Source organism: Canis lupus, chromosome 9 (genome assembly GCF_003254725.2).
Source record: "Canis lupus dingo isolate Sandy chromosome 9, ASM325472v2, whole genome shotgun sequence".
NCBI lineage: Eukaryota > Metazoa > Chordata > Mammalia > Carnivora > Canidae > Canis > Canis lupus.
This window is the reverse complement of record NC_064251.1, coordinates 40647148-40719236: the sequence shown is the minus strand read 5'-3', so window position 1 is coordinate 40719236 and position 72089 is coordinate 40647148. Positions and strand designations below refer to the sequence as shown.

Genomic DNA, 72089 nt, shown 5'->3' with positions numbered 1-72089 from the left:
GGAAAGTCACCATGACATTTCATGCGGCCTGGCCTGGCATTCATCTAAAATATTTTTTCAAAAACATCCTGCTCTAGAGAAATGTCAACGTTTATGGTGCATCCACGGGGATGTATCAGCAGAGGAAAAGATCCACTTAAGAAAGTCCCAGCTTGAAAAGGAGTGGGTTTGGAGGCAGATTTACCCAGAGGTAGCAAAGCACACGGGGGCATGCTGGGAAGGAGTGATGGTGAACACCAATGTCTGTGATGAGGTCACCTGGTGAGTTTGGAGTCTGGAGAGAGGATGGACACACCGATTGACCCCAAGTAGGTGGGTGTACAGGATAAAGCAGAGAGGGTGTCTGGGTCAGTGAAGTCCAGCTGATCTTGGATTTGAACAAGTCATGGTTTCTCCCTATCTCCATCTGAGGCCTCCTCATAGATCTGGCATGTGTCGGAATTCGGGGGCAAGTAGACACAGTCCCTTTAATGTTGGTGATGGAGAGGAAGCATGGGAAGAGGAGACTTAGGTTCTAATCCTGGCTTTACTACTAAATTATTGTTGATCTTTAGCAACTCCCACTGTCTCTCTTAGCCTCTGATTTTGCATCTGTAGAGTGAAGTGAGGCCCTAGATGATCCTTTTTAGACCTTACATTCTTTGAGTCAAAGACCAAACCATGAAGATGGTTGCTTATCACAGTGCCAAACAATTGGGATTTAAGTTGTCAAGGGTCGTCATTTTCATCAATCAATTAATTCATCCATCTACTCATTTATCCACCCATTTATCCTTGCTAAGAACTTTCTGTATGCTTCATACTTGTCCACCCTCATAAGCTAGGCACTATGAAATCAACTCAAACCAAGGCCTATCATCAAAGTACAGATTGTGAGGAGTTATGGTAAGCAGCCTCCAACACGACTTCCAATAAAGTCTGCATTCTGGTATTTACACCCTTGTGTAGATTCATCCCACATTGTCACAATCAGTCTGTGCAACCAGTGGAATATCACAGAAGTTAGGTATGTCGCTCCTGAGTTTATATTATAAAAGACACTGTCTTCTCTCCCCTCTTGCTCTGGGGGAAGCTAGCTCCATATTGCAGAGAAACTCACTCAGCCTATGGATGAGCCCACCTGGTGAGGAACTGAGCTCTCTGTGTAACACCCAGTGAAGAACTAAGGCTTTCCAGGAGCTGCATGATTGAGCTTAGACATATTTCTCCCATTTGAGCCTTCAATAACTGCAGCCCCAGCTACAGTTTGTCTATAACTCCATGAGAGACCCCTAAATTGTTCCTTGATTCCTGACCCACGGATACCATGGCTAATAAATGCTTGTTGTTTTAATATTGAAATTGAGAGTAATTTGTAAAACAGCAAAAGATAACTAATACAGAAAGAAAATGAAAACAGGGACCTATAGAACTATTACTAACATTTTGAACATTCCTAAACATCAAAGATATAAATAAGGACTAGTGCCCACTTTTGAAGAATACACAATTGAAGTAAAAAGTGCTATGAAGAGATCAAATTGACAAATCTGCCATGGGAGTTTTAAGGAGGACAAGCTCACAACCCATTGGAGAGGGGTGGGGTATGGGAGGGGGGTCTATGTTTCTTAGCTTGGGAGTGTTTTATGCATAAATGCCTTTAAACTGGATTCTGAAAGACTGGTGAGATTATGGAGCATAAATGAAAAGGTATACCAATTGCTAAGGTCATTATAAGCAAAGCCAACCAATGGGTAAATTTGGATACATTAGGAATGACTTGTAGTTAATGTGGTTGGTAAGTCTGGGAAGAAAAGGTCTTGGGTGCCATGCATAGACATATGCCCCTTCTCCTTTGAGCCACATTACTCAAGATTTTGTTATACTATTACCACCTTTATTGCATTTTATCTAAGTATCATGTTTGTTTCTAATTTAACCTAACTTTGTAAAATTAAAACTTTTTAGTTAAAATTAAAAATTTTTTCCCAAGCAATAATGTTCACGAAGCCACGGATTTGATAGGTCATTTATATTTATAATAAACATTAATGTGAATAATCAGTGTTTAAAACATGTGTTTTTCTGTGTACCCCCTAAAATCCTCTGGTAGGCCAGCAGTGGTACATCACACTTAGGGAAATGACTCAGAAAATGGTGTTGGGGGAGGGGATGCCCTGATTGGAGGTGTGCTTAGAGGGAGTCAGCAAGTCTCGCAATATCACTGTTTCTGGTGCCCACACCCTTGAGCTTCCCTCTCCCTTAGCACTCCTGACATCCAATCAATTATCAAGTCCATTGATCTTGTCTCCCCAACAACTCTTTATTCCACCTGACCCCATTCCCTCCACAACCTCCCTGGCTTGGTTCTCATCACTTGTCACATGCACCATTACAGTAGGTTCCTGATTTCCAGGACTCAAGCCTTCATCATCTTCTACCTTATGAATACAATGCTAAACACATGACTCCCTTGCTCAAATTCTTCTCCACCATCTTCAGAATAAAAACCAAAACACCTTAGCCTTTATACTGGGTACTTCATGCTTAAGACCCTTTACACCTGTCCAGCCTCATTTCTGGCTCTTGCTCACCCCAAAACAACATATACACAGACATACTTTGGGCTCTAGCAATAAAGAAGGATTTGTGCTTCCCTGAACAAAACTGTTATCACATTGCACATTTTTGTGTCTTTGAACAGGCTATGATCTCTCCCTAGAACGTCCTCCCTTGCCAGTCTACTGGAACAAGACTGCTCAACCTCTGGGATTCAGCTGAGGCTTTCCTGATTTTCCCATCGATACACAGGTATCCTTCCCCAGAGCTACAGTTTCATGGGGTAAAAATCTCTGTCATATCACACTGTTTATAAATGCCCCTGGATTCCCCACTTCCAATGTTAGACTGTGAAGACAGAGTTGAGGGGCTTTTTTTTTTTTTTTTTTATCTATTCTTCAATCTCCAGTACACAGCACACAGAAGACACTAAATAATGCTTCTCAAATGAATGCATGGTTAATAGGGGGCACAGGGGCAGGTCTGTGGTTTGGCTAGAAAAGGAACTTCATTCCAGCTCCCCGCTGCTGCTGCTTAGCACTGGTGAAATGTTTCTTCCCAACAGGAAGGATGAATGGGCCTGGGGCGGTGGCGTGGGCGGCAGGTGGGAGCGGCAGGTGTGAAGAACCATGGGTAGATCTCCCCCAGTGCTGGAAGGTGAAGCTCTGGTCAATGCATCCTGATTCCTGTCAAGTTCAATGTTTTTGGACAGACACAAGCCAATTAGCTGTCTGCTGCCAGAGGCTGGTTTGCTCAACATGGTTTGCCTTTTTTATTTGAAAACCTAATATTTTTCATGGATTTGATTTGGTTCCACTGGGAAGCTAAGATAAGCCATTCAGTCTCAGCCATTGAGCTGCTCTAATGGCCCTCATCTGCTTCACACCCAGCATTAAGCCAGTTCTCAGGCTCCATCTCCAGCTTGGATGTAGGCAGAGGCCTGGGCTGTGGCCACACCCACACAGGCGGCTGGGACAACCTTGCTAGGGCCCATCAGAAGGCAAAGGACGTCTGTCTCCAACCAATTGACATAGGTGGTCCTGGATGCCTGGGACTTATTGGTGGGAGTCCTGGATGCCTGGGGAGTTGGGGGAAGACCCTCCTTTTATAAGAATCTAGCCTAATTCAACCTCTGTTTCTCTTCAATGTCCTCCGATTTGCTGTTAGAGTGAAATCCCAATCCATCTGGCTTTTCAAGGACAGAGTATTCTCTTCCATTTGTGCATCCCTGGTGCAAGCTTATAATAATAACCCTTTTAACAATGTTTAAGCCTGTGTCCAGGCCTGGTACAGTGTTAAGCACTGTCAACATCCCTTATTACACTTAATCCCCCTAACAGCCTTCTGAGGTTGGTACAGTTATTACCTCCCTTTAATAGAAACAGAAACTTAAGTCAAAAGAGATTAAGGAATTTATCATTGCCAACCTTCACATTCTAGCAAGAGACCAGGCTGGGTCTGAACTTGAGTTGGCCTGACACCACATCCCAGGCCTTGCCTGGCACAGCAGTCTGCTGCAGTGGGGAGTGTTCCACGAAGCGTGGGTGAAGAAGGCGTAGATGCAGGTATTCTCTGCCCCTCAAGGCTCTCTTGGCTGCTGAGTGGGGGCTACTGTGGGCCTGCTGACTTCCCAGAAGTCACAGCTGCCTACACCCTCACCCTCCTAAGGGATCCTGCCCCCTGCAATGGGTGCTGTGTTGCCAGCATCTCTCTGAGCCTCACTTGTGTCTGCTGTTCTGGTTAGACTCAGCACATTGACCCTCCTGGCCCACCTGGCTCCCATCCCAGAAACGAGCTCCTGCAGGTGGAAAAGGATCCCCAGCCCTCATTCTGCCTTCCTTCCTGCACTCTGCCAGCTTTTCTTCCACTTTTTAGTTTGGCTAAGATCTGAAGTCACTTTGGATTCACTATTAGGGAGGAATGATTTGGCTTAAAATTAGGAGACACCTAGGAATCTCTGAAGGGGAGACATTTTACTCTAAGAGGGAGTTTCTAACCAATTACCAGAGCAATATGCAGCTCTATTAATTGGAAAAATCTGATGGAAATTAGAGGACTACTCTGTTTTTATAAATTATCTTTAAAAATCAGTAGGTTAGGCAGCTAATGCTGACCAAGTGGTCACTTTCAAGCTGCGTTAATGAGACATTGTCTATAGAATGAGGCAGATGACTGGCCCTTGACTTACAGACTCCCAGGTGGTTACATAAGGAAAATAAGCAATATTTCCCTACAAGAAGGAGGAGAATTAAAGCATGCCAGACAGAGGGTACCATAACCAGGACCCTCTTGTTCTACCTTCTTGAATTTGACAAGCTAGCATTAGTCGGACCTTAAAAGAAGTGGGGGTGCCACTCAGTACCACCTGGCAAACTGTCGGGTTAGCAGAGCTACCCCACCAGCAAGCCTTGGCCCTTGGTAATCCCCCAGTGAAAGGAGTCATGACCTCACAACAGGGGTTGAGAGCTCACAGAGATCCCGCTCCTACTAACCCCTGAACATATTTTGTGTGTCTCAACTGCAGTAACAAGGGGCCCAGCAAAATGAGGAAGCAGCTTGTTCAAGATTTGGGAACCACTCCTACTATTTATTCACTGAAGCTCAGACTCAGGTTAGATATGATTAGGGTATAGCTGCCCCATTGAGCCTTTTATGGGACCAAGTCTCCCGAAGCCCACCAGTCCCAACCCTCCACCATTCACACAGGTGCCTAAGGGATCTCCTATAGTTTGTGACTGATTGTTGTTCTCCCCTGCCCTCCATCCCTCAGAGACTACCCATTTATCTGTGGGGCTTTGAGATCTCGCTCCTGATACTATCTCTAGTCTCTTCATTCATTAGTTTCTTGCTAGCCCACTTCACTGAAGTCAGCCACATGCTGACAGTTCCCAAAAAAGCCATATTGTGCCAAATATCCAGGTCTTTACTCACAATGCTCCCTCTGCCTGGAGTGCCCCTCTGCTCCTGTCTATGCAATGACCCTCCTGTGCAGCTCTCAGTGGTCACCTGCATGTACCTGACTCCATCAAGCCTTTCCTAATTCTTTCTCTGGGCCCCCCTGCTTGTATACACTCTGAGATGGTGGACCTGCACCTGTTAGTGCACTGTTGTCCCCTTTGGGACTGTGCTGTTCAGCTTTCTGTGAAGCAGCCAAGGGCTTGGGCTCTGGGCTCTGAGTTGTAGCTCTGATCCTCCCTGCCGTGTGATTTTAGCAATCTACTTATCTTCCTATTTCCCCATCTGTCCAATGGGGATGATGACAGTACCCTCCTCATTGGATTATTGAAAGAATCAAATACGAAAATTCAAGCAAAGTGTTTTGCTGCACTATTTGGCCTGTGGTGGACACTCAGCTATAGCCATTTTTTGTTATCACTATTATCACAATTGGCATCCCCCAACTGGTATGGCACTCAGCAGGAACTACAGAAAGTATATATAAAATCAAGGAGTGATGTAGAAAGTCCAATCTCACTAGGAGAGTGAGACCATTCATTAAATTCTTACCTCCTGGGCACCTGGGTGGCTCAGTGGTTGAGCGTCTGCCTTTGGCTTGGGTCATGGTCCTGGGATCCCAGGATCGAGTGTGGCATTGGGCTCCCCATGGGGAGCCTGTTTCCTCATCTGTCTGCATCTTTGCCTCTCTCTCTGTGTCTCTCATGAATGAATAAATAAAATATCAAAGTAATAATAATAAATTATCTGCTAATAAGTAGTTGTTGAAGGAATGAGTGAGCAAGAGTGGATGAAGTATGACTTCAGACTGGAATGAAGTTGCAGAGTGAGCCCAGGGTGGGCAGAGGGCAGATGAGAGGTTGCCCAGTTTCTGTAGATAAGACCCAAGATGGCATTGCCACATGATGGCAGAAATGAGGGAGCCAGAGGGCCACAAAGCTGGACAGCACACAAGTGAGGTGGTGCCACTCCCCAGGGTCCAGAAAGTGATTACTGGAAGATCAGAAATCTGTCCTTTGAGAACATTTATGCAGCTCATGTTTTCTGTAATTATTACCTTTGTGCCATCTTTCAATCTTCAGCACAATAATCTGTTTTTAGCATTTTCTTTGGGGGGGGGAGTTGTTTTTGATGTCAGCCTGTCTCAGCTCTTCTAAGGAGAAACTAGGAAAATGACTGAGCTGGAATGTAAATAAGAGAATGCAGTCAAGTGATGACAACAGTGTTTTGGAGTGAGACCTGCCCGAGTATGATGCCAGCTGATCCTGGGACTGTTTTGTGTCTCGGTTTCCTGATCAGGAAAATAGGGATAAAAATAGTGTTCACTGCAGAGGGCTGCTGGGAAGCTGGAATAAGATCATGTCAGTAGAGTGCCACATGTGGACAGACAGGAAAAGCAGAAGTTAAAGGCATCAAGGAGGTGCAGCATGCAGAGGGGAGATGGGCACAGAGTCTAAGAGCCCTTAAGAGGCAAGTGAACTCTGGAGCTTTGAGCATCTGGAGCAACCAAGACTCCCTTCCACAGTGTAGTCTATTCACCTAGAGTGTTCTTTGTTCTATTCAAATAAGGAAGATTGTTATGTTATGGGGACTGGATAACCATTTTCAAATATCTGATGAGCAAGATGAGGGGGAATGGTACAAGGCCCAGTGACCTTGTCCTTTCCAAGCCTCAGTGCCTCTGATCTAAGAATGGGGAAGAGCCTGGGAGGGTTCAAAGCAAGGCTGATCTTACAGGTCTTGGGGAAGAGGAGGAAGCAAGACAGAGGTTATGAGTGTGGGCTTGGGAGACAGACTGGCTTTGATTTCTGGCTCTGCCACTTGTTAGCTGTGCAGCTTTGGGAAAACTATTTAACCTCTCTGAGTCTCAATTTTATCATTTTAAAAGATGATAATAATTCCACAGTGGGGTTTTGTGAGGATAAAGTGATAGAACGCACAGAGAGCATTTATCCTTACCTGGTGTGTAGAACATGGTTAAGTGATTGATTAATCACATTTAAGCATAGTAATACTTATAACAATAAGATAAATAATTATAAAAAGATAACTTATAAGAATAACAAAATAATCAAATGACATAATAATAATGTTTATGATTGTCGTTGTTGGTGAGGTACTGCACAGTTCTCTGTCATGGTTCAAATTACACTTGGAATTCGGGGATAGGGACACCGCCTCTCTAGCACTCAGGGCTGCATGGTTTTGGAACAGCATTCTGAGCCTCATATCTGGAAAGACCAATTAGAAGGATATCTCGTCCATACCCTGTCCAAAACCTTGACCATGAGCCCTACGAATCTGGAAGCTTCTTTCCCCGGTGATTAGTGGAGAGTATTAGTAAACACTTTGGAGCACCCTTTGTTGACTCTCTTCGTTGACCAGCCTTGTCTCTGACCTCACAGCAACAACAACACAGATGATAATAGTAACAGCTGATATTTATCTTTGTGTTTGATTTTCTCCACATATCACCTAATTTAGTCTTCAAGCTAAGTCTTCCTTGAAAAGTGTCTCCACTTTGCAGATGGGGCTCTGGAAGTTCCAATAGCTCACCCAAGGCCATGGGGAATGAGCTGAAGGGCTCATTCATTAAGGGAATATCAGAGGCCATTTCTCTTATAATAAGGATGAGAGTAACAGGGGTGACCAGCCTCGACTTCTCCCTGTTGTTTCTCCCAGAGGCATCAGCACCAGGGCCTTAGAAACACCAGGCCTCAACCATGCTGCTCTTCTCCAAGGACTGGCCAGGGTGAAGTCTGTGGGATTATCCTTTTTGTCAATGAAATGCATCCAGACAATAGCCTATGACGCTCAGGGGCTTGCTGTGGCTCTCCTCGCCACTGTGAAGGTGTTTCCCCAGGAAAGAGAAGGCTCTTGTGTAAGCAGTTCCCCACCTGGGAGGGGTCACCTGCTTCTATAGGCAGCTCTGACATCTGGACATGACATGGAAGTAGCCCTGGATGGACACCAGGCCATAGAATGGTCAAGGACAGCACAGAAGGACAGGTTAGGAAATAAACAGCGCATAATCTTCCCACTCCTTATCCCTGCTGAAGACTTGGACATCTCGAGCTGTGGGTCACAGAGAGCCCCTTTCTGTTGGGTAGAAGGACTTCTGGAGTTGGCTTCTCCAATGCCTCATGCGTTCAGACCGTGTGTTTATTCATTTTTTTAAGATTGTATTCATTTACTCATGACAGAGAGAGAGAGAGAGAGAGAGAGAGAGGCAGAGACACAGGCAGAGGGAGAAGCAGGCTCCGTGCAGGGAGCACGATGCAGGACTCGATCCCGGGACTCCAGGATCAAGCCCTGGGCTGAAGGCAATGTTAAACCACTGAGCCACCTGGGCTGCCCCAGACCCTGCATTTATGATGGACTTGCCATGCCTGCCAATTGATAAGGTCATCAAAGCCATAAAAAAGTAGAGCATGCATTCCTTCCCATCTGGGACTGCACCCAGATGTCACTATCTATAGCAGCCCCTCTCACCACCATTTATTTGCTTCTCAGCCAATCCTTGTCTAAGGTAGGAAGGCGCTAGGGGCAATTATACCCTATCTCCAGGGTCTGACTTCTTCCCTTGGTCACTAATCTAGTGTCCCTGAGATCCCATCTTGATGGCCCAAGCCTACCTTCTATGTGAGGTCCCAAGAGCTCCAGGCTTGCAGAGATACTTCCTGCCTTATTCCTTGTTCCTTAATCTGTCTCAGGATCCAGCCCTTGGCCTGGGTGCTCTGAGCTCCTTATTTCCCAACGACTTGGTCGTTGCTGTTGTTCTGCAACTTGTATACCTGAACCCCTGAAACAAGCCCAAAAGAGTCTGACATCCAGTCCCCTTGGGTCTCCGAACAAAGCCTGCCCCTGGATTACCCCTTGCTGGGCCCCACATGTCCGCCTCAGTCTCTAGTTACCTGAATGGGCTGCCCACATACCAATAGTGCCATGGGACTGTCTGCTATTGTCTATCCTCCAAATTTCAGGGTAATTGTTTCTCTCTGCTAGATCATCCCCTTTCCTTTGGGGCTCACTAGTTACCTATCCCCTCCCCTTCTGGCCTCCCTTGTCTGGCTACAATGAACATGGCTAAATCGGTCCTATCCCAAGGCTTAACACAACCTTCACCTAAGGTAATAAGAACATGACACTCTTAATAATCAACATTTTCTAAAAGCTTTTACAACATTCCTGCAACATGCCAATTTATGATGCACGATGCTGAAAATTCAGAGAGAGGATCCTTGTGATATTGGAGTTTTGGTTTAGTGGAGGAGAGAGTCAGTCAATAAACTGGCAGGCAAGGAAGTAGAGTAATATACTTTGGCAAACAGTGATTATCTTGGACAGAGAATTATGTGAAATTTCACACATTCCAAGTCACACATTTCTATAATATTAAAAATTTTACAAGCATGCACTAAGCAGCGAAGGAAGTAAATATAAACAAACAAAAGAATATTTGTCATTCAACTCTAAGACGATCCCCAAATCACTGTTTTAATCAAACAACTGAGTATATGGTGATGCCTTTAGGAAGAAAAGGAAGACCACAGTGGAGTTGGTTGGATTACATACAACTGCTGTATTTATAGGGCAGTAATGATAATAATAATGTAGCTAAGATTTAGTGAGCACTTGCTACATCTCTGACACCGTGCTAATTGCTTTAAATACATTGTTTCAATGAACACTCCAGGCATTATTATCCTCATTTCCAGGAACTGTAGGTTAGGTTAGAACAAGTCACTTGGCCACTATCTCCTAGCTGGAAGGCTGAGGGTCTGGGACTCTAACCAGGTCATTCTTCTCTCAGGCTGGCAGGTCCATTTCCTTTAGAAATACTGTCTGCATTAGGGGGTGTTAGCATATCACAGCAGCACTGTTGAAAGCCTAAAGTGGGAGGCAGCATTTAATCTTCTCTGCAAGTGAATTGTTGAAGTATGTATTTTTAAACCTCCAAGGATATGCTGAGAATCTCTAAGGAAGGCAGTTTAATAAACAGAGTGACGAAGAGGCAGGTGTATTTATTTTTAGCATCTGTCTGTACAGAGGAGGCATCAGAGGCAGAGAACGAGAAATTGTCCTGCACATTAAGGGAGGAAGCTAAGAACTGGAAATAGGAGAACTAGAAGCTCCCAATTCTCCAACTTCACTTCCCAGTAGGTCCCCCTTAGAACAGAGCCTCATCTCCATGATCTCACTGAGAGTCCCACACAAAAGCACCCATAAGGATGCTCACTGCAACCATAAAACTTAGGAAACCACAGAAATGTCCATTGTTGGAGACACCGGCTAAACAGATTGGAGCCCCCACACACAAAGGAATAGTATAGAGCCATTTCAACAATTGATATAATTTCACTTGAACTGACATGGACCAATGTCCACGAGGCGTTACTTAGAGAAGCAAGCAAAGTGCACAATATTGTGTTATTTTGTATGGGAAGGTATGCAAATATATTGTGTGCATATATGCATATTAGTATATATCCAAAATGCTAGTATATGCATAGAAACATGTGAAGAGAAAGACATCGAAATGCTAACAGGAGCATCGGAGAATTTCCTGGTTTAAGTTGTGTGTTTCTGAAATGCAATAATGTTTCTATGGAGACCCTTGATTTGAAAAAGAAATGACCATTAAACAGAAACAGAATAATCTTAGACTTATTCTTGCTCCTACCCACCTCCCCCTCCCCCTCTCCCCCCCTGGCCAACAAGAGGAACCTTGCAGGGAAGAGGGCTGCCTCCACCCCTCTCATTACCATGCGCCAGGCCATCTGGCCCCAGACCTCAGTAACAGGCCACCTCCTTGTCCTAGAAAGCTAACAGGACCCACCCTGGCTAGTGATAAGCTTAGGAAAACAAACTTCAAAGATGCCTGCCCCTCCTTTTTCCATCTCCATAAGGGTGCCCTGATTTCCTTCTCAGAGCCCAGATTTTCAGGGAACATCTCTGCAGCCGAGAAGATGTCAAATGAAGATTCTCACTTATCCATTCTTCTCCTTTGAGGGAGCAAATAGGTCTCAGGGTTTATGCCGAGCTATACATATACACACACAACATACAGACACATACCCACACGAATGCACACATGCACGCACCAACACACTAAATGACTGAGACAAACGAGTTACAACTTCTCAAGCCCCACGCTCACAAAGCTACAGACACATGGCAATAACATACAGGCACACGCATGCACCTTCCCTCACCGCCCGCCCCAACACACAACACAATTGTCTAATTATCTCCAGCTTTGAAAGAGAGAAAAAAGACAGGTGTAGCTCCAGTCCCTCCAGCAGGTTGACCACAGGCCCTTCAGCGCTTGCAAACCTGTTTTCTCTTCCCTCGCCACCTCTTCCTCTCTACCTCCTCCTTCTTGCCCTCCCCCTCCTCCTCCCTTTCCTCTCTCTCCAGTTCTGCTGCTGTCCCTACTCAAGCTTTTTTTTTTTTTTTTTTTTTTCGCTTTTCTTCTTAGTGTTAGAGGTTAAATGATGTACAAATAGAAGCAGGAGCTGGACCACCAATTAAAAGCTGCCTGGGGCAGCAAGGAACAGATTTTCCCTTGATTGTTTGTTTCTACCCTGGGTCTGTCTGTTCTCCACTGCCTCTCCCAAAGAAACAAGCTGGCACCTGGCGTGCCCTTTCTTTTTTTTTTTTTTTTTTTTTTTAATTTTTTTTTATTTATTTATGATAGCCACAGAGAGAGAGAGAGAGAGAGAGAGGCGCAGAGACACAGGCAGAGGGAGAAGCAGGCTCCATGCACCGGGAGCCCGACGTGGGATTCAATCCCGGGTCTCCAGGATCGCGCCCTGGGCCAAAGGCAGGCGCCAAACCGCTGCACCACCCAGGGATCCCCTGGCGTGCCCTTTCTTAGCAAGCACCTCAGACCTGAGTTTCTATCTCCTGGCTCTGCTACATTCCTTTTTCTTCCCCACAGCTGGTCCCCTCCAGCCTCTGTGGCCATCCATAGCTCACCCCACCTTACTTCCACATACGGGGACTGCGTTTGGAGAGAGGAAGAAGAAGGGCTGGGAAGGAGCTCCTTGGGGTCAGGGAGGACTAAGAATATTTTTTCTGGGATGGGTGGGAACATATTTTTTCGCATCTTTGTTCACAAGTTCCAGTGAAAGGGGTTGGGGCTGATGAGGGATATGTCCACTTCCCACCTTGTGGCTATGAAGACCCATGCCTTTGCCAGTGTCACTAAGAAGCTTTGATTGATTGATGAGCACCGTCTGCCACAGAGCCCAGAATGTTAGCTGGAGGAGTAGAACTACATACATGTACTATTTGCATGCATGCACACCTAGTTTGCATGCATACATCCACATTTATTTGTCCTTTGCTGAAACTACCACATTCTGGACACAGTGTTGGGACCTAGGCACCATAGTGAATAGGGAGACGGGTGTAGCCAATCCTGCCAGTGTCCCCCCGCTCATGAGGCTGCTCACAGAGAACCACTGTAACTGCCTGGGGGCCTCTCCTGCTCTCCACTGGCTGTGCAAGCACATTTCATCCCTTCATAGGATGAGCTAAAAGTACCAAAAGATTAGTAGCACTGGAAATGCCATCAGCCAAGGATGGATGGGAAGATAGTGGGCATATCTCAGCTTCCTCGTCCCTCAGCTACTGAAAGTCTGAGGCATGTTTCCCAGCATGGCAGGACTGGGCTAGAGATGTCCCAGTGGCAATAGGGTTAATAACACAGCCTTTATGGCTTCCTCTCCTTCTCTGCTTCCTTTTCCCAAGCCAAGAGAGTGGAAAGAGGCCATAATTAGACTCTAATGAGTGACAGCAAGGTGAGAATGTGTTCTAGGTCTAGGAGACCTAGACCAAGGGGTGTTGAGGAAGAGCATCTGGAGGAAGGGATGTAGAGCTGAGCCAGGGACAGGTAGGGGCGAGGACGAAAGACTTGCAGTTTGACTCACTCCTCCCTCGGGTACCGTCAGCAGGGTCAGCCTGCTTCAGACTCACGAAATCAGGCAGAGGAAGTGGCGTGGAAGCACTTGGTAAACTGGCAAGCATTCTGTCATGCGAAGAATCATTCAAATGTGACCAGGCAAAGCTCTAATACATCCCCTCGCCAGGGTCTACACGCAGTAAAATTGTGAAGTCGGGCAGTTTATCTTCAAAGCCACAGCTCTTTCTGGGCCCTTTTCCAGAACTTCGAGGTCACATCACCCTGTGAACCTTTTGCTCTCTTACCTCTTTTAAAATCTGCACTAAGAAAAGTCTCTGATGTTCGTCCTATACCCATCGGGGTGATTTTAAGTCAAAAGGTTCCCTCTGGTATCCCTGAGCAACCTACTCATTACTCCCAGAGAGGAAGTGCCCTGTGCAGCCACCTCCGGGAGGGCACTGGAGCTGCCTACCTGAGCCACCCAGCAAGTGCCAGGGCCTCCATGTTTCTTCCCAATGGGAGACCCATCTCAGTTCAAATCCCAGTCTGCAAATAACTCTTCTCACCAAAAGTGGTGGCAGAAAATCTCTCCTCTGCCCCATGCTGAGGATGGATAGAAAATGCAGGTTAAGAGAAAAGCCAAACGGAACAAAGCTCACCCTTGTTTAACAAATAGAACCAGCAGCCAGCATTTGGCAGAGCTTATTGGAGGGAATAAAAGCCTCCGAAAAAAAAAATCAATGGATAATGATTATACTTAAAGTGCCCTTTGAGCAATTGCATTAGCAGAGATGGAGAATGCCTGTAAATAGTAACAAGGGCCCCAATAGAAGGAAATGACTATAACGGGACAAAGATTACCCATGTCTGAGTCTGAGTCCTCCTGAATTCCCCCACCCATGCCCGCACCAGGAGAATTTTTTTTTCTTTTTTCTGGCAGGCTGGGCTGGGTCAGATCTTGGCCTTTTTTTCTTATGGAAAATTTAAAATGGGGCTGCAGTAAAGAGAATGCTAAGGAAGTCGGAGGGGTGTTTGATCTGCATAATAAAGATGTAAGAGAAAAAAGAAGGGGCGGGGAGCAAAGCTGCCAGCCAGAGCAGCTGAGGATTGAGGAAGAGAATTTGGGGGTAAATCATATCTAGAAGAGATTATTTAGAAGAGCAATAAAGAATGAGGAGGTTTTTAAAGAGATTTTCCTTGAATTAAGAATGCACACCCACCTTTTGCATTTTCATCAAAAGACAAGTCAAGAATGAAAACATCATTTAATCACTGTTTGGTTGCCAGACTCTCTTCGAAACTGGAACCACAAAACGCCCCATGATCTACCTGGATTACACAACCAATCCCACACAGAGAAAGGGGACCTGAGATGGTAGGGGACGCCTAAAGGATCAACAGAACCCAGAAATGTAACTCAGGCCATGTGGGCACCACCATTCTTCCAGCAGCTACACTTGTAGAAGTCTTTACCATGTTCTCAGTGATAAGAAACTGCAAGGGCCCCTGGGGCCTCCTGCATAGTGTTTGGAGTTCTCTGTGTCTGTGCGTGTCAATGTTAATTGCATAGTAAACTACATGCAGTTTCCATCCCGGAGTGTTAGCCAACCATGCTCCCTGGGTGCCCTGGGTGTCTGCAGAGCCCTGTAGGTATTGCTGTGTGCAGACACTGGTGCCCTCACCTGTCTGTGAGAGTCAGGTTTCTGCTGTTGAGAGCAGGCACCTCCATGAAGGCAAACCCTTTACAGACATTCAGGGAGACATATTTCATTTTGGGCTTGCTACATATTACACTGAATCTCTTCTTTAGAAAAATAAAAACTCTAACTCTGGCTGAAGAAGAGTAGGTGATCCAATGGGAGAGGAAGCCCTCTTAAGGCTATGGAGTCACATTGATGCTGACATTAAGCTCCACTGGGCCGGGCTGCCTATTTCCCTACAAGGAAGGATGTTTCTGTCCCCTTTCCTCTCTCCATTAGATGGTTCTTCCCATGGGCCAAAAGAATGACTTCCTGGATTCTTCACAGGCTCTCCCTGGCCCTGGCCCCAGAGATTTCTGTTCCTCTGTTCAGTGCCTGCCTATGGACCGGGCTCAGAAAGGAATTCTGAGTGGATTGAAAAGGTGGAGGAAAAAAACCCCCTCCCTGTTGTTTTATAGAACATGGGCATACAGCACGATGCCCTGTACACACTGCTCAGCATGTAATACAAGCTCTGTTCTTCTTGCACATACAGCCCTGAACACAATAACAGTCTCTGCCGACGTGGACTCTCTATTACCAGTGCTGGAAGGGCCCTAGGGATTTGATAGATGAGGAAACTGAATCCAGGGGAGGTCAAGGAATTGCTCAAGGCTACACAACAGGCTACGGTTGACCCAGGACTTGAGCTAGTATTCCAGTCTCTTTGTCTATTGCTCCTCTTAGTCAGATCAGACATGTATACACACCATAGTATAGAGCATGCCCCACTCCATCATCCTAGAAGATCCTCTTTTTGCAGCTGAATGGAATCACTCCAGGATATAGGAAGACTGAGGGCCACCCCTGAAGTTGTAAAAGCCTTGCCGTTTCCTCCTTGGGCCCACAGAGGACAGTGAGGGATTCCTGGTGACAGGAAAAATTAAAGGCCAGGCAGGAATGCCATTAGCAACCAGTTAAGTGGCACATATAAAAGGGACCGGCAAGAGCTAGAGCAAGCCTCACTCTCCTTATCTGTAGGATGGGTATATAACAGGTCCTATAACACAGGGCTGAGAAAAGAGTAAGTGAGCTCTAAGAAGATCATATATACCTGAGTACAGGGCCAGTATATGTAACCATGGTTACTGGAGGGCACTGTGACCTTGAGTAGGACAACAGGACCTACTGTGACTGCAGCTGGACCTACAGCGTGTAAACTATCTCAAGAGGGAAGTAGATGATGCTGTAAGTCTTGGGGCAACAGAAAGAACCCTAGCAGTTCAGCTGCCCAGCCGGTCTCCATCCAGTGAGATCTGGGACTTGAAGCCAAGCTCTACCAGGCGGGCAGCAGAGGACACTGTGAAACCCTTCTCCACCCTGCCCCAAGCCTCAATCAGGAGTGGCTCAGGAGCTGTCACTGGTCTGGGTGTGCAGCAAGGGGCTCCTGAGGATGCTGTGCAAGCTCTGGAAAAGGCAGAGATGGGGAAGTCTGGTACTAGCCCACAGTCAGGGAGACTCTGAAGTTAGTTCTGACTCAACGTGCTATTTGTGATCTCTAGCAGTCTTAGCATGATGCCTGACTTTCTTGGGTGCTCGGTAAATATTGGTTGAATGAATGGATCAGTCGATAATACAGATGGAGGTCAAATTTGACCCCAAAATTCTAAAGCCTTTATTCTCTCACTTTCCATCTATCAAGCCTTCCTGTCAGAAGTCAGAATTTCCTTTGTAATACCTTGGACTGGCCTTTGGTTATCTTCCACAGCCTCTGGCTCCAAGCCTTGTGAGTATTGCCTGGAAATACAAATTCCCATTTGATTTTTTCCCAAACACCTCAGTTAATTACATGATGCTGTCTGGTCAGGACCTTATCTCTGTATCATATGAACCTGAGAAAAGAACACCTCTGGGTTACATCCTTGAAATGCCATGTGCCTTCATTAATGCTTGGCCCTGACACAGGGTGGGACACCTTTGAGCCTTGTTGGAGCACAGCTGTCCAAGGGCTGTGTCACGGGGCCCCTTGCAGCCGGAATTCAGTCCAGACTGCCTGCGGCTGGGCACACTAATTGGTTGGCCATATCAGGTACTCTTGGCAGCTCCAGCCACTGTGTGGATGCCCCAGTCACCTTCCCCACCATTAAAGACAGAGATTTTCAAACTCTCCTGGCTATGACCCATGGTGGGAAATGCATTTTATTGAGTGACCCCGTGAATCTATGAATGCATTGTACACTCCATCATTCTCAGATTTTTTCACATCTTAACCTTTCAGAAATTTGGATGAGTCTTATTAACGATGGTATCTTGCCATTAATTGACAGTATTTTTTTTCTTTTTAAATGGTACATAAAATTTGGTGTTTTCCAATAAAGTATGACTTTGATTCATTGAAATATGGCATAAGGGTAACTGAAAAAAACACTCTTATCTTTACGACTCGATGTCCTATGATATTTTCTATGTGCTATTCTATTTCTTTTAATTTTTTTAAAGATTTATCTATTTGAGAGAGAGAGATGGTGAGAGAGAGAGCATGAGTTGGAGGGAGGGACAGATGTTGAGGGAGGAGCAGAATCCCTGCTGAGCAGGAAGCGATGCAGGCTTTATCCCAGGACCCTAGGATCATGACCTGAGCCTAAGGCAGATGCTTAACTGACTGAGCCACCCAGGCTCCCCTCATTTCTTTTTAATGCTAGTCACTACTACCCTTTTAGTCAACTTCAGCACCCTCTATAGGGTCTCAACCTACTGTTTTCATCACACTGCCATGGAGACTGTTGTTCATTATATGATTGTATCTCTCCAAATTCAAACCCAATATGATAATATTAAGAGGCCTAATATTAGGCCTTGGGGGGGGGTGTTGGTAATTAGGAAATTAATGTCCTCATAAAAGGGACCCCGGAGAGTTCCCTTATCCTCTTCACCATGTGAGGATTCCATGGAAAGTTGGCTGTCTATGAACCAGGAAGTGGGTCTCAGTGGATATTGAATCTTTGGGCACCCCGATCTTGGACTTCCTAGCTTTCAGAACTGTGAGAAATAAATGTTTAAGCCACTTAGTCTGTGATATTCTGTTAGAGCAGCCTAAACTGGTAAAAGCAGGGACAGAGGAAGGTGCTCGGGATCTCTGCAACTAAAGAGGATTTTCAGTAAAAGGGTGACCCTGAGATTTATAAGGGTTGAGTGATTGGGCCCAGTGAACAAGTCATGTTTAGAAATGTGGGGAAGAAAGATGAAAAACTTGAGTTTCTATGCCACCTCCCTTCCTTACTAACCAGACAATGTGGATGTGTTATTTAAATTATTAGTGTCTCGGTTTTCTCAGCTGCAAAGCACTAATCAGAGCTCCCCTCATTCAGAGTTGTTGTTAACATGAGAAATAAAAAGTTCAAGGCTTTGACTCAAGGACTGCAGGTAGTAGGTGTTCAATATGGTGGCAATCAGGTCATTGGTAATGATGATGATGTGAATAACATGAAAGGAAGTAGCTCAATACCTAGCAGTTATTATTAAAGGTAGTAAAAAGAGTTGTATGCAATATGACATCAGCTGATATAAAGATTTTGACTTGACAATTATCAACAGAATTGTAACCTATTTTATTCATTTAATTTTACTTGTCTTTGCATCTACAATTAAAACCCTAGTCCTTGTCTAATACAATATTCAGTGAATCCATGGAAGGCACCTATGTAAGAGCCATGTACGGGTCCCCACTGATGGGAGTGCCATTGTTGAGTTGTCTTCTTAGTCAGGCTCTCTGGCTTTCATTTGTACTTCTCATCACAGTATGGATCTCCCAAACTTTGGGTTCAGTCAAACCTTTCCAACATGACCTTATGAATCTCATATATTATGTGTTAACATGTGCCTCCAATAAATTGCTTTACTAGCTCCCTGTAGTGATGCATTTTTCTGACATACCCTTTCCTCATTGATTACTACAGCCATTGGTTAACTGAACCTGGTACTTTTACTTGATCAACCCTACATGGTTTCACTCCTTTTCATTCCTAACTGGTATCCTCTTTCATCAGTGTTCTCTGTGTGTCTTTGTCAGCCTAGATGTTCATTTTGGTTTCATCTCTATTTGATCTGCCCTCTGATGTTTCATTAGCATTTCTTCTATCATGTCTCAGGATTATTTCCCATGATTCGGCCATTATACACTTCTTAAAACTTGCAGACCTTTGAAAAACTGAATGGATGCTCATGGAAGCATAACTTCTTTGATTATGTAAATTAACCCTTGAAATGCATTCGATGATCGACAGTATTTTAATGCACTGTATTAAGTTAAAAATGGGTGAGGTGTGTTTAATATTACATGCTGAAGAAATTCCAAGCTTAATTTCAAAACTATTAAGTAATACTCAGAGATGCATGTAATTCTAATGAACAAACAGATACTTCCTGTCATCTATCGCTGTCAACATATGTAAATTAACAAACATGGTTTTATAAAGAGTACTGGGTGCCGTGTGTTCATTGGCTTCAGTCCATATGCAAAATATTCATGGACATTTTTAGCTAGATATATAGGAAGTTTAAGTAGGTAGGTGGGAAGGAAGGTAGATACATAGGAAAGTAGATAGGCATGCAGGTAGATAGGAAATAGGCAGAAAGGAAAATGTGTATGTCATGGGTAAGTAGGAAGCTAGATATGGGGGAAGGTAGATATGTAGATAAGTAGGAAGATAGGAAATTAGAAAGGTAGATAGGATGATAAATATGTAAGAAGGTCAGAAGGTAGAAAGGTAAGTAGGTAGGAAGGGAGGTAGGAAGACAGAGAGAGGGAGATAGACAAAAGATAGAAAGAAAGGTGATATAGATGATAGATAGATAGATAGATAGATAGATAGATAGATAGATGTAAAAATTCAAAGATTGATAGAGTCATCATCATTATTATTTTGCTTTGCTTTTCAGAATTAGCTACGTGACAAATTGTTATAATCCACCACGTGTTACAGGTATTTTAGTTTGCAAAGAGCATTGTTAAAGTCACCAAATGTGGAAATGTTAGATTGAAGTGGTTCTGACACCCACAGTCTACGTAAGCAAACCAAAACCTAAGCTAGAGTCCATGTACTCATATATGAGAAAACAGAGCTTCAGGACAATCAATCACAAACAGCCACCTGGGCTTTCCCAAATAAGGCAACCACTTAAGCTTCTCTGTAAAAACCTTTCCCCTAGCTCCTTGTCTAGGTGGAATGCTCCTAACTACTTTTGGTGTAGTTCTGCTCTATTTTAATCAATGTATGCTCAAAATAAATTCTTAATAATTTTAATATACCACAGTTTATCTTTAAGCATCCATCCTCATCATCTCCTGACTACTCAGTAACAGAGGCATAGAGAATATTCCCATTTGACAGAGGTGGAAATGGGATCTCATTGAGGTGAAGTGACTGCATCTAATGTAATGCCACAAATAAATGGCAATCTGGAGCTCAGTCCCTGGGTTCCTAATTCAGTGTTTCTTCCACCATATCAGGTGGAGAGAAACGACAATAGGGAAGCAACAAAGGCAGTTCTGCTCTCACCATTCATTCTGTGTAGGACTTTGATTCCATTTAGAACACAGAACAATCTAGAAGGAGTCACAGTTCTGGGCCCAAGCCTCTTTGGCCATCTCAGAAAGCAACAGTAAAACAAAACAGCCCAAGTCTGTTGGTTTGCTCAGTGGTCAGCCATGGGCCCAGCCAAGTTGTAAAGCAGAAAATCTTGACTTCTAATTTTCTTGACCAGCAATTCTGAAGCCCTGAGCCCTCTCTTTCTTGTGAGTAGAGACACTGAGACAAGAGTTGGGATGTCCTGATGCTTAAATAGGATGTTTACTCCTTACCCAGGTATCTGATGCCTAGCATTTGAACTAAATATGCAGCAGGCTAGTTCTTGGAGAGTTCTGATACAATTAACCCACAGTGCCCTCCACAGGGCTTTGGGGCCAGTTTATTCTAATCCCTGATTGTTAAGGTGCAACTTAGTCCTTGCAGAAATAGGGCAGCCTTTCTGCCCTACTCAATAGATTGAGTAGTGTTGTTGTGTGTCTGGTGTATGGCAGCACTTCCCATTATGTAATTATAATTCTTACAACACACCTGTGAGAATATTATTATTCCCACTTTAAAGACAAGAAAACTGGGATCCCTGGGTGACGCAGCGGTTTAGTGCCTGCCTTTGGCCCAAGGCGCTATCCTGGAGACCCGGGATCGAATCCCATGTCGGGCTCCCGGTGCATGGAGCCTGCTTCTCCCTCTGCCTGTGTCTCTGCCTCTCTCTCTCTCTCTCTCTCTCTCTCTCTGATGACTATCATAAATAAATAAATTTAAAAAAATAAAAAAAATAAAGACAAGAAAACTGAAGCTTGAGAAGGCTTTGCAAACTCATCAATGGTGAACAGCTAGTACATGGTAGACATGGAATGTGAACTCATGCGTGCCTGATACCGAAGCCCACTCTATTTGCACTATATCAGATTAGTGGCCCCTGAGTGCTTTGTCTTCAGACTCCCTGGAGACTTGGACCCCAGATTTTAAAGGAATTCTATCTTCCAACTCAGTTGTTCTACCACGAACAACGATCCCAAGCTGTATGAGAAAATTTAGCAGCCATGGTGCAGAATTCTCTGAAGCCTGACACAGATCAGGAACAGAGAGAAGATAAGGAGTGTGTTTATTACAGATTATGGGTGAAAGACTTGGATAAGGAAAAGATTGCATTGTACTGAGCAATGACCTTATGCAGGATAAAGAAGAAACATGCTACCCGTTAGTCAGATCCCCAGGTGCTAGCATGGCAGCAAAGGTACACTTGGAATGTGCAAAGGAGCGGGGGGAGGAGAAAGACATGAGAATACATCACCACTAGCTTCCTCTTGCACCTGGATGACGTGAGAGGGTGGGAGAAATGGGCCTTGGTGTTCCTGAATCAACAGGAGCAGAGACACCATTGGAGGGAAAAGAAGACCTTCCATATTTTGCATGGGGCAGACTTTGTCTAGACCCCGGTTTTCTCAAATTCCAGGTATTAGAAACAGAAATAATAAAACCATGTCTCTTCCACAAATTCAGGTCTACTGAAAATCAGATTCCTCAGCAAGCTGAGATGGAACTATTGGTGAGGAGACAGTTCCTGGGATAGAAACTTCTTAGTGTGGACCAGCCATGGGGCAGGGGGGCAGGGGCTCAGACAAAGAGGCTACTTGTTTCCTACTCTGAAAGTGCTTATATCAGCAATGAACAAGAAAGCAGCACACTGACAGAGCAAGGTAGGAAGGAAAGTGAAAGAAAGCCAACAGGAGATGTGCTGGGAGGGCTGATGGTTAGTAGAGCAGCCGACAGAGGCAGGTGAGGGGCAGCATTCCCACCAGGAACCCTTCTTGGAAATGGCCCAGAGGACTGAGCCCATAGCCTCTGAGCCAGTGCTTTGGCCAGGTGGAAGGCTGCCTTGAACAGGAAGATAAAGTAGAAGAGTATCATGAAAAGTACCTGCCTCATGTGGCCACAAGCCCTTGTTACCTCTGTTTCTTAATCTGCAATTTGGAGAGAGGAGTTTCTGCTTTATAGTGATGTTGGGGCTATTAAAAGATACTGTGTATGTCAAGGGCCAAGCTCACTGCTTGGCCTAAAGTAGTTGTTCTGATTGGTCACTTCCTACATGTTCATTCCAATGGGAATAAAATGGTTTGTTGAGCTTCCTCTTGTATACAGTACATGGTCATTAAAAGGGACACTGGAGCCCTTCTCAGGTACAGTATAATGCCTCCACTCCACCCCCAGAGTCAGCCCGAGGGCCCCAAGGCATCAGACATGGTTCCAGCTTCTTTTCTTTGCAGTAGAAAGAAGGCCTGGGACCTGAAGATGAAGGGGTGGAGGAGCAGGGGTTGGAGCCCTGGGCCACTCGCAATGATAGGCTCTGCTCCATCATGTGTTTGTATGTATGTGAGTGCGCTACACACTCAAGATGGGCCACATATGCATGTGTGTGTTTAGGCTCACATGTATTCTTTTCGTACTCTAGAGCCTGGAGAATGACAGACAAAGGAGGAGGGAAGTTAAAACCAAAGATAATTGTCATTGGTCGATTTATTTAATGGCCTGAAAATGTCCAATTAGAGCCATGTGCATGGCTGCCTGCTGAGCTGAAGGGCTGAGTGATGCTTTGCTTTTGTCAAGGTGCCGTGATAGATGGCCAAGGTTTGCTGCCCTAGATTCCTTCCTGCCTTGACCCCCGCTGGCCACCTCCTGACTCACTAGGAGGAGGGTTCTGAGTTCCAGGCACTAGGGAAGAAGGTACCCTCTCTCCCCCAACACACACTCTCTCCCCCAACACACTGGCCAGTTAGCCAGTAGTGCCATCAAAGTTTCATCTCTGGGCTTTGCGTATGTGAACACTTACCACTGTGAATCACAAGATGTTGTACTTCCTAACTGCCTCCCCTTCTTTTTTGCCTATGAGTGAAGGTGAAGTGAATGCAGTGTTATCAGGATGAAAGTCCAGAGGAGCCTGGAGAGGGAAGCCTGGAGAGGGAAGCTCCATCTAGTGGCAGCCACATGCAATTCTGAGGGACCTGACTTCAAACCAGACCAGCCGTGGCTTGTTTCCCAGATCTGCCAGCTAGCTGTGTGACACTTGGCAGCTCACTCAGTCTATGAGCAAAGGCAACATTATGATAAGATCCAACAATTTGGGTTTACTCCACTGCATCGTTCTGGCCAGAACCACCATCATCCTCTGCCTGGGTTATTAAAACATGAGGACTTTGTTATTCACTGTAGTATCCCCATTACCTCCAACAGTACCTGCTATATTGGAGGTACTCAGTAACTATATATTGAATAAATAAGTGAAAGGCAAATCAGGTGACTGCCTAGGGCCTTAAATCTGCAAAACCCTTATGTGAATGAGAGACTTTATCAGCTAGGGTTGTCTAGTGAACCAAAGTGAACATCCTCCTATGTAGGGCAATCTGCCCTGCACAACTCCAGAGATCCTATTTACATAGAATACAGTGGCAAATGTGCCTCTGAGGCTGTTGCATAGGGGCTCAGTCAGACCTATTGGAATGAAGAACTTTCGATCCTTGCACTTGAGCATGTTCTTGATTAATTTATACAACTGTTGCCTGTGTAGACTATTCAATACATATGTGCACTTTTAGGGGAAGGCATGTTTTAAAATATTTCATCTTTAGACATCATGAAACTTCATTGTTAATATTCTAAGAACCCATTCATAATAAGAACTCTCAGAAAAAAAAGAAATAGAGGAAGCTTCTTCAACTTGATAAAGAGCATATACAAAAAAAAATCTACTGGCAGATCATTATACTTAATGAAAAAAGACTGACAGTTTTCCCCCTAACATCTGGAATGAGGGAAAAATGTTCACTCTCACTACTCTTATTTCATGAAGTTCTGGCCAGAGCAACAAGGCAAGGAATGTAAATAAAAGGCATATCAATCAGAAAGAAGGAAACAAAAGGATTCTTTTTTGCAAATGACATGATTATTTATGTGTAAAGTCCCAAGGAATCCGTAAGAAAACCTCCTAGAACTAATAGATTCGGCAATACTTGCAGGATGCAGGATCAATATACGAAAATCAACTGTATTTCCATATACTAGCAATAAACCCTTGGACGATAAAACTAAAAATAAAATACTTTTTACAGTTACTCAAAAAATAAAGCACTTACAATAAAAATATGTACGTTACATATTTTATATGTATTTATGTTAAAATACATATGTTAAAAATTACACATGCTGATAAAAACAATCAAAGATCTAAATAAATGGAGAGGTATAGCATGTTCATGGATTGAAAGATTCAACATATCAATTCTCTTCAAACTGATACACAGCTTAATGTAATTCCTATCAAAATCCCAACAAGATGTTTTTTTCTGTAGGTATAGATGAGATTACCCTAAAATGTATATGGAAAGGCAAAGAAATTGGAATAGCTGAAACAGTTTTGAGAAAGAGTACAAAGGTAGGGATATGTCTACTCAATTTCAAGACTTATTATATAGTATGTACATCAGTCAAGACTGTGTGGTATTGGGACGCCTGGGTGGCTCAGCGGTTGAGCGTCTGCCTTCAACCCAGGGTGAGATCCTGGAGTTCTGGGATCAAGTCCCACATCGAGCTCCCTGCATGGAGCCTGCTTCTCCCTCTGCCTGTGTCTCTGCCTCTCTACCTGGGTCTCTCGTAAATAAAGAAATAAAAAAAATATTAAAAAAAAAAAGACTGTGTGGTATTGATGAAGGGATAGATACAAAGATCAGTAGAATGGAGTAGAGAACCAAGAAATAGACCTAAATAAACAAGCCCAATGGATTTTTGACAGAGTTAGAAACAATTCCATGGAGGAGACATAGACTGTTCAACAAATGGTGCTGGAGCAAGTTGATATCCATAAGCAAAAAGTGAACTTTGGCCTAAACCTCACACCTGACATAAAAATGAACTGAAAATAGATCACAGGTTTAAATCTAAAAAAAGGCAAAAGCATGACAATTTTAGGAAAAAATAGGAGAAATTATTTGAAATTCAATGTTAGACAAAGAGTTCTTAGTCTTGACTTTAAAAGCATGACCCATAGAAAGAAAAATTCATCAATTGGACTTCATCAAAATGGATAACTGTTGTTCTTTGAAAGGCTCTGCTAGGAGTGAAAATACAACTACACATTGGGAAAAATATTTTTAAATTACATATAGGACAAAGGACTAGTTTTTGGACTATGTAAAAAACTTTCAAAACTTAATAGTAAAAAACGATCCAGTTAGAAAACAGACAAAATACATAAAGAGATATCACTGAAGAAGATATACAAATTGTGAATAATCACATGAAAAGATGGTTAACATCATTAGCCATTAGAAAAATACAAATTAAAACCACAGTAAGATATCACTAAATACCTATTAGAATGAATAATAAATAATAAAATAATAAATAATAATAATAAATAATAAATAATAAATAATAAAAGAGTGAAAATACCAAATGCTAGTGAGGAGGGGGGAAACTGAATCATTCACACATTGCTGGTGGGAATGTGAAATGGTACAGTCACTCTGAAAAATGGGCAATTTCTTTAAAAAAACTAAACATTCAATTACCATATGACCCCACAATTGTACTTCTGGGTGTTTATCCCAGAGAAATGAAGATTTATGTTGACACAAAAGCATGTACACAAATGTTTGTAGAAGCTTTACTCATAAAAGCAAAAACTATTTTTTGTTTGCTAAAAAAGTTTTTGGATATGTCTTTGAATTGGCAAATGGCTAAACAAACTATGGTCCCTACATATCATGGAATACTACTTGGCAATAATGAAGAACAAACTGTTGGTATACAGACAGCCTGGATGAATTGCCAGGGAATTATGTTGAGTAGAAAAAGCCAGTCCCAAAATGTTCATGCTGTATGATTCCATTTATACAACATTCTTGAAATAACAATTACAGAAATGGAGAACAGATCATTGGCTCCCAAGGGTTTAGGAGGAGTTGAGGATGGAACAGAAGTGGGTGTGGCCATAAAAGGGCAACCTGAGGATTCTTGTGGGGATGGAAATGCTGTATCTTGACTGTATCGATATCAGTATCTTGGTTGTGATACAGTATTCTAGTTTTGCAAGATGTTCCCATTGGGCAAAAGGGGGTAAGGGTACATGGGATCTTTCTGTATTATTTCCTATGACTGCATGTATATCTGAATGTATATTGAAATTAAAAGTTTAATTTAAAAAGTCAAAACTATGGATGTGATAAAGTTTCATGGAACATACACATACACACACCCCCACACACCACTGCATGCAAAATTGGTGAAGTCTGAATAAAGCCTATTATCTTGTTAAATGTATTGGTCTAGTTAAATATATTGTACCAATGTCAATTTCCTGGTTTTGATAATGCCGTGTGTTATGTAAAATGCTGGGGGAAGCTGGGTGAGTGATAGGTATATGGTTCCTCTTGGTATTAATTTTGCAACTTCTTGTGAAGCTATAATTATTTCAAAATAAGAAAAGTTTTTAAAAAGCACTGAGCACAAAAAAAGAAAAGTTTTTTTTTTTTTTTACAAGTACTGGGAACAAAATAAAATTCAAACACTTACAATTTTGTTAGAACTGTTACCACTCTTTTGGATTATGCATCCATAAGCAGTCCTGCTGGCGTGATCAACTTCAAGTTCAACCAATCAGGACTCCCCAGGAGTGTGCTGGAATGACATTTTCTCTTTGACGCCTTAGAGAGCTTACACCACTCACCTCAGATCACATACCCAGAGAGGTAGGGTTTGAATATGCCTCCTCCGGAGTCCATGCTCACTCTTCTAGACCATATGGCAAGATTGAGTAAGGCAGAGGTTTGTCTTCAGGGAGCCCCTTGGTCCTCTGTAGAGGGTGGGAGGGGGAACAAGATACACGCTCTCACTGTAGCCATGTCCCTGCATGGACCAGCTAACTTGACACAGTTCCTAGTGGCAGATAGCTTTTTCATACCAGTCACACAACAAAGAAATGAAAAGGATGTGACAACAGGGATCAAAATGGAGAATATAGTTTCCCAACTCCTAGACAAACTGCTCTGGAAAGGTTTGCACTCTGAGGCTGATACATCATCCGGGTGTGGCATGGCAAGCATCCCAGAATGTGTGTGTGTGTGTGTGTGTGTGTGTGTGTGTGTGTGTGTAGTAGAGCACTGCTGTAACAGAAGGTCTCATCTGCTTGTCCATCTGTGAAATGGGGAGGCTGCCAGGATTATTATTTCCTTAGGTCTTAATAGCATCCCAGAAAGAATTGGAAACTAGGATATTGGGGCTGATATTTCAGCCCTGGAACAAAAGAATCAGGACTCAGGGATGTGTGGTGGAGCGGGAGTTATTCTCAGCCTTTCTGAAAATGCCTCAGGTGGGCAGGAGCTTAGTCTATAACAGGCGACTTGGGTGCTAGACTCTGTCTGGGGATTCTGGCTGAATGACAGGACACTTGAATGTCCTCTGACATTCCTCAAACTCTTGTGCAGGAGACATTAGCAATAGCCCACATGCGTAGAGCAGTAGTGATGTGCCAGATGTTTCCCAGCACTTCATGTACATGATCTCATGTATCCTCATAACGACCCTATGTGGTAGGTCCTATCATTACTTCCAGTTTATAGATGAGGAGACTGATGGGCGGGGAGGCCAAGCATCTGGCATAAAGTCACACCTTAGTGGTGGAGATGTGGTTGGAATCTCTAGCTCCAGAGTTCAAGTTTTAACCACAATTTTAGATCCCCTTCTTCCAATATTTGCCTTCCTGCTGACATATCCTAAGAAAGGCAGGGCCAGTCACCCCTCCAGGGTCATTGCTGACCAGAGTTGTGATACAGATGAGGGAACCTTCTCCCATCTCAGGGAAGCTGCCACATTGGCAACAAGAGGAATACACATTCATGAAACATGCCTGAGCATGTCTGCTCCCCAGACTCCCCAGTGCTTATCAACAGCAATGCCAGGGACTAATTGGAATGCTGCTATATGTCACCAGAGACTGGAAGGACCAAAAACCAGGGATTGGTACACATCTGGCAGGCCCAGGTTGATACAGTTGAGAGGGAATAGAAATTGGTATCAATTGACTGGAAGTCCAATTCCCATTCTTCCGCTTCCTGGCCATATGAGCTTGGCAGGCTTTGCTTCTTTTTGGTTTGACTGCATCTCCCGAAAAGGGAAGGATATCTCTGTCTAAACTATTAAGGGTGCTGTGAAGATAAAGCCATGCAGGGCTCAGACCTTACACTTTATTCTAACGGATGGGACCACTGCTATCATTCCCAGGGTAGAGGAAGCCAGAAGTTCAGGTGACAGAAGAGAGTTTGTTGGCCTTCTTCTCTGGTCTATCTTCATTAACAATGGGGCTGCCTTTAGAGCTCTCCTCCAATTAGTGAGGCTTCCCAACCATAATATTTAAAATAGCATCACCCACCCCGGCACCTCTTTCCATCTCCCTTCTTCCCTTCTACAGAACCTACCATCGTTTGACTTATGGGTTCTTTGAGATGGTTACATAGAATAATGTATAATACACCTAAAATATTAGAAGTTCAGCACACGTTGTTTCCTGGGGTAAAGGGAACCCTTTCTGCATGTAATTATAAAAAAAAAATGTTCAGCTGGTACAGTCTTCTGGAATGAGTACTTTGATCCCAGTTTCGCCGAACAGAAGCTAGGTCAATTACAGTTTGCTTGCCTGGCTCCAGGCCTGCAACAATCTCCCTGTTTCAGGTATTTGGTATTACTCTTTTATTAGTTTCTAGAATTCAAGTTTCCCAGAAGTTTAAGGAGGCCATGGATTGCTTTGGCCACCTTCCCAGTCTTCTAAATAGAAGCAATATGTTTAATTTCAGAACATGTGGCATAGAAAAAAAACGTGGGCTCTGGAACAGTCCAGCACCAAAGTCAGCACGCACCTCTAACACTAACTACCTATAAACATTATTATTATTAACGAGAGTAACAACTGTGGACTGTGGAGTTCTTGATACATGCAGGCATGGTACAGGACAATCTGTGTGCATAATTTCATTTGTTCCTTGAAACAATTCAGAAGAACAAGCATTAAGCTCCTTTTAGCAGATGAGAATATTGAAGCTTAGAGACTGAAAGAGCTGGAATTGGATTTCAGGTCCACAAAATCCATGTACTCTCTGTTCTTTCTACTCTATTTAAGACTCTCTGAGCCTCATTTTTCACATACAAAATGGATCTGCAAATGTTTGTCTTACAGATATTATAAGGGTGGGATAAGACACTGTCTGGGAAGGACAAGGGACTTAGCAGGGATTTGATTCATGCCATCTCTTACTCTTCCCCACATGCCCAAAAGCTCATCAGGAGCACGAGACAGCTTGTTATGGCTTCTGGTTGAAGATATGAAGGTCGAGAGGAGACTAAGTATTTACATAAACTGATGTGAAACCAATTTTATTTCCTCTTCAGTGAAAAATTTGAGCAGCCATTTCTCCCCGAAGCATGTCTGGGCTGGTAAATGGATGCCCAGGATGGCTTTGTAGCTCTGTCCTTGGGTTCTTGGCTCTGAGCCTCAAGCAATAACCTGCTCCTGACCTGGAAGAAATAAAGTTACGAGGACTGACATTCTCTCTCTCTATAGTAGTCGCCATAGTCCAGCAATGTGATATCAGACCTGAAGGTAGGGGAAGAAATTATTTGTAGAAGCCATGGTTTATAATGTCTTTATATTATTGGGAATCCTAAAGCCAAGATGGTTGGTATAATCACCTGTCTTTGGTTTGAGGTCCAGAGCTCTCAGACTAAAATTGCTCCCAAGGTAACTGAAGATAATCTACATCAAATGAAGCAGACTTTAGAAAAATGTGGTAAAACAAGGCAACTGAAAGGTTTCTAGGATGCTAAGCCATCTACAGGGTGAGTTTTTCTTGGTCAAAAAGAAGACCGTTTAACTCTTAGAAAAGTCCCTTGGGCAGCATCTTGACTGGCTCCTCTCCACTCTATTATTCCACTGGGTCAGCTGCACACCATGAATCTTGGACATGAGGCAGTTTCTGGCCCTTTCCATTAGTTTCCTAGCTCCATATTGATTCCACTTCTAGCACAGTATTGGGCAAAACACCAGATAGACCTGGCACCTAAGGAAAAAGGCTTTCTGCTCTACGAACCTCATTTGCCCCCACTTGTAAAGTTGGAATAACTTTGTCTTAGAGCATTACTGTGAGAGTTAGGTATATGTAAAGCATTTGGCATGATACCTGGCGTGTGGTCCTTGCTTCCTATCTCCCTTATAATTTTTCCTCCAGTTTCCCAATCCTGTACCAGAAATCTGTCTGGATTATTGCTCTGCTTTGGGTGCATCTGCCTTCCTAAATGTTGGAGAATGGGTCAGCCCACTCGATTCTTCTAGCTTCCATGCAAATAACCCATGCTGCTACCCACCCCAGCTCCATGAACTGACATCTCAATTTCTAATTCGCTCTTGGGCTTCCCATTCCTGTTTGTCTACCTTGAGTCAATGACTCTTGAGCACTCCTGAATCAGTATTCAGCTTTTGCTGAGTTCCATGACTTTTCCAGGAAGACATACCCACTACTTCTCTTATTGGATCTATCTCATTCAAATCTAAGTGTGATTCTGCAAGATTATACCTCTATTTTGAGTATGATTACTGCTCTGATTGATTCTATTTTTCCTGTCCAATAAAATTCGGCAATAATTAATCATCATGCAATGAATTGGGTGTTGAATGGTCTATTCAGTCCTCATATAGAAAAAAATATCACTATGTTCTGTATGCCTATAATGAAGAGAGATAATTTTCTTTTTTTAATTTCTCAAGTTAGAGCAGAAATTAAATTAAGTGGTTCTGATTCCTGGTTCAAACTGAGTTAGTACTTTTTTTTGACGGGGGAGAGAGTGCTATAATTTCTATCTTTTGTTGTTTGTTTTTTTAAGATTTTTATTTATTTATCCATGATAGACACACACACAGAGAGAAAGGGGGGGGCAGAGACAGAGGGAGAAGCAGGCTCCACACGGAGAGCCCGACGTGGGACTCGATCCCGGGACCCCAAGATCATGCCCTGGGCCAAAGGCAGGCGCCAAACCGCTGAGCCACCCAGGGATCCCCCTTGTTGTTTGTTTTTAGAAGCAGCATGGCATAGTGGAAATAGAAAGGGCCCTTGGGATGTTTGTAATATTTGCCCTAGCAATTCCAGTCATTGGATTCTTTCCTGGGAACTGAAAATCATAGGGAAGGGGATAGAAGAGAAAGACTTTATGTTCAGAAGTGCTAATCATAATATTATGGAATTATAACCCAAAAATGACTTAAATACTCAACAGTGAGATAATAGTTAAGAATATCTATTATCTAAGAATAGATTATTCTTATTCTTATATTCTTAATCTATTCTTATAAGAATAGATTCTTATTATATCTAAGAATAATCTCTAAAAAAAGAAAAAAGAAGAATCAAATTGACACCAGATTTCTTATAAGTGATATGAAGGTTGTGTTAATACAAATAAGACCATAGGTTCAATTCTCATATTAAATCATCAGATTCTTGATGTTCTATTATCTCTAGGTATGTCCCTGCCCCCAAGATTGTGAGTGGCTTAGGACCAATCTATACCTGTTTCTGGAACAGAACTCAAATCCTGGGCTCATGGAGCCTCCCAGGCAAGGCTGATATGTACCCTTCTACTTCTCATCTGTCTCCAAACTTGCCTGGTTTTCTCTGGTCTGAATCTTTACATATACTGCTCTGGCTGCCTGCAATTTTCTCCCCACTCCTTCAGGTCTCACTTGAGAAATCTCTTCCGCCAGGAAGTCTTCTTTGAACCTCCCACTCTGGGTTTTGTGTTCTCCCTCTGTGCTTCCGTATCACCAGTGCTCCCCTATCAAGGATCTTATCATGCTGAGTTTTAACTGTTTAATGACTTGTCTCCCTAACAAACTTGTTTCCCACAGGACTAAAGCCCATGGATGAATCCTCTTACCAGCAACTCTGACTGTGGCTAAAATTAAGAGTGTATGCAGAGGGAGAAGTTGTGTGAGGGTGTTGCTGGAAGAGAAGCGTTGTTCAGGTATGAGAAAGCCAGAGAAGGGAGTCTTTATGGTTCATCCAAACAAGGTCTGGGAAACTGAAGCAGATATTGAGAGCAAGATGTCTGAGCCAGAACAATGAGAATAGCGAGGATGGGCAGACTGGCTAAGAGGGGATTCTTGGATGAACATTTGAGACAGGGGACATGATATTATGATATAATAAGAAATATATATTTTGGTCTTCATCCTCAGATCCTAGCCAGAGCTCCAAAACCTTTGTAGTTTCCTGTTCTTATAAAGATGCTTGGAACATCTTTTGTTCTAATATTTGGTCTCTGACCTCAATTCCTGACACAAATCTCCTCAATTCCTTGGAATTTCCTAGGATGTGTGTCTGTTATTCCAATGAGGGGATTCTAGGTGAGCTCCTGGATGGCTTCAGGAGGGGACTTGGTCACTAGAAAGATCACACCATGATTAGAAGCTTGGAACTTTCAGTCCCTATCCTTCAGGCAGAGCAGAGATATTGGAGACTCGGTTAATGATCAATCACATCTATGTAATGAAACCTCCATAAAAAACCCTGAAGTGCATAATTTGGAGATCTTCCAGGTTTGTGAATATGTTGGGATGCTGGGAGAGTGGTGCCCCTGGAGAGGGCATAGAAACACCACATCCTTCCCCATACCTTGGCCTGTACTTCTCTTTCATCTGGCTATTCTTGAGTTGTATCCTTTTACAATAGATAGATAATAGTAAGTAAAGTACTTTCCTGAGTTCTGTGAGCCATTCTAGCAAATCACTGAATATGAGGATGGGGTTGTGGAAACCCCCTATTAATAGATGATGGGTCAGAATTATGGGAGGCCTGACCCGTAATTGTCACCTGAAGCAGGAGCAGTCATGGGGGACTGGGCTCTTAACTTGTGGAATCTGATACCAACTCCAGGTAAGATACCCAGTTGTATCAGAGAATTTGTTGGTGTGGGGAAAAACCCCACAAGGTCAGTGTCAGAGTGGTGTTGTTTATAGAGAGGAAACCATGGATTCTTTTTAGGGGATGTTCCTCCAGTAACATGTGTAATCCTCAGCATGCTGTGTGACAAGAGAGTGAATGGGCCTCCCAACATGGCCATGTGTTTCTCTAGCACTACTGATAACACCCTGACATGGCATATCCTTGACCACCTCCTTAACCACACTTACAGGTAACCCCTGCTGACCTGTACAGGAAACTGAACAGAACACCTCATCCAGGACATCCACCCATCCAGGGCTTCTTTGCTTGGCAGGTACAGTGCATAGACTAGCTAAGCTGTGGGTCACTATGTCTCCCTGGCTGGCTGGCTAGCAAAATCCCCATTGCCTTTCTCCCCTAGCCTGACCTCATTATGGCAAAGGAGCTGTTACTTCTGAACAGTGGCCATGAGGCAGCTGGGACTGACTGACCATGTGCCGGCCCCTCAAAGCTCAGGAGAAGCCAAGTGCTCAGAGCAAGAGGAGAGATGAAATATAGCAGGATGCAGGGCAGAGTATTTGGGGTCCCGAGCCAGCCTCTTCCTCCCACTTCTGTCTTGTGACGGGAATGAATAATCACCCCAATTACAAAACAACCTACAGAAGGCAAAACCACTTAACTAAATGAGGTGCTTGGGGAGTGGAAGAAGGGAGCAGTCTGCAAAGATTTTGGCAGAGGGTTCTGGGCCAGCTCCCCAGAAAGCTCACATTAAACAAGCAACATGGCTTTCAAGAGCTCTTAAGTTGGTGGCCTCAGATACCTTCGGCAGTTTCTAGAAAACGTCGGCTGCATAATCGTCATCTCTGGGATGTTTAGAGAAGCCAATGCTGAATTAAACTTAGATTGGAATCCAACAGCGACCTAATAAAGGGCATGATGAGAATGTGGGGAGGTGCACCAGAACTAATCAGAGCCCTGGGGAAGCATGGTGTTTGGCTGTCTTCTAACAACTCCTTGGGGATATAATTAGCTCATGCCTCTTGGGAGACCTACCCCCACGCCAGAGAAGTAAAAGCCTGACAACCAGTATGTTAGGGAGGCCCTGGCTGAAGCCTGCACAGCCCTGACCTGACCCCACTAGTCCCAGTCATAAACACTGTTCAAAGCCTGGGCTTCCATCTGGGCTCAGTCCAATTTGCTGTTCTTTGGAAGTGGTGTGAGCCTCACGCACAGTGGGGGGCAAGACAATAGGGTCTGTTTTTTAAAACAAAGAGAGACAAAGAGTCCCACACTTGCCAAAGGTCCAGATGAGCAGAAAAAGGCTGGGAAGCTAAATCTCCTTTGGCCAATGGGGCAAGTTCCTGCAGTCTTCCTTTGTGAGGTGTGAGTGTGGCTTACAGGGGCCAGTCCGATACTGATCCTCCCTTTCTTTGCTACTTCACTTAAAGCACTTGTGCTCTGGAACGAGAGCAGGCGCAAAGGCAGAGGGACCTAGTGTGGACACCAGAGAGAGTGGTTGGCCATGCTTGCATCCCATCTTTATGTTCTGTGGTTCCCTGGAGCATTTCATTGCAATAAGGTCGCTCTCTTAGACACTCACGACCTCCCACCACCAAGCCCCTCTTCTCCAGCTCCTGCTTAGTACTCTTGAACATCACCCTCTCACTGCACCACAGGCTGAGAGCTGCAGGACTCTTTCAAACCCACAAACCTACCCTTAATGCACAAACCTGCTCCACTTTAAACCACACCTCTGGCTTCTTAACCTTGATCTCAGCCTCTGTTTTTTTTTTTTAATTTTTTATTTAACTTCAATTTAAGTGAGACATACAGTGTATTATTAGTTTCAGGGGTAGAATTTAGTAATTCATCAGTTGTATATAATACTCAGTGCTCATTCCATCAAGTGCCCTCCTTAATGCCCATCACCCAATGACCCCATTCCCCAACCCCCTCACCTCCAGCAACCCTCGGTTTGTTCCCTAGAGTTTAGAGTCTCTTATGGTTTGCCTCTTTCTCTGTTTTCTTCTTATTTTATTTTTCCTTCCCTTCCCCTATTTTCATCTATTTTGTGTCATACTCGGAATTTAAGAAACAGAACAGATCTCAGCCTCTGGTCTAAACACCTCACCAGGCTGCCTTTTTACTACCTGGCCTCCTTGAGATTTTCCAGCTGAACCCTCTGTAAGCTACACTGTGACCCTGTCTGACTTAACTCCAGGAGTGGATCCAAGCTAAACTCCCATCCGTTGGGGCCCATGTTGTTCTCTGTTGCTACCACAACTTCCTTTCCTTTACCCTGCCACTCAGCTGGCACTAAGTCTCATTTAGCACCAGCTTCCAAGAGCAAGCACCCTGTGTGAACTTGAGCTCATGTCTAGCAAGCTACTGCCCTGATTGTAAGAACCTGAACCTCAGAAAATAGTTCCTATACTTCTGAGCATTAACTTCTTCAAAAGGCAGATTCTCTGTGAGATGTTCCTGTAGCATGATGGAAGGAGCCTGGGACGAGAAGTTACCTGGATCCAAGCCAGATTGCCTCACTCAGGGCTGCCCGATTGCCCATCTCCAAGGGCTACCACTTTTGTAGAATAAATATGAACAGAAGGCCTGAAGCTTTGTAACCAAATGGATCCACCTTCCCCTGTAAGTCGAGTGGTATGGCCTCAGGCAAGATAACAAATAACTCTGGGCCTCAGTTTCCCTATATGCTTCATAGCTTAGTGTCCTTCCTCTAGGACCTCAAATCTAGTGACGGGGTCTTTAGAGAACATCTAAAAATGTTATCTGAGCTTTGCTTTATGCCCACCAACCTTGCAGAAGCAGAAATTTATTTGGGGAAATACTTTAGAGGACTGGGAAGTCAAACCTGTTTGCAGGCTAGTTGTGCTAATTCATTGGCTTTTACTGTGGAAACAAGTCCTGGAATTGTTCTGAGTTGGAAGTCAGGTCTCTCTTTTCTGTCCCATCACATTTGTGGGAACTCTGGTGGAAAGTCGAGTGCTGGGCAGAAATAAATCCATTGCAGGACCTAGTCTGGCACCTGTTTCTGCCCTGGGACCCCAGAACCCTACAAGGATGAGATTTCACTGCCCTCTTCCCTCCCAAACATCTCAGGACTTGCAGCACACTCTTCCAATCTTGGACACTCTCCCCTCTATTCACCCCTGCATTCCTTGTCCCTCCAAGGCTATTGGAAGAGACAAATGAGGCCATCTTTGCTCATTTCTTCCTTGGGAAAGAACACTCCCTACTATGCATGATAATAAGATCTTTTGTGTGTGTTATATTACTTAATTCTCACCAGAACACTTAGCAAAGACTTAGTAGGTGAATGCTATTACTCTTCCTATCTTAAAGATGAAGAAATGGAGGGTCAGACAAGCCAAGCAACTTGCCTGAAGCCACACAGAAGGAGATAGCAAAGCCTTGGTTTCCTCGTCTGTGAAATGGAGAGGACTATAGTTCCTGCCTCAGAGGATCCCTGGGATGGTTGAATGAATAGAAGTTTTCAGACTTCACAACAGGGCCTGACAAAGAGGAAGCTCTATTCAAATGCTTCTTACTTTACTGCTATTGGTTTTCCCATCTTTCCTTCTCTCCTTCCTTCCCTCCTTCTCATACTCCTACCCTCCTTTCTTCCTACCTTCCTTTCCCTTTTCTTCCTAGAATTTAAGGTTCCTTCCAAGAATACACAAGGTATAATAAGAAGCATTTAAGTGACTTGACCAAGGTCATATACCAGCAAGTGAGTCATAAAAATAACAGAGTTGGGTGCTTGAAAAGGTCAAAGTTTTTCAAAAGAGTTTATACTTGTCCTGGGCGAGCAGTGAAATGGAAATGGGTGAAGACTTGCCAATTGTAGCCTCTTTGCTAATTCTTCCTAGATGATGTCATGCAACAGGTCTGGGGACCCCCATGCACTGCTGGGGAACTTGGTATGTATCAGAGGGATGGGTCCTGTCCATTCACTATCTCATTTAATCTTCATAATAACCCTGTGAGGTGAATGTATTGTCCGTGTTTGGCAAATGACAACATTGAGGCTTTGAGGGATTAAGCAAACTTTCCAGGCTCACATGACAGGTAACTGAAGGATCTCAAGCTCAAACCTGGGTGTGATTCCAAAACCCTTCCCCTTTGCCTACACAATACTGTCTCCCCAAAACACAAATGTCTCAGGGTAAATATTAGTTTCTCAGTATGAGCTTTGTGAATGGCTTCCAATGGATCCGATGATGTTTACCCAAAGTAAAGAAGCATGTTTTGCTCATTGAATGTAACTGAGATCAATGCTCAGTTTTGTTCCCTTTCCCTTCCTCCAGCCTTTGCAGGATGTGCTTGCATGCAGAAGTGTGTTTATAGAGTTTTCTTTTTAGATCTTAAGTGTAAAGTGGCATTAATTAAATGCAGGTTATAAGACAATTTATATTTCATTTGAAAGTCTCCCTGCCTGGAGCTTCTGGACAGAGCTGGGTTGAGCTGTACCACGTGGCAGAGGAACTAGTGTATAATTTAACACTGCAGTGGGGGCGTAGGGACACAGACTGTAATTTTAAAATGAGGGAAAGACTTGCCAGTAGACAGTGTATTGGAGTTTTTATCGGCAGCTGTGATTGTTGTCAATGGATCCCTAGTCCTTCCCTGCACACTTCACTACCCTCTGTCATTATTAATCTCTTTTGGTTTCTGGGATAGTCTCTGAAAATCAATGGGCTTAGGACAGACCTCCCCAGAGTCCATGGAGCCCCTACTACCTACCACTCCAAACCTCTCCTCACCCAGGGACCCACTGAGCAATCTGTTCTAACCATCGCTGGTTCTGACCTCTCAGACTCTTTTCATACCTGGATATTTTCTCAGCACCTTATTTGAAATGCATCCTAAGAGTCTAAGAAATGTCAAGGTCTATCTTATACCACTGTTCCTCTGGACTTCTGTGTACCTCCATACCAGCCTTTGTGCAGTTCCCTTCATGGATTCTGCTTCCTCTGACCTCAGGGCCTTTGCAAATGTTGTTTTTTTAATCTGGACATCTCTTCTCCAATGCTTCATCTGGGAAACTATGTTTTGTCTTTGGAGCTCAGCTCAATTGGTATTCTGCAGGGAGGGGTGCCTGGTCACCTAGGTAAAATCAAGGCCCCTGTCTCAGCTGCCTGGAATTTTCTTCATTGCATGCATCATGGTTGATACTTAAAAATTCATCTGTGTGATTCTTTGGCTCACATTGATATGCCTCACCTTGCAGACAGGTAGTTTTAAAGTAGAATACACTAGGTGGTCCAGTGAGTGTTGAGATGATAAAAGTGTGAGCTGAGCTTTACTTATATTTTCTATACACATTGACACTAGTGCTCTAAGTCAGTCCAGTGTTAGGTGACACACCTGCACCTGTAGTCCACGAGGCCCCAGGGAGGATGGGGGAAAGTCCAAGCAGTAGAGTTAGCAGTGCTGAGCCCTGCTTCTCTCACTGGCAGACATGCTGTGATGGATTGTGTGTGTGCCCAACTAAGAGAACTTTTATAATATATTATCCCATTTTAACTAAACCAACTCTTACAAAACAGACAAGTGGCTTCAAAAGATTCCTATGAAGAAACCATGAGCTGAAATGATGCCAACAGTGTGGGTGCTATGGTCCTCCTGGGGCTAGCCCAACATCAGCCTGATTTCTAGGCTAAAAACAACTTTGATGTAATTAGGACTGTAAAGAAAAGTCAGGCAAAAAGGTTGTAATTGCCAAAATTACTATCTGATATAATCCAGAATCTCTCATGATGCTTTGTTAATAAACATGTTAAATGAATAGTGTTTATTTTATCTATTTTTCATTATTTCAAACTTCCTTTTGTACATGTTTTATTATTTTCTCAAACTATTGGAATAATGGTTGTCTTAGCCTGGGCTGTTTTGACAATACCATAGACTAGGCACCTTAAACAGCAAACATGTCCTTCTCACAGTTCTGGGGGCTGGGAAGTCCTGGATCAAGGTGCTAGCAGATTTGGTGCCCGATGAGATCTGCTTGCTAACTAGCAGACAGCCACCTTCATGCCACGCCCTTCATTTAGCTGAGAGAGACCATCTGCTTGTGTCTCTTTTTATAAGAGCACTAATTCCATCATGGGGGTTCCACCCTTATGACCTCATCACCTCTCAAAGGTTCCACCTTCTAATATCATCACATTAAGGATTAGGACTTCAATATATTAATTTTGGGAGCACACAAACATTCAGTCTATGCATATCATGTATTTAATATATTATGTCATAAATATATTTACATCTATGGGAGAGATGTACTCAAAATTACATGGGGACAGGGGTGTTCAATTCAAATTCTGAAGGCAATAATATTACATTGTAAAGACACAGGGAGCAAAAACCATAACTCTTATCCTTTGGCTACAGAATAAGTGGTTAGCTGAGCATGAGTGGCATGCCCGTGTTGAATGAATGAGTGATAGGCTTGCACTGTCCAAGTGCTTAGGGTCAGGATTTAGATTCTTCAAAGCTGGCATTTCTACTTGAGGCTATAGGAGATAACTGAGGCCAGAGGATAAACCAATTAGCCTTCAAAGAAAACCAAGGTTCAAATGCAAAGCCCCTAACACTTTTGACTCAGGTAGAGCAGCTAGGAGACCACTTTTGTTTCTTGAGCATGCTCTCAGAATCCTTGTTCACCCTCTGTACCAAAACAGCTTATCCAAGTATATTTTCCAGACAGGTTCAGTGGTCACTCCCCAGGAGGAATTCTGGTGAATAAATTTTTCTCCATCTAATCACACAATGAATGGAGGAGGCAGGATTCAATATTCAAGATCTCAAAGGGATGTTGGGAGGGAAGGCATCTCTGTGGCTTTGAATTCAGATAGACCTCAGTACAAATCCAGCTTTCCCCAAGTGGCCTTGGGGAAGTTATTGAACATTTTTGAAGCTGAATGTCCTCACATGGACCATAGAGGCAATATGTAACTTGCCAGGTTATTATGACAATGAGAAAACTTGTGTGGTATTCCCAAGATAGTGAGTGGCTCAACAAATGTAATCTCTCACCCACCCCTACCCTGTCCCAATCATGTCACCAGGCTCTGCTTAGCTCTGAAGATATCTACCTCCTGCAGAATATTCCTGAAGTCAACTGGTCATCTATCAGTAGCTACTGGATCCTTCCATGATCCAAAACAGCCCCACCTACCCTACCCACTCACCCACCAGTGACCAGCCCAGTGGGTCTGTCTACTAACACTTGCCAGCTCCCACAGCTCAAGGGGCACGAAATTCCATTATGACAAACCCTTCCAGCCCAGGTCATACTCCTTTCTGACTATACCTCTTAGCAATGACCTCATCTCTGAATCTACAGTCAGGTTTTCCTCAGCCACCTCTAGTTCCATCTCCATTCTAGCCACCTTCAAGCACTTGTGGTTGTCACAACACATGTGCTTCCTTCTGCCTGAAACATCCTTTCCACTATACCTTCGACCAGCCTCATAACCTTCATTCTTCTAACTGACTTCTTTTCTAGAGATGGTTCATATTTCACCACCTCAACAAAACCCCCTAGTCTCCAGCCTGCGTTAGGGCCCTCTTCCCTGTTCATTCCAGCAACTCATTATTTCTGTACTTTCCTCAGCCAAACCGAACTCTCAGCCTTGTTTTCCATGTCTCCAATACCCAACATGGCAATAGATGTCTAATGAATGCTTCATAAATGACAGAACCATCTTGTCATTTGCTCATTTTCCCCACATCTAATCAAATCTTTTTTTTTTTTTTCAGTTTGACCATAAGCTCCTGGAGGACAGATATTTGTGTTTACTCTTGGGTCAAGATATTGTTTTATACACAGTAAGGCATTCAATAACTATTTCTTGTTTATTCGTTAATTAATAGATTGATAGAGGACCGAATTCACAAAAACCAATACAATGGCTAGCAGAAAAGTAAAGGTAAGGAACAAGATTAAGAATTGGGCTGGTTGAGGTGATTCTGAGCAGACAGGTGGTAGGGGGTATTATGAGGTTGGGATAATAGTACAGCTGACACGCACCCCAAGCTCAGTTTTCCTAGACCTGAGTATCTACCCCATAGGCAAGCAACTATGAAAGCCAAAGGCCCCAAAGTCTCCCAAAGGTGACTCATTCCCCTGGCTAACATGACCACCCCATTTCTAGAGCCACTGGAGGAATCATCTGGAAGGCTGAATGTGTCTGGACAGCATCTTCTCGGTCATGAAGGCTGGCCAGAGGATTCCATATCCATCCCAGCCCATCTTCTTCCCACCCACCTCATCTTCCCTTAGTTGCTCTCACCCCTGCCTGGGACTGGGGCACCTGCTCAGAAAGTCCATGAAGAGCAGGAAATTCCTGTCTCCATTCTGGCCCAGAATGGACAGCTCTCCTCAGCATGATTTGAGGGGTTTATAAAAGGTCTCCTGACCTAGAATAGCTTCCCTACTTGTGCGCTATGGGTAGAGTTACCAGACACAATACAGGATACCTAGTTAAATTTGAATTTTATATAAACAAATAATAATCCTTAAATATTTATTTATTTATTTATTTATTTATTTATTTATTTATTTATTTATGAGAGAGCAAAAGAGCAGCAGGGCAAGGGCAGAGGGAGATGGAGAGAATCGTAGAGCAGGCTCCACACACAGCACCCAGCCCAACACAGGGCTCAATCCCACGACCCTGAGATCATGACCCGAGCCGAAGTCAAAGAATCACTTGCTTAACTGACTGAGCCACTCAGGCCACCCAACAAATAATTTTTAGTATATATTTATCCCATGCAATGATCGAGGCACAAGTATGGTAAAAATAAAAATTACTTGCCATTTATCTGAGATTCAGTTTTACCTGAGTATTCTGGTTTCTATTTGCTAAATGTGGTAACTCTAGGTGTGGTCCAAACAGGTTGTTGAAATCTTCATCAGGAGAGTGAGATGGTGTGTCTACAGACACAACGAGATAAGGACATTTTCCTAAATCTCAACTAAAGCCTACCAATCTGAATGCAAAGCAATGTGCTTGTATACCCCTGGCGTTTTGAAATTTCTACCATGCCCTGTTTAGAGAGATGCCCAGACAAAAGTGTTGTTGGCATGGATTCTAGAAAGTGCACTGTTAGATGCTTCCAGCACTATGGGAGGGAACACTGGAGGACAGAATGAGCTAGCTCTATCATTATGGTTAAAAAGTAGAAATATCCTTATAATAGAAATGTATAGAACACAAGGCTGTATCAAACTCACGCAAAAGTCTTTCTTTCTGCCTTCTTTTCTTCCCCTAATATTCTTTCCTTTTTTCTTCTTTTTCTTACTCATTTATGCATTCAGTGGATGATGTCAGTAAAATTGTACATGTTACAGAGTAGTTAAGAGAAAAAGTTTTGAAGCCAGACTGCTTGTTTTTTTTTTTAAGATTTTATTTACTTATTCATGAAATACACAGAGAGAGAGAGAGAGAGGCAGAGACACAGGCAGAGGGAGAAGCAGGCTCCATTCAGGGAGCCCGACGCGGGACTCGATCCCGGGTCTCCAGGATCACGCCCTGGACTGCAGGTGGCGCTAAACCACTGAGCCATCCCGGCTGCCCTGGTTTTCAACTCTGGCTCTAATATTTATTGCGTGTGTTACTTAACCTTTCTTAAAATCTGTATTAGCCTTTATCACTACAGTAACAAATTTCCATGAATTTCATAGCTTAAAACAACACAAATTTGTTTTCTTCTAGTTCTGTAGGTTAGAAGTCGGATATGGTCTCCTTGGGCTGAAATCCACATGCAGCAAGTCTGTGCTCCTTCTGGAGGTTCTAGGGGAGAATCTATTTCCTTGCCTTCTCTAGGCTGCCACATTCCTTAGATCATGACCCCTCCCTCCATCTTCAAAGTCAGCAACAAGGGCAGTCTTTCTCATGCTGCCTTCTGTCTGGTTCTCTGTTGCTACAAATCAAAGTTTTCCAATGTTAAGGACTCATATGAGTAGATTATACCCACCTGCATAATCCAGGACTATCTCCCCGCCTCAAGATCCTTAACCTTAATCACCTCTGCAAAATCCCTTTTGTCATATAGGGTAATGTATTCACAGGTTTCGAGGGTTAGGTCACAGATATCTTTGGGAGGCTATTATTATGCCAACCACAGCTTCAATTTCCTTATGCATTAAATGGGAAAGTAGATGCTTCTACCTCCTGGGTGGTTGTGAGGATTAGATGAGCCCATACATGTAAAGTGTTCAGAACATCGTCTGGTATTCAGTAATGCCCATCATGATTGGCTCTGTTGAGCCAGGATTGTGCTCTGTGCAGAAGTGGATACAAAGATAAATTCCTCACATCCTTCAGACACTGCTGTCTAGCAGACAGCTTCTTGGCAACACTGAAGTTTTCTTCCTTGAATCTATGTGCACCATTCAGGTTTCTGAACTGCATCTGGTCCCTGGAACAGACACCACCAGAAGGAGGGAGCCCAGGCAGTTGGACCCAGCATCCTTTACTCTGAAGAAATGGTAATATGAAAATTTGGGTTATTTGATCCATCTCTTTTTGCATCTAGTTATGGAAGTCTGTTGCCCGGGTGGTCATTCCTGGGTAAGTAAGACCAAATTTCCCAGCCACGAGCTTGGAAAGCTTGATGCCTGCCCAAAGTTTCAGCCACCCCAGAAATCTCCCCAGGTTCCTCATATCACTTAATTGAAATAAAGCAACATCTCTCTGCAACATGTAAAGATGATAAATAAAAGGAGTAACATATGACCACGGTGGTACCTACTTGTGCTCACTTCCACATAAACAAAGGCCAAGTTAACAGGCCCCAAAAGTACATACATATAACTGTGTATACAGGTATATGAACTAAGTGTGTGTGTATCTACATAGAGAGACAGGTAAGTAGATAGATAGATAGACAGATAGATAGACTGATGGACAGACATGGAAGGGACCCCCTCAATTCTTCCACCTTCAGTATAATCATAATTCATCACAATCACTTTTATAACCTATTAAGTATCTCCCAGGTCTCTCTGGCTACATCACTGATCAGCTTTTGTTGAACTCTCTGCACCCACTTCAGAGAATAACATGAAGTAACAAAGACACTTATGCCATTAAAAGACGTTTATCTAGAGGAAGCTAAAGAGAAAATGGTCTGAGAAAGAGAGAGGCTCAGAGGGCAAGAAGAGGTGGAGGTGGGCTACCCTGAGCCCTTCCCCCAGTGACAGTGAGGGTAGTAAATTCCATGAGAACCGGACACCCATGCTATGCCAGGAGCATTGCATAAAGGAAGGCTGGTCTTCGGGTACAAGGACACTCACCCTGGCAGCCACCACAGAGCCCAAACTTGACCAAAGCAGAGCCTGGTAGCTGTAGGCAGTGAACAAATGAGCCATGACCAGTCTGGACTGAAGACCACGGCATAAGAGACCTCCCATGGCTTCTAAATGACTCTGCCCTCTCTAGCCATGCTAAGGGTTATCTAATACAGAGATGCATTTCAAGCTTGAACTAGCTACATTGCATGGGAATGTTGAATATTCAAGACTAAGAACCTTTAAACTAATGAATCAAAGAAGCAAATGTGAGAGTTGCAAACAAGTACAAAATATGGACACTCTTCTCAATGGTGAGGAGGCCTTCTGAAATCTCAGAACTTGCTGTAGGAAGCACCATTCTGAACTCCATGCCATGCCAGCTCCTTCGATCAAGCAGTGAACTACTGGGGCTATTTTTGGACTAGTGTGCCAGCCACCTGACTTGCTCCCTCTAACCCACCAGGCTATCTTTCTGAGACATGAACTTGAGCATGCCTCTCTTCCTTTTAAAACCCTCCCCTACATTTCCATGCATCACCTACAAGGGTGTTTCTCCTACTGGGTGGACACGGTCCTGGGATATATGGCAGGAAAGACCCCCAGGTAAACATGGAGTATCTTTCTAGGGTTCCATCATTTTTAGTTTTTTATTGGATTATATCACAGAGTAGAATACAAATTTAAAATAGGCTTTAAGCATAATATATGAGACTCCCTCAAAATACCAATCCTGGACAAAGCTTCCTTGTCCATGTCTCTAGATCCTTCAGGTTCCTTATTCCTATGCCTTCTTTTAAGACACGGAAAGGTTTAAGAACCTATGGAACAAAAATCCAAATTTCACAAGGGTGCTTTGTCTCTTGTTTGTTTCTATAGCTCCTTCATCAATTACTCCAGGGACATGCCTTGCTCTTTACAACATAAACTCTGAAACTTTCTGCTCCAAATGCATGCCCTGTGAGCTCAAACCCTAAGCCTTCCTTGATCTCCTTATTCAGCCTCAACATGGCATGCTATGCTAACCACTCCTCCTACCCACAACAGATGCGCACACACAGAGCATAACATTTATCACATGATGGGTAAAATTAGAAAAGTAACAACCACAATAGTAAAGATGAACACTTATTGAGTGTGTACTATTTGCCAGGGTCAGTTCTCAGTACTTCGTCCATGAACTCTGCACCACCCCCATGACCAAGTTCCACTGGATGACAAGTTGTCCAATGCTAGACCCTGAAGTAATGAAAGCAGTTCTCTACAGCTGATTGCAGAATGGGATAGAGTATGGGAAAGATGAGAATGAAGGATGGAGAGGGAAATTATTTTGATGTACTACTTGGGCAACATTTGGGAAAGTCCCAGATCCCTGAAACACAAGAATTCAGGTTTCCCAGGTGGTGAGAGCATCCAGCTGGGAACAACCAGAGCTCCTGGGAAGGTTGCAATTAATGAGTCTATCTCAGTGAGTCAACTATGCTGCTGGGCGGAAGAAATTCCAGATTAGATCTTAGTACCTTCTATGACTTGGTCCAGGTCCTAAACTGTGGGATGCACCACATCTTGCTTTTATTAGGAATCTAATAGATGGAACCACCTATCTTTCTATTCTCATTCCTTAAAACTAATGAAAGAGAAGTCAAGCTTGGGACCTTGAACCTTATTTATTGACTAATTCCAATCTCTTTCTGTGATCATTCCTGTGTTGTTCTCCACTTTAAATCAATTGAAATTGCACTCTTGTTGCAAATTGGAACCACTTCAGTTCACTTTTTTCCCCTATTCACTTGGAGGTTTGAAAAGCCAAGAAAAAAATTTCCCAGAATAAAAAGAAGGATGTGGACCTTGTTGCTGCACAAATGAAAAATAAACCTCCTGGTTCTTAACCCTTAGCAATCATTTTTCAAATACTTTGTCCCACAGGGCCAGTTTTGCACACTCCATTAATGCTGGCTGCCACTGGGACAATTACGGACAGACAGCTTTTCTCATCTGAACAGGTTCTTGAATTAAAAGCAACTGTGTGGGAAGGGAAGAGGCGTGTATCTCTTCTATCACAGGGTTGTAAAAGGGGTTTCTTCTGCTCAACGCCCCTCCCTCCACACACATGCCCATCTTCCCCACCAAGTACAAGAGCCAAATTAAAAATTGGATTTCACTTATGCTGTGATTGGTATTTTCCACTCTCAGCTTTTTTTTTTTTTTTTAAGTCTTCAATTTAATACATTGCATTACCTAAACATTTCCTAGGATGCTGTGTAAGGTCTGGGCTGAACCCAGAGCCTTCAAAGTGGGTCCTCTCAGCCTACTAGGTACAACATTTACTGCCTTGGGGTAGGGTGGAGTGGACCCTAATTTTTTGCTCTTTAGTGATTTTTCCAATTTTTCAGTGTCCCAAGACATAGTGTTTACTCTCCATCCACCACTCCTGCCAATGTTGTCTTCCTAGAGATGCTGCATCTTTTCATACAAGTTTTCACATTCTCTTTACAGGGCCTGAGAAATACAGCTGGCGGCATTTAGGATTACTAGGGAGAGCCTTCAGCTGAGCACTGAGATGAGACGCCTACAGAAGCTACTGGAAAAGACAGCAGAGTCTCTGGGGGCAAGGTATTTAACCACCTTGGATCTCAGTCTCTTTTCCTATAAAATGGAAATGGCAGTGATATCAATATCATGGTCTCGTGAAAGGACTCAATAAAATAAAGCACACATACCACAAGTTCTCTCTGTAAATGTTAGCTGATAGCAGGAACCGTGACAATGACATCAAGTTTGGCATGGGAGACCCAGAAAAGAGAAGGAAGTCATTGATTTGGGAGAAATCAGGGAATAGCTCACAGGGGAAGCAGCATTTGGACAAAGTCCTGTAGAGTTTGGGAGACTCAGATTCAGGCGTAGAGAGGGGGCGAAGGCTGGAGGGATAAAGAGAATTTCAAGATAGCAGATGACGAACCCAAGGGAGAAGACACGTAGGGCACTGGGGAAGAGTAAGAAGGTTATCCGTTCGTTCGTTTTAACTGAAGTATAAAGGAAATAAGATGGGCAAGAGAGAAGGCAGGGCTGGCATCCAAGAGGAGCCCACACCCCAGGGGAAAGGGCCTGGACTTTCTCTGCGGGGCACAGGGCACTACAGAAGACATGGAACAGCTCTCTCTTGAAGTGCATGCTGTCTTACCTAACAGAGCAGTGATGTCCACATAAAAGCCATCAGGGCTGAAAGGCATCTGAAGATCATCTGAGGCGATCCCCTTTTGTAAAGATGAGAAACTGAGGCTCAAAGAGGAGGAATGATATTAAAGCGAACGCTCCAGGACTGCATGTCATGGGGGCGGTGGAGAAGCTTCCTACATTGGGGATGAAGCCCCGGATCCCTTTTGTCTCAAGCTTCTACAATCCCCACCCAGTCCACTGCACCCACAGCAATAGCATGCCCTCCCCAGGAAGGAGCAGAGCCCTGGTGGCCTTCTCTTCAGGGAATTAATTCCCACGCATATTTCAGTAGCCACCTAAGTGCTTCCCTGAACCTAGCTCATTATCAGAATTGCTTGTGGGGCTTTGTGAAGATGCAGATGAGCCAGCTCCATCCTCGGAGCCGGGAATTCTGTGGGTCTGGGCTGAGGTCCCTGCATCTGTGTTTTCAATAAGCTATTTATTTCAAAGGCGCAGGCTTCCAAGAACATGCCCTTTGTGTCTCCCACCAGCAGGAAGCCCCCTTATGTTTCCCCACAGTGGATCACAGTTACTTGGCAGTGTTTGCTCTGCTTGTCTTGGGAGAGCACATCTGAGTCATCTTTAAAACTCACCCCCACCCTCCCAGCACCTAGGGCAGTATTTTTTACATAACAGACACTAGACTAATACTTGATGCATTAAAATGATTGCGTGAGTGAACTATTGGGTGAATCAATAAATAACGGTAATAGTAATAGCTACTATTTTTTAGTACTTACTCTGTGCCAGAAACGGCTAAATATATGTGCTATGTCCTTCATTTTTTTAAAAAAGATTTTATTTATTTACTCATGAGAGACACAGAGAGAGAGGCAGAGACACAGACAGAGGGAGAAGCAGGCTCCATGCAGGGAGCCCGATGTGGGACTGATCCCAAATCCCGGGGTCATGCCCTAGGCCAAAGGCAGGCCCTCAACTGCTGAGCCACCCAGGCATCCCGTGCTATGTCCTTTAAAAATCTATCCCTATGAAGCAAATACTATTATCTTCGGTGTGTAAATACTGGAACAAAGGGTCAGAAATATCAAGTGACTTGTCCAAATTTTAAGAACCTGCAAATTAAGAAATACATTTTTAAGTGAGCCGGTGGATGGATGGACCGACGATGCCTTCCGAGGAACTAGAGCCTCCAGAGCAAGATTGCTCTCTTCTGTCCTCTGCCGGCCTAATGAGGTATAACAGAAAGAACACAAGCAAGTCTGGCTTCCTTAGAAGGGTCTGGGCCGTGCTACCGTCTTAATCCTCTTTTCATCGAATTGATCATCTTTCCACCTGAGACCTTCTTCCTGCCCAGCATCTCTCCGCAGACCAGCTTTGGGCACCATTCGGTGCCAAGGGACATCCCTGTCCTTGAGCTTAGTAGGATCCCTGTGGCTAGTTCCACCTGAGTTTGTCCTAAAAAAGCATGAGCTCAGAGTCTGGAAGTCCCTTAAAGACCTTCCTACCTAGGGCTCTTGACTAGGCTCCATGGATGAGTTTCAGGGCATCTCAGTTTCACTTGTTTGGGTTTTATCTATTCTCTGGGGATGAGGAAGAGTTTTCATTAAGATCTCTGAGTTATGAGCCATGGTGCCTGGTTTAATCCCAACACACACACACACACACACACACACACACACACATTGTAGAGGTGATGTTGTCACAGCCCAGGAGGAGGAAGGGGTTGGCCCAAAGAGGGTCAATGGGACTTTGCTGAAGCTCCTGTTGCCCAGTCCATAGCAAACCACTGCACCACATACTCTCCCAAGCCTATACACCTTTCTTTTCCAAAAAGAGGCCAGATTTCAATCAGGATTGTCCTTTCCCAGGGTGTGTGCTTCCTGGAGGCTGGAGGAGGAACGTGACCTTGTCTAGAGAACTCTGAACTAGCACATGGGAGCGGCTACATCCAGCTGGTCCCCCAGAGCTGATGAGAACTGAGTGCCCACACCTAAGAAAGTATGAGGCCAGTGGGCACCCCCAGGGGCTGCTCCGAAATCCCTCTTATGATTCATAGTCACCTTGGGAAATGGTTGGCACAAATGAGGATCTCTCCATTTCACAGATGGGGAAACTGAGGCCCTGAGAGATTAGGTAAGTTGCTTGGAGTCTCACAGCTAGACAGAGGCAGAGCTGGCCAGCCCCTTGGCTCAGTGCTTTCTGTCTACATGCAAGCTGGCTCTGGGTTTAGTGTGGTCCATGTTTGAGCAAGAATGTATGTTCAAAGGCCAGACATAGATTACCTCTGCAATCAGTTCTTCCCAGAAATATCTTGAACAAGGTAGTACAGCAGCAACTGAACCTGGATTATCTCCTGCGTATAGCTAGCATAGGAAACCTCCTTCCCGCAGAGATTTCAGGTCGCTCACTAGCCATGACTCCTGGCCCCTGACCCCAGTCCCAGTATTTCTCCCTGCAGTCCCTGGCCTTTCTCTTTCTCAACAGGTGATCAAACTGAACACACACAAACCCACTTTTCAAAGGAAAGGAAGAGAAGGAAGTACAATGAATTAACTACATTTGGCATCCCAAGGACTAGCCATGGCCATGATCTCATTTTGTCATTTATTAATGCTTCTGCTCATTTACCAGATTTCCTGATGATCCGCTTGCGGGTGCCAGGCTCTTTGTCCTGGGATGCAGCCATGAATGGAGTTGCCGCCCTGCCCTCACAGAGAGTAGCTAGACAGACAGACAGACACTAAGAACACAAGCTAATATAAAGGTAGCCAACAGGATTCCAGATGGAACAATGTGGGGTGGGGGATGGGGCAGGACCTACATGGATGAGAGACCCTTTACACGGAGCTATGAGGGCTGAGAAGGACCCAGGTGGGTGAAGGCAGAGGGAGCAACAAGTGCAAAGACCCTGAGGTGTAGTTGTATGTGGTCTAGCTGAGGAGGAGGAAGAAGGCCAGGCCACAGCTGAGGCAGCAGCATGACACATGGAGAGGACGCAGAAGCTAAAAAGGGAGATGCAGGAAGAGACTTCGTGAGCTTCGGAAGAGTCCAGATTTTAGCTTTTAGAATAACCTGGGGGGTGGTGTATTATTATTTCTGCTCCCATTTTACAGTTAAAGAAACAGAGAATAGCACGTAATATATAGGGGAGTACTGGGTTTAGGATGGGTTGCTGTTTGGTGGGGTACCTCCCCTGATGCTTGGAAGTGCAGTGTGGGTGGGGGCAGCCAGCCAGCAGAGTAGCCCCGGACATCACTCTGAATGGAGGGGCAAGGCTAGGAATGTGCTAGAGGATTAAAGATAGGAGCCCCCCCACACACCTTGGGCTTTCTCCTCTGCTCTCTCTGGAGCAGTTGGAAGACTTTCGTGGGAAAAGAGGTGACTATCCTGATGGTCCCCATTGCCGGACCAGAGAAGGTAGCAGGTAGGTCACTGGGCTGTGTCTACTGCACTGGCTTTCCAAGTATCCAACCCAAAGGGAAGTGGTACCCACAGTATCCACAGTGAGGGGAGGCTTGATACCCTAGCTCTGGGGAGGGAGCTCATCTATAGACTGGCAAGACTTGGGTTGGGAGTGCAGAGGTTTGCAGAAATGCACTGGCAACACAGCAGGGCTGAACCTCAGGCAAGCTGCAGACACTGAGGATAACTCATACCCCTCATGCATGTTCCCAGAGCCCCCAGAGTCTCCTTCCACTAGAGAAAGCATCCAAAGACTTCCTTTCCCCCCTCTGAAGAGTGAGGGCTATGTTGCCAAGGCAAGAGTTCGTGCAGGGCCACCATTCAATCTCCTGCTGGGAGCCAGGTGAGAAACATTTCCCCAAGGCCTCGGGAACCCATGGGTCTCATCCCCACCCACGATGGTGCATTGAGCCAATGGGACCTGGGCTCTGGGTCCTGTCCACATGGCCTCTTCTGGCTGCGGTACTTGGTAGTTTACTTGAAATGTGTCATTTGTTTGGATGTGTTTTCCCCTTCTAAATATATATTAGCTTTTCTAATTTTGTATTTAAGAGGGCTTCCCAAATTGTCTAGGCTTTAGCAGTGGTTCTAAAATCTCTGCTGCATCTGACACTCTGACCCTCCCTTCTGCTTACATGCTCTACTTCCCTGGCTTCTGTGGACAGAGTTGCTCCATTGATCTCCTGGATAACACCAGGTCACACTTCTACAGCGTTTACCTCACGTCTGGCTCCATTCTATCTGCCCATAATGACCTGTATTGTTTAATCACCACGATAATATTTTAAGGTGGGTGCAACCATAAACCTCATTTTTACTGATGAGGAAACTGAGGACAGAGAGGTTAAGACACTAGCCCTAGATCACACAGCTAGTAAGTTGAAGAACTGTCTGCTGTTAGCTTTTAGCTGGCACCTCTCCCCACAGCCTCAGGCTTCCATGTGTCCAACCATTCACTGGATATTCCACTGGCCACAGACTCAGCCTCTTTAGATGGAACTCCTTTTCAAACTCAGGACTGGCCTCTCCTGCCTGTCTCTCTCTGTCAGCTTCTGGCACCATGAAGGGGAAGGTCTATTGTGTTCTTCCCTGCCTTTGTCTTGGCATATAAGCATTCCTCTCCTTCTCAGGAGAACCACTCCTCTCTCTCCCTCTCTTTCTCTCTCTCTGTCCCTCTCCTTTTCTCCCTCCTTGTGTTTCTTTTGAGCTGCCATCCTAGAACCCAACCTCCAGCCACAGCGATGGGTCCAGGGACAGACAGGGTTCTGGGACCGGGAAATCAAGGACATCATATGCATGGACACTTTCTGCACTGAGATGGTACAAACCTGGGGCTACTCACAGCTGGAGGTGCCCTCCCAGACTGACAGAGGGTGAAAATGAGGCCAACAGAGATGCTGAGATGAGACAGTAGAAAAGGAACATAGAGAAGCATGTCACACATGTCCTAAAGTCCCTGATACCAGTGGGGCCCCTGGATGTCCCACAGAGATGACTAATTTCAGTTGGGTTTCTGTAATTTGCAACTATCCAATCTGACCCCAAACTAGGAAACTTATGGCCGTTCTTGTCACCTCTGTCTCCCTCATGAGGCAGCCTATGACAACCAAGTCCTATCCATCCCCATTGTATCTGGTTCTGGCCCCCTTGCATCCAGGATCACTGCTGTGCCATGTCCAGGCCACCATCAATCATTACCCAAGCTGTCAGCATGATTTCCCCTAAGCAGCTCTCTCCAACCCAGCCTCCCCCTTTCTACCAGACAGAGCTATCGGAACACACACACGGGCAGCCAAGTCCTTCTGAGAGCATTTCAAGGCTTTCCCACCATTTTCCCATGATGCCCAAGCTCCTCGGAACAAAAGATGAGGCCCTGCATGGCTGGAGGACTGGACTGCCTCAGCCTCGGGCTGTTACTCATGTTGTCCCCACTTCCTGAAACACTTGACCTTCCTGACCCTTACTTTCTCATCTATATAAGGTTGAGCTTATACAAGGTGACCTCTATAGAACGCTATGATTCCATAAATAGAAAGCCAAATCGACAGGTGATTACTTCAGTACATCTTCACGACTGGATTTTTCTAAGTAAGGCGCTGGAAGGGATGAACTTCTCTTTTTCGTTTCCTATTCACTCCATATTCAGGAGATCTGTGTGTGGCCTCTAGAAATCACATTAGATAGATCAATTAAAAAAAAAACAATAACAGAATAATTTTCATTTCCAGTCTTGATCATCTGAAAATGTTAATCTCTTGCATTTTCTCTTGGCTGAATGCCAGAGCCAAATTAGATTTATGAATTTAGCATGATTGCAAGTTAACAGATAACTCCATGTTCTGCTGAGCCAGTGCAAACCTTTAATGTTTAATCAAGGAGTGGAATTAGGAGTTCAGTATGCCTTGCCTGGGATATTTTAAAAAATGAAATAGGAAATGCCCCTAGTCTTTTTTTTTTAAGATTTTTATTTATTTATTCATGAGAGACACAGACACACACACACACACACACACACATACACCACCGAAGCAGGCTCCCTGCGGGGAGCCCAATGTGGGACTCTATCTCAGGACCTGAGGATCACGACCTGAGCCAAAGGCAGATGCTCAACCACTGAGCAATCCAGGTGCCCCTAAAGTCTTCTAACCAGAGCTAACTTCTAACCTGTCTAGCCTGCCAAGGTTACTCTCAGCTGATGTGACTTTGGAGAATATTGCTTCTGGAGGGAGGTTGGAGTAAACCCCATAGGCCCGTGGAGGCACTTCAACATCATCGCAGAGCCCTGTTCCACTGCAAGGGATAGGATAGTTGGTGTATGAGTTTTCTGGAGCTGAAGTAGCAAAGTACCACATGCTGAATGGCTCAAATAAGAGAAATTTACCATCCCACAGTTCTGGAGGCTAGATGTCTGAGTCCAAGGTGTGGGCAATGTCATACTCTTTCTGAAGGCCTAGGGAAGCATCTGTTCCAGGCCCTTCTCCCTGCTTTTGGTAGTTCCTTGGCTTGTAGCAACACGTCCACTCTTCAGGTGGCAATGTATGGGTAACTCTGTGTCCAAATTTCCCCTTTTTATAAGGACACCAGTCATGTCAGATTAGGCCCATTTCTATATGACATTAGCTTAACTAATTTTATCTCCAAAGACCTATTTCCAATTAAAGTTACATTTTGAGGTCCTGGGGAGTGAGGAGATACAATTCAACTCATAACCCACAACCCGTTCGATCCTGATGGGAAAATGTTTGAACACTCAGCCATTTGCATGTAGACTTCACTTCTAGTTTTTTCCACAAGTCTAGGTAATTGTTTTTAGAGTTTCTGCTAATAATTTTCTATACCTTTTTCACTTATAACCTTCTAAAGGTTATATAAAAGGCTCTAGGCTACATTAACTTAACCTACAAATTATATAGCTTGGTATCTTTAAAAGTAAAATGCTGGCCTAAATCTCCAGAAAAAAGCAGAAATGTCAGAAAAGCTGGTGGCTGCCATGGATTTCAGGAGTCTAGCCCTATCCCACTGGGAGTTCCTTTGTAGTGGCTTCCCCTAGAACTGGCTTCTCAAGTGCAACGAGAAACAACTCTTTAAATGCATTCAGATATCAGAGCAAATAGAAATGATGGTTCCTCTTTGCAGAACACCATGAAATATTGATATGTGAAGCTAAAATGAATATAATAAACATATAATTGCCTGCTAAATTGGTCATTATCTTTTCTAGGTTCTGATTTTGACAGGAAGCAGCAGGCTCCAGTGGTTTCAGGGGAAATTTTTTTTCTTAAAATTGAGGAAATTATATTCATGTCATTTTCAAAATTATTGTTGAAAAGATGTCCATGATCAGATTTCAGAGGAGGAACAAATTGGTCCACGTCAGGAACACCAGCTTCTCGTGGGAATGCCACCACATACTGTACCGAGTTGGAAAATAGATCACAGCAGGATCCTGTAGCAAAGCCAGCCATTGCATGAAGTCTGGGGCAGGGGACAGATCCAAATGGTATTGTCGTATCCAAGCAGGGCCAGCAGCCCCTAGATTTTCTGGTCTGTCTTACTCCTTTGCCCAGGCACCAAAACAAGTTTTTGAGGCATCAAAGTCTACCAGTCTGACCTTGCCCTTGTCCTCATTTTCCACTTCCTCCAGAGGTCACAGTCTTTCTCTGAGGAGTGAGGCATGGCACCCACCTATAGAGCTTGGCTTTGTCTCTCTCCCCAGGGCAGAAGATGCCACCTGCTACTGTCTACATGGATAGAAAACAATCCTTCACCCCTAGCTTGGCCCCAAGCAGGCTCCCTATCTACCATGACCCCCTCCCATGTTGTGCATGAGGATGAATGGCTTCCCCCCAACCCACCTCCCACCCCTCCATCTATCACCAGCTGCCTGTCTGTGGCCTTCGCCAGAATCTCCAGCCTTCCCCCGGTGAATGCTCCGGAGACCCCCCTCCAATTCGTGTCTCTTGCCTGAGCTCTAAATTACCCTGACAGCTCGTCCTTGATAAGGAACGGCTGAAGATCATGTTTCCCATCAGGGGTTGACTAGCTCTGAAATACAAAGTCCAAGACTCCAAAGTGCTGGCTGTCTCCTGGAAAACAAGGAAGGAGCCTAACCAGCTGGGTGGTGCTTACTTGAATTATAAGAGAAAGGGGCTGGTCGGGTTGGTCTTTTTATTCATTTGAAGAGAGCTTATCAGTCCCTTGGTTTCAGTTGTGCCCTTCCTGGTCATTTGTTCCATAGCTGATCCTCTCAGGATTCCAGATAGCAGAGTTCTTGGGTGGTATGGTCCCATCTGTCAGATGAGTAGACTGAGGCCTGGAGATGGCACTCAAGCCAGATGCTCAATAGCTGTAAAAGGGCCACAGCATCTGGGGCAATGCCCATGTCTCTCTCCTGGCTAGGTCATATAAGGACCAGGTGGATAGGAGGTTGTGATGATTTGTTTATCCTCGACTGAAAGACTGCTGCTCTCTATCAGGGTGGCAGGCACATTGAGAGCCATATGATGTTTTGAGAGTGAGTCTCCCACTTGAGACTGAATCAAGGCTGTTTTCCCACATGACTGCCTTGTCAATTTGGTTCCGACCTCAGAACAAGGAGCAGGTCCAAGTCCTGGGCTCCAGTGGGAAAGCTGGGCTGGGGCTGAGCAAGAGCGGGGTGCTGAGGTTTGTTTGCTGGCTGCAGCAGAGGGTCCCACGATGGTGTTTCCAGGGCTGAAGGGGTGCGCAAAGGTAAATCCAGGCAGGAGAACCAAAGTCCACAAAGGCCTGGACAGGTAGGAGAAAGACAACAGAACTGAAGAGAGACAGGATGCCTCTGAGCTGTAGATTAGATGTTGGGGATGAAATCAGGGTAGAAAGGTACAGGTCACTGGAGTAGCGTGTGTCTGGTGTTGTCAGAACATAGGTTTCATCTCTTACACTGCTGCTCAGTGTCTTGGCACTGCCTATACCTCTGGCTTGAGGAGGACCCTCGGCTCACCCTGGGGGAGGAGAACTATGATCAACTAGTGATGTCTGCCATGGGTACCATGTTGGGGAGGGCCCACACACATTGAGTGGCAACCATCTCTGGCCAAGAAAAAAAGCTTACATTTATGATTCCCATCCAGTTCAGTTGGACAAGTATTTATGGAACTTCTCCATGTGCTACACATGAAGGTCAGTCCCCGGAATATAGAAATAGGCAAAGTGCTTTCCTAGTCTTTGATGAGTTCCTGTGGCAGTGTGAGAGGCAGACACATAAAGAAAGTGTTTAACAAAGTAAGCTGGAGATGGACGTAGACACAGGGGTCCTACACCCAACCTGGATACCAAAGAAGGTCTTCCAAAGGAAAACAATGCTGTGCACACCATGACCACGCCCCTGGTGTCATGCCCCTGATTAGCTTATAGTACAGAGCAAAGATGATGAATGCCATTCTCATGATTAGGTTACGGTATAAGGTGAGGGTGAAGGGATTTTACAGATTAAAGTCCCAAGTCAGAAAGGGAGACAGAACATAAAGACTCCTAACTCTGGGAAATGAACTAGGGGTGGTGGAAGGGGAGGAGGGCGGGGGGTGGGGGTGAATGGGTGACGGGCACTGAGGGGGGCACTTGACGGGATAAGCACTGGGTGTTATTCTGTATGTTGGCAAGTTGAACACCAATAAAAAATAAATTTATTATTTAAAAAAAAAAGTCCCAAGTCAGTGGACTTTAAGTTAATCAAAAGGAAGGTTATCTTGGGTGTGCCTGATGTAATCATTTTTGAAGGGAGTATAGACTTTAGAAGGGGGTATAGGCTTTCTCCAGAGGCCAGAGATGCTCTCCTGCTGCCCTTGACAAAGCAAACCATCCTTTTGTGCAGAGGGTCATGCAGCAGGAAACTTTAGGAGCTAACGGAACAATCGTGGCTGACAGCCCACAAAAAAAAATGGGACCTCAGTCCTACAGCTGTAAAGAGATGAATTCTGCCGATAATCTGAGTGAGCTTGAAAGTAGATTTTTGGGGTGCCTGGGTAGCTCAGTCGGTTAAGTGTCCAGTTCTTGTTTCAGCTCAGGTCCTGACCTCAGGGTCCTGGGATTGAGCGCCTTGTTGAGCTCCCCGCTCAGCAGGGAAATCTACTTGTTTCCCTCTCTCTCTTCTCCTCTCCCTGTTCACATTCTCTCTCCCTTCCTCCCTCTTTCTCTCTCTCTCTCAAGTAAATAAATCTTTTTTTTAAGTGGATTTTCCCCTGTCTAGTATCTAGATGAGAACACAGCCCTAAGCCATACCTTGATTACAGCCTTGTAGAACCCAGAGCCCAGACCCAGCTAAGCCAACTGGACTTCTGATCCATGGACACTGAGATCATGAAGGCATGTTGTTCTCAGCCCCTATGTTTGTAGCAATAGAAAACTAATGAGAATGTCCAAGCTAGAGAGGGGAAGGAGTAAGCCAGGTGTAAGTGGAGGCCAGGGAGAACATTTTTAAGTCCAAGGAATCATGGACAAAGGCCATAGCATGAACAGTTAGGCAAATGGGACTCCCAGGACAGCAAGAGTTAAGGCTGAGAGGAGATAGGTCTGAGTGGTGGGGAACCTGGGGGACCTAGGTCACCCTGCTGAGGGTGGGCAGTGGGGACATTCTCACAGTGGCTGAGTCTATTCCTCTCTGGATCACTGCCACATGCATGCCCCCCTCTCTAGGGAGGTGGCCCTACTCAGTTATCGGCTCACACAGTAATAGCTCTGATATTCTGATCAGTGAGGATGGCCCTCCAGCCCTTATCTTGGCCACAGTTGACAGGGTCTGAGTTAAGGGCATCAAATCTTGAAAGCAGATCTGAGGAGGACATTTCCCAACTGGAGATTAGGCCTAGGCAGCTAGAGCCTCAGGCCATTATTGGACAGAGGGGACAGGACTGGGGTCATGTCAGTGGAGTTGCATCAGGAGAGGACAGGGGTTGGAAGAGAAGTCCAAATGCAGTCTAGCTGACATTCTCATGAACGACTGAAGGGAACATATCAGGCTTTGGGGTCAGATGACCCAGGTGTAAATCTTGGTTCTCCTACTTACTGTGTGTCCTTGGATGACTTGCTTAACCTTTCTGGGCCTCAGTTTTCTCATATACAGCAAGGACAAGAGGAGTGACTTCTTCTTAGGATTATTGTGAAAACTGAATGGGATAGCATTTAAAATACTGAGTACTGTACCAGGCATATAGTAGGTGCCTAGTCTGAGTTTTTTCTTCGCCTTCTCTAGGTTCACAGTCCATAAGCAGAAGTGGGTCAGTGCCAGAGAGTTTTGTAGCAGAGACCTAGGGAGTTGGAATTTGGAGGGATACATTCAGATGGGTACTGGGTCACCTCCTCAAAGAGGGGTGCATTTAGCCATGAGGAGGATCGAAATGAGAGAAGGGACAGACATGGCAAGCCACCGCGGAGTACTACCCAGGACAATGTTTCTCATGCATCGAGATAGATTCTTGCAACTTCTGAGTCATGCTGTCTCAGCCTTATTCCCTGGGAAGCTGAGACTGCCCTTCCCTCCTGCCCCCCACAGTCCCCCCACCACCACCACAATGGACCTCTTTCCTTGGTATTGTGGAAGAGAAGACAGGGGCTCTTAGACAAGGCTCTCCTTCCCCACATGGCCCAGGTCACTCAGATCTCTTTGCACTCTGCTTTTCCCCTTCAACATGGCTCTGGGTGGCAGGTGCCAAAGGAAGAATCCAGATAGCTTATGGGCCATTTCCTCTGCAGCTGAACAATAACAGAGGATAATTATCCATTGAACGTAGTTTACTGCATTTGATTTCAGGTCCTGTGCCCAGGTATGGTCACAGTCTGAGCCTCCCTAATGACCTGGAGAGCACAGCAAAGGATGCAATTATTCTGTTTATTGAGAATTAAAATAAATCTGGTCAGAGAAGAAGCCATCCGCTATTTGGCTTTTCCCAAAAGCAATTACCTGTAATTTTGCTGCTTCAGAAAAGAGAATCACTAGTATTTGAGGACCAAAACCATTACAGCAACCTGAGAAGGCCCAGAGGAGACTAATCATCACATTTTTTTTCTCAGAGCTCCGTCAACCTCACTTCTTTTGGATTTGGGCTCAATTTATAGCCTATGCAGCCCTCTCAGATGCAGGGAGGGGGGAAAGTGTGTGTGTTGGCAGAGGCATGGGTGTTAATTGGAAAATTCTGCAACCACCTTTATCAAAGGCGAGGTGGCCCCCTGGCTTATTAGTTCAAATAGTTTCACCTTGTCCAACTGATATGTGTTCTGGTTCTGGCAACTTCTTATTGTTTTTGTGTATTTGTATGTGTTTAAATTAAAGATGCTAACAAAATAGGGCAGCCCTTGTGGTCCACTGTGTGTTAGGACCAATTGCAAGGTGCGTTGCAAGTTAGTTTTTACTACTAATGGTAAAAATACTGATGGTTGCAAATAATTTGCTTAAAAAATAGATCCCAACGGAATGGAAATCATTCTGATAATATTATTACATCCATTCACCCACTCACCTGTGAGATACTTAATTAGGTGGGAGATTTAAGGTTGGCCTGAGAACCAAGTCCTAGGAATGGCACAGAAGCCAAAGCCTATCCCATCCATGCTGCATGCTCCAGCAGGGAGCCATACCTCCTGGACTATCATTTATGGTCACTTTCACGGGAACAAAGCTTTTGGATTGAATAACTTTGAATGGATATCTTGCTTCCTTCATCCTCCCACCCGACCATCCAAAGCTATTGTGTCCAATATCTGAGTACATTTATGTGATAGTATTCCACATATATACATCATGATATGTGTGAATCATTCATTATCTCTCCCTCCTCCCCAGTTGCTATGGAGCCATTACCTCCAGTTCTTAGCTAGAGAAATAGGGATCTGGAAGTCCCTTTGAATGACCTGTACTTTCTCAGGTGTCTCTGTGGGAAGCACCTGACCACCCACAGCAGCAGGAAGGGCAGTAACTGACCTGATGGTGTTGAGGATGCTGTAGTTGTTGGCACCTGAATATAAAAACAGCGGGCTTTGTAAAGGGGCTCATGCTGAAGACAGGTCTGATCACACATGTAAGTAAAATTGTAATGGAGAGATCTCAAAAAGCAAAGAGAAGTTGCTTCCTCGTAGTATCTGGAAAGGAAAGTGGCTGAGACCCTTGGCTTAAAGAGAAACCCAAATGAATGGAAATCTGCATCTCCAGTTTTTGTGTTTTCCCAAGATTACTGAGCAGCAGCTGGGTTTAAAGTGGGGAGAAGGGAGCTAACAGCTAGGGAGTGAACCAAGTCCAGTACTTTATAAATTTCTAGCAACTCTAAGATATGATTCTATGACAGTGGACACTATTTCCTACCCAGTATCCTTTCCTCCCTTCCTCCTCCTTAGTGGAGTTCATGTGACTTGCAGGAAGCTGACTAACCTCTGGCTGCAGGAGTGAAATGTCACTGCTCTAAACCAATGATAGTTTTCCTATCCCTTTTCTACCACTGGGTTCAGAACCCAGGCTTACCCAACCAGGGCATGACAATCTCCCAGTGAATGCTATTGGCCCAGAGTGAACACATGACTTCAGCTGGCCCAATCAGACTAATGGAACCATCATTTATCCCAGGTTATTCCCATAGGATGTAAACCAGACAGCATTCTACCTTCTGTCTCTACTGGTGTCCTTTTCAGACCACCTGAAGAGCTGGTCAGGACAATATCGACACCAGGAATCAAGGGGACACAACACAGCCAGCGCTTGCTCTACCACAGGACTGCCTTTCACAAGAATACATTCTTTATCATTAAGTCAGTTTGAGGACGGATTCTACCAACAATCTAGAGCATCCTAAGCAAATATGATTGGTGCCACTCCTCTTCTTGAAGCAGAGTATCCTTGAGTGGTTTTAGGATTAACAGTCCTCAAGTCAAGTGACCCTCCCTGGTCCAACCTGCTGAGAGTTTTCAAGGATGAGAAGTGAGGGAAGAGAATGCAATGGTTTAGAACAAAGCTGGTTGCCCAAGACCGGGGCAGTTTCTTTGGAAAGGAATTTAGGTAGAGCTGGCTTTCCAAATCATATCTACCATGCCCAGTTGGAAGGGAACTGTCCCTTTCTTTCTTTCTTTTTTTTTTTTTTTTTTTAATTTATGATAGTCACAGAGAGAGAGAGAGAGAGAGAGAGGCAGAGACACAGGCAGAGGGAGAAGCAGGCTCCATGCACCGGGAGCCCGACGTGGGATTCGATCCCGGGTCCCCAGGATCGCGCCCTGGGCCAAAGGCAGGCGCTAAACCACTGCGCCACTCAGGTATCCCGAACTGTCCCTTTCTTATGGTATTTTCCACCCCGGGGTCCTGTTCCACCTCTGACACATTTTTTAAAAGTAGGTTTCATGCTCAACACTCAAACTCATGACCCTGAGATCAAGAGTCGCATGCTCTACTGACTGAGCCCATGGGGTGCCCCTCTTCTGACACATTCTTTTTTTTTTTTTAATTTTTATTTATTTATGATAGTCACACAGAGAGAGAGAGAGAGAGAGAGAGAGGCAGAGACACAGGCAGAGGGAGAAGCAGGCTCCATGCACCGGGAGCCCGATGTGGGATTCGATCCTGGGTCTCCAGGATCACGCCCTAAGCCAAAGGCAGGCGCCAAACCGCTGCGCCACCTAGGGATCCCATTGATACATTCTTAATAAGTAGTGACCTAGGGGATGAACGGAAGAATGTGTACACCTATGCTTTACCCACGAGGCCCTCTTTGTCTCTGTTACAAGTTCTCTAATCCTGTCTTGTCCTGCCCTTCATCTTCTCAACAATATGCTAACTGGAGCTTTCCTCTCATAGGTGTAAAAGGGAAAAGAACCTCAGCAGTGTTTTAAATGTCAGGTACCAGCTTGTTAGAGAGAACGTGAATAAACCCATCTCTCTGCTATGGTCCCAAAGTGCCGTCTCTGAAGAAAGAATCAGAAGCTGTTGTAACAGATGGTATTTCTGATATGGCCTCCACCCCCAGCTGGGGCCAGTTTGTACCACCTCCTGGTCTATGAGCCCGAGTCCCCCAGAAGCACTATTTTAATTATACTTACAAAACAATGCTGAACCAGTGACCTAATAAGTAGAAAATGTGCCTACCCTGTGCCCCAGCAATTCTGTTTCTAGGTCTCTACCTTAGAGAAAGTCCTGCTCATGTTTAGCAGGAGGCCTGTATAAGGGTATTCACTCCCATACTGTAAGAGAGAAAGATAGAAGGAAATAAACTTGAGGGCAGTCATTCAATGGAATAAAATGAATGAACTAGCTCCACATATCAACATGGATGGGTCTCAACACTGGGTGGACAAAGTAAGTGGTAGAAAAACGCATTACACAGCATTTAAGTGGACATTTTGAAAAAAAGTAAATATATTTGTGCACCATGTGTGTGAGTATGCATGTGTATGTGTGTGTGGTAAAAATACATTTTAAAAAGCATAGACTGGAAAGAATGGCATTAAATTTATAATTCTAATTGCTTCAGTGGGGATGGAATTTATAGGAATGAAATGGGGGGACATATGTCTTTATCTGTAGGGTTATATTTAATATGTGTGTGTGTGTGTAAAATATATCTGAAGCAAAAACAAGCAAAACTTTTCATCTGCTTAGCTGTCCAGTGAAAACACTATTCTCAGGAAGCCTCAGGAAATAAGTCCTTCTGTATAGCTCAGCTTGCCAGACTTCAGAGAGCTCATCTCATTAAGAACTAAAGCTTCTTAAAAATATGTAAACTCTTTACATTATTTCATGACTTTTAAGAAAATAACCGTTCCAAAGTAATACATGCATACATTTTTCAAAAACTAAAAAAAAAATCTAAACTAAAAGGCTTTTAATAAATACACCAGCCCCCTGCCCATTCTTCCCCTGGCTGACCCCTCAGCTACACGACCCCCATAGCAATCTCTTCATGTTTTTCTTCCTGCCTGGAAAGAGGGATATTTAATTCACCCCTCCCCTGCCCTCTGCCCCTCCCCCATTCTTCCAACATCATCCTATTTCAATGTCCTATTAAATCAAGTCAGTGTTTACATTATTACAGCTATAAAAATACTGTTCGCTGCTAATCGGAGAATTTTACTGTAATTTATTTCCTTTCTCACACAATTTCGGTTTTCTTGGCTTAATCACTGCCTTTTTTAAAAGCTTCATTTTCTATATAGGAATATGATTTTATCTCAGCACTTCTTTAGCTTCCTTAAATTCATTTTTCAGATGATAACCTATTGTCTACCAATTAGTAGTAGCCATAGCAGTAGCAGGATTTAAACTAGAGACCTCATTTCTGGAGCATTCTATGTTCTTATTCATGGTAAGGCGTAGTTCACATCCTGGGACTTCGGTCTGTCATTTGCCACCCCTGTCTGTTGAGTTCCCCCTTCCTTGCATTCCATGCCCTCCTCATTTTTCAGATTATTCCCTCCACCACATGGGTGCTCTCTAAGAAAGAATGCACCTGAATGATGTGAGCCCCTGTGAATCTGAAAATGACTGCAGTTTACCTGTGTACCGATCCACTGTTTGCTTTGGCAAAGATTCTAGGTTGCAAAGCATCTTGCTTCGTAAATATGAAGGCATAATACATTGAAAAAAAATTGTAGCTTTCTCCACTTCAAGTTTTAGCTTCTAATATCGTTAGTCAAAAGTTTTAATGGCTGTCTCTTTGTGTGCTACTTCCTCCCTCCCCCACTGCCGCCCCCCGCCCCTGGACTTTACAAGGTCAAAGTGAAGAGTACAGTTTTGAGGCTTGCTTTAAAATGACTAACTCCACAATGATAATTTTAAAAAGCAGTTGTCAGAGAGAGTGGAATAAAGTCACTGATGTCATAGTGTGGAGTTATCATTTTGATGTCCAGTTAGTTCCCAAAGAGGTCAGTCTGCTCTGGCTTTAATACACATTACTTTTGATGAAATCACAACATTTCAGGGACAATGAGGAAGCTGGAAATCCTCACATGAAGCACCTGGAGCTTAGAGGGAGAGGCAGGGGCACCTCGGGAATTGAGGTGTAAGGACTTCTCATGCTGGAGTGGAATGGACCTATCTGTGTCTTGCCTTCCTGCTCCATATTTAAATTCTGCACAAAGTATCTGATTGGCCAAGCCCTGGGTGATACTGTTTATAGTCTCAACTGACTGCAGCCAATAAATAAATAACTAAATATTATTTAGTTATAGATTATATAACTATTTATATAGTTATATAAATATAGTGTATATATTTAAACTTAATATATAAGTTTAATATATAAGTTTAATATATAAGTTTAATTATATAAAAATATTTATATATATATATATAAAATATATATATTTTACCATGGAAATATGGAAATAACTGTCTTCTATAGGATACAAAGATAAAAAAGTCTTTTTTTTTTTTTTTTTTTTTGCCACATTAGTGAGGCCAATTCACTCTACACAAGGGAAAGGAAATAGGTCTAGGCCTATCTCCCGACAATAGGCTGAGTTCTACAAGGTGTTAGTCCCAGGGTCTATCCTACTTAGAAACTAGTTCAATGTGGAGTTTGAGCACCTCCTTCTGGTCAGGACCAGCCATCGTTCTATGCTGAGATAGTCTTTGTAGCACTACCAAAAATAATACATTTTGACTAACGTGATCATGAGAGATTGTCAGAATGAGGCATTTGTATGATACTTAATTGGCTAGAAAGCCTTTGGATTAAGATGGCAATCAGCCATCTTCCATTAACATTCCCTTGCTAGGAAAGTCCAGCCTACCTCCCATATCAATCTGTGTTAGTTTAAGGATCATCATAAGATGTGTGCATTTCACTGCCAATACTCCTAATCCATTGGCCAATTTGTCTAAGTGACAGCTGGAGATCTGCAGACAGTGGAAGCCAGAGGGGTTCAGCTCAGCTGGGCCAGCTGGACAGGGTGTTCCCATTGGCGTGGTAAATAACAAGGCTCATTCTGGAAGGCAGCAGCATCTCCCTTTCCCCCTTACATTAGCATCATGGAAAGTATTCTGGTTTAGGGATATGAAAGATGTGAGTTTGTCTCAGATCTGAAATATAACTAGCTTTGGCACCTCAGGCAACTACCTTAGTTTTCTCATCTGTAAGACAGTGATGTTGATCTTTCCCAACTGTTATGAGGATCAAGTAACTTAGTGTTGGTAAAGCACCTAGCAGATGTTTGGGATATGTCAGCCACAGCTAGCTCCACTCACCTCCCGAGAGGGGATGGCATGGCACTGGTTTAACCATGAAACACACGGAAAAACAAAGTTCCAAGGCAAAAGGAGTCTTTTTGTGAAGAAAGAGAGGATAAAAATCTGCATCTCTTAATTCCCAACCAGGATAGTCCATTGGAACTGGAAATCTAGGTGATGCAATCAAAGAAGCAGAGTCAGAGGGATACCTTCAGTTTCTGTAAGAGCCAACATACAACAAATCTCTGTAACTTTGTCCAAAGGAGAGGGCCTTTGTCCTGACAGAGAAATTAGGGAGATCCCTGTGAACAAATGACCTACACGACAGCTTAGGAATACTAAAGATCCAGGAGGGTTGGGGATTAGGTAGTCAGGATGCTCATACTCCCCCTGCTTCCCAAACCTTTAGGATTTTCTAAATTATAGAAAAGTGAGGGGCATGGACTAGAGAATACAATAGTGCTCTGAACATCAGGGGTCAGGAGCCCTGGGGTCTAGTTCTGCCTCAGGGAATTACTAACTCACCCTTTTGGTCCTCTCTGAATTCCCTAAACTCTTCCATGTTGGGGTTGGACCCAATGGTCCTTAAGGTCCTTATCAACTGTGGTACTCTAATTTGGAGTATCATCATATGGTCTATCCTAGCATCTGAGAAAAAGAGAAAAAAAGCCAGAAGATAAGAGGCAGATATGCTGTATATGTGAGAGCAAATGACTCCCTAGATGGGGTTTAAAACTACTCTTTGTTGTTTTGAAACCCCACAAAACCTCTCTCTAGCCCCCTGAGATCTTGGCTTCTGGTAGCTGCATGTTTTAAACACACATATGTCTTCCAGGGAACAACATAAATGTCAGTGTCACTTAATTGGAGACTTGCCTGGTGTTTGTATTTGAAATGAAAGACTTGGAACTAGTTGGTCTCAAATGTAGATCAGCCAAAGCATGAAAATTTTCTCCCTGCCTCTTTTTTTTCTCACATATTAACATTTCACATGAGTAATATATGTTCATTATTCAAGAGCACTTATAGAGATATATGGTGTAGAATTGGAAGTCTGCCATGACATTCCATTGATAACCACAATTTTTAAAAATGGTCTATATTCTTTTACTTATGTATTTATGTATGTGTGTATATGCATATGTATATATGTATCATATAAATATACTAGAAAGGTTTTTTAAATGCTTGTAGTAAGCTAAATGATAGCCCCCCAATATACCCTTGTCCTAATCTCCAAAACCTACGAACATTATGTTCTATGGATAAAAGGCCTTTGCAGATGTGATGTTAAGGATCTTGAGTTAAAGAGATTATCCTGGACTATCCAGGGAGGACCTAAATACAGTCACATATATCTTATAAGAAGGAAGCTGAGGGGCATTTTACACACAGAGAGAAGGTTATGTGGAATTGGAGCAGAGACCGATTAGATGCTGGCTATGAAGATTGGAGTAATGAGGCCACAAACCAAGAAATGTCGGCAGCTACCAGAAGCTGGAAAAGACAAGGAACAGATTCTCCCCCAGAGCCTCTAGAAGAAGCACGGCCCTGCTGTCATCTTGGTTTGGCCCAGGAAGCCCATATCAGACTTCTGACCTCCAGAACTGTGGGAAAATAAATTTCAGTTGTTTTAAGCCACCCAGTTTGTGTTAATGTTGTTAAGCAGTCACAGAAAACTAGTACAATGTTCAAGGTTTAAAATGGAAAGCAGCAGTCTTCCACCTCACTCTTCTCAATTCACAAAGTTTGCACCCCCATCAGAGGCAAATATTTTAAATTTTGTAGCAGTTTCTTCTGGAGTTGTTCCCATATTTTTAAGCAGGACACATACATATATTTATTTGTTGTCTGTATGTTGATTTCATATTTTTAAAAGGATTTGAAAACCCTTGTATCTCCTAAACACATACATGTACACACACTTCTTCTCTTCATCATGCTGTCAACTTCTAAAACATAAATTATAATGCAATAATTATTTAGTTTTTAGCATTATTATTATTATCATATTGCTACTGCATTCATAGCTGTTCTACGTGGTGTACTATATTTACATTACCCTTCGGGGACAACCTTTTGTTTTTCCTGGCGTTAATGACTGCCTCAAGTTTTAATTTGCCTATTCTATTTATGTATGTATCACCACAATTGCATCTCCAAACTCTCTGACAGAAATTTTAAAAATCTCTCTCAATCACATTCTAACACATGAGATAATCTATGATTTTTCTACCCTGGCTCCCACCTTGGAAAAACCTTTCCTAGATTTTCCCCATCTTCTTAATCCAATCAGATTTGGTTCCTTCCTACATCTGTTGCTTTGCTGTTATCCTTGAAATTCTTTCCCATTTTGGGGGAAGAGTCTTGGCTTTCTGAGTCTCTTGTCTCTTTCTTCATTGTGCCCATCAAAATGAAGGATCAATTCCAGGAGCTTCTGGAGAAAGGGTGCATGCCATGAAAGTACTACTGCATATCTTTATCTATGTATAGAATCTCGAACAATCATTTTCTCAAAGAGTTTTATTTTTTTTAAAAGATTTTAGTTATTTATTCATGAGAGACACACACACACACAGAGAGAGAGAGAGAGAGAGAGAGAGAGAGAGAGAGAGAGAGAGGGAGAGGCAGAAACACAGGCAGAGAGAGAAGCAGGCTCCATGCAGGGAGCCCGAAGTGGGACTCGATCCTTGGTCTCCAGGATCATGCCCTGGGCTGAAGGCGGCGCTAAACCCCTGAGCCACCCGGGCTGCCCTCCCAAAGAGTTTAAAGGCATTTCTCCATTGTCTAGCTTCTGATACTGCAATCTGAATTCTGTTATTATGAATGTGACCTTGTTTTTCTCTCAGAGTTTTTAGAATATTTATTTTACCCTCCTTACTTTGAAATTTTAAAATGAGTTCATTCATTATGCTGAGCATAAAATAAGCCCTTTGAATCTAGAAACCAATAGCCTTCAATTAAAAAAAATTTTCTCGGGCAGCCCCGATGGCCCAGTGGTTTGGCGCTGCCCAGGGCGTGATCCTGGAGACCCGGGTCGAGTCCCGTGTCAGGGTCCCTGCGTGGAGCCTACTTCTCCCTCTGCCTGTGTATCTCTGCCTCTCTCTGTGTGTCTCTCGTGAATAAATAAAATCTTTTTAAAAAATTTTTCTTTTACTAGTTCTTAGTTTTCTCTGGTCCAAATTCTTCATTTTTCTGGAAATTTTCTCAGACTCAGTTTTCTGGATTAATTTTCTAAGGTGCTTATGTGATCCCTATTTTCCCCCATCACTTTGCCAGTCTATCAAACTTTGCATTTTGGATATTTTTTTTTCAAATATTTGGCCATTCTATCAAACTTTGTATTTTGTTTCTCATAATTTTAATTTCCAAGAAATTTTATTTGTTATTTTTAAAGGTATTTTTTTAGAGTATCAATATTTTTTCTTATCTCTCTGAGGGCATAAGTCAGAGGCTCTCCCCCTATAGTTCCCTCCTCTCTGCTTTCTGCATTGTTTTTGTTTTCCTCAGATTCCTTTATTCTGTTTGTCTATTTTTATTTAGAGGCTTTAGTAAAATTTTTCAAGTGTCTGGTATGCATTCACACTTAAAAGTGAAAAAAAGATTAGCTTTGTGTGAGTGTATTGTGCTTTTCCAGTGGCAGGCTGGATAAGGATGCTTTTGCAGGCATTAAGGAATTTTGCCAATGGGAACCTCAACTGTCAGTCCCTGTAATACTCTTTTCCCTTGCAGGTCAGATTATCTATCCTACAATCTTTTTTTTTTTTTTAATCTTTTGTTATAAGGACTAGAGGTTTCTTATTCCCTAATTCCCAGTTTTCTGTGCAACAATCTGCGCCTCCCACTCTGCCCAATCTGTGCATGGTATTCTTGAATTCTGATTTCCTTTGGTATACTTCTCCAAAGAGAAAACTTGACTCTCCTGCTGGGTGGGGGAGGAAGAGTTGCATGGTTGCCTAGGGTAGCAAGGGAACCGAGGGGATCTAATTGATTCTTTTACGGAATTTCAACCATTCTTTTACTTTCAGCCCCAACTATATCTTCACTTTTAAAGATACATATTTCCTAAATGTCCAGAGTGTTTAGACGTTCTGGAAGAGAAATCAGAAAAAAAAAAAAAAAAAAGGAAGCCAATTCTTGATTACCCATTCAAGAATCTTGTAAGGATTTTATTTCAGCTTTCTCTGCTATGCAAAGTTAAATTTTACTTATCCATCTGTTTTCTACCATTTAAAGTTGTCTCGATGTTTCTGTTTTCTTTTCTCCTTTCTCAGTCTTTGTCTTCAGTGGCTGAGGCATCTCACCTGATAGCTCTAGCCCTATAAGAATTTGGACCCCATTCATTTGCCAGGTGCTTCCACAAACACATCTCTTTTAACCTTGACAAGAATTCTTATGAGAAGTGTTATCTTTACTATTCCATAGATAAACCAAGGCTGAGAAAGCTGATGGATGGTATTTCTAGGGAAGGGCACACAACTAGTAAATGGTAGAGCTACAATTCAAACCCAAATCAGTTTTACATCAATGTCATGCTCTATCACACCCTGGAAACTAATGGATGAGTATCTTTATCTCTATACCTCATATTTACTACTCTGTTGTCACCGGGTGGCCGGTTAGCTCAGTTGGTTAGAGCGTGGTGCTACTACTCTGTTGTCTCCTACTTGTGACTATATCAAAGACTATACACCACCACCATCAGTTGCCTGCCCTACTGATCCTTAGTTGTAGCAATGGTCTAAATATTCCCCCACCCCCAACATCTGTGCACTGGGGGAAAGTCCTTAATATGCAGAGGGACAGAATATAAGTTCAAGCCATTTATTTTGTGTCCTTGGACAAACCACTTAACCTTCTAAATATCTATTTCTTTATCTATTTGATGATGATCTATTTGGGCATTTCTAGTTATATGAGTGCCCAGTACTTTATGGGGCAAGTCATTCTATCACTTCAGTATTCAGATCCTCTTCTTTCTTTTTGCATTGACCTTGTTATCTTTGTCCCATTTCCCTAACATGTGTCTCCCGTATGCCTTGATTTAATTATCTCTGCTTCCAAGCTCCATAGATTGTTAGAACAGAAAGGAGATGAGCTTTCACCCAACCTCATGGGTCTGCATGCATCCTGAGATCTGACTTTCTGTGCCACAGTATGCCCTTCTCTGACCGTATTATGCAACTGTCACTAGCAAGCCATGTGGCAAGAGAAAACTATAGCTTCCCCAGCTGTTTCTCCAGTATGCAGGATATCCACTATGGGCAAAAGAGCCACTTATCCATTTATCCATCTAGTCACTCGCCTGTTCAACAAATAGTTACTATACATCACTGCGAACCTTTAGATTAGGTCCTGGGCATACAAAGAAGAATAAGACATAAGCCAGTCTCTGCTGCACGTGTTGACCAGAGAACAAAGAAAAGAGATTCGTAAATCAACCATCACTGTGTAAGTTATAATCGATAAGTGTGTGCCTGGGTTTTGCATCAGAGGGGCACTTCAATCAGACCTGCAATCTGCTGAGGTCGTGAGAGACTTCCCAGAGAAAGGAATGCCTGAGTTTGAAAGATGAGCCCCATGAATGCTCACTTGCTTCTATTTTTTTTTTTTCCTAGGGCTCCTGGTTATTTTATAAGGAATGATTAAATGTAAGTCCTGAAGAGACCTTTAAAGATTATATAAACTAACTTCTACTGTTACAAATATGAAAACTGAGGCAGAAGAAAGCATGTAGCATTTCCAACCATATTGGTAGGAATGCCAGAGGAAATTCTACTTCCACAGTTCAGATCAGGTCTCCTGACTCC

General features: G+C 43.8%; 1 long non-coding RNA gene across 1 annotated transcript; it reads left to right on the top strand.

The window, feature by feature from the left end:
• The first annotated feature begins 19314 nt into the window (after window positions 1-19314).
• Window positions 19315-47674, top strand: LOC112655563 (uncharacterized). The gene is made up of 6 exons (XR_004818818.2): window positions 19315-20875; window positions 32611-32726; window positions 33897-33980; window positions 41543-41598; window positions 44074-44165; window positions 47463-47674. It is a non-coding gene; the product is annotated as an uncharacterized LOC112655563 (long non-coding RNA).
• The last annotated feature ends 24415 nt before the right edge of the window (window positions 47675-72089 follow it).